Source organism: Xyrauchen texanus, chromosome 2 (assembly GCF_025860055.1).
Source record: "Xyrauchen texanus isolate HMW12.3.18 chromosome 2, RBS_HiC_50CHRs, whole genome shotgun sequence".
Taxonomy (NCBI): domain Eukaryota; kingdom Metazoa; phylum Chordata; class Actinopteri; order Cypriniformes; family Catostomidae; genus Xyrauchen; species Xyrauchen texanus.
In genome coordinates, this window is record NC_068277.1 from 36,326,784 (window position 1) to 36,398,872 (window position 72,089).

Consider the following 72,089-nt stretch of genomic DNA (forward strand, 5'->3'; position numbering starts at 1 on the left):
AAGGAAGGTAAATGTAAACACTCTGCAGGGATTTCACTGTAATTCGAATGCATTTATTTGTATTCTTCTGGTGTAGACCATACTGGCACATGAAAAAAAGCTGTCCTGTCTTGGCTGAATATTCAAAGCAATTTTCCTGCTCGTCAGATAAAAGTATTTTCTTACACTATGTCCCAACTCTAAGTTGTAAGCAGTGGATTTTGTGGATCCCTACACTAAGACCTTACATCCTTTTACTTCTGTACATACCTAGATTGAGTATCATAATGCTTGGAAATATTGTTGCTCAGTTTTAGCACAAAAAAAAGGAACCAATTAAATGTGGAGAGTCTATGATTTCTAAAGTAAAAGTTTTGGAGGATTTCAGTACTTTTGTGTGTCCATGTGTATAAGAACAGCAGTATGCAATGTCTCACTCTGTGTGAGGCACATGTGTCAAAGCGGAGTCATGCTGTGTGATCGAAGGGCTGGACTGCAGCTGTGGAAAATATCTGAACCACCAGACATGCAGACAACACAGATTAACAGCGATGCACATATGAATGCAAAAGCGCACATGTGCATGTCTGTGTATGCTCTGAAGCAAAAACCACACAGCCATGAAGCAGTATACAGTCACCGAGCACTTTATTAGGAACACCTGTACACCTACATATTCATGTGATTAAATCATTATTAAAGTTGTTATAAGAGGGAGAAACTTTGAAGAAATGCCTGATTGAGATTCCTGACTGATTGTTGAAAAGTCTTGCGAATAGAGAGAATGTTTTCTGACGCACAGGACTGTTCGGTCCATGAGTGTATGTTTTGTGCTGACATGTTTTGTATTAATGCACTGACCTGTTATGTTCTTGTATCCAGTATTGATATTGCTGATAATATTTAGTTTTTAACTAATACCTATCAGCTGTTTTGGTATGATAATGTTGTCTGTTAATTTGTGTGTTTGTCTGTTGCAAATGTAGACAATGCAAATTAGATGAATTTTCTTGAAAATGTAAGTCTGAATTATATTGCTTGTCAATTGAACATGAATTTGTACATGTGAACGGCATGTTTTAGTAAAAACGTAAGTTAAAAAATAATTATATTCGTTTTTACATCAAACCTTGAGGTGGGCTCCAAAAGCAGAAGACCACGTCCATAGGACGTCCATTAGGATCATAGTGTTCCTAATAAAGTGCTCAGTGAGTGTATATTTATGCATGCAAAAGAAACCATCATGCATTAGAAAGATCCTCATAACTGGCATTTCAGTTGCATCATGCATCAATAATCAAAGCCACACAGTCAATAAGCAACAGTTCAGCTTTTAATGAAAGGTCTTCTCTTGGCACAGCTATGCTATCAAATAAATAAAGCAAGTATTTCCATCCATCTACAGTATATAAACTAAACAAAAAGCATTGAAAATTATTTAGAAAAGTCACAAATGATCATTTGCGTGTGTGTGTGGCATGAAATGCAACCACATATTGTTCTTTATATACAAGCATCTCCATTTAACACTTTCAGTGAGTCTGAGAGAGTGTTCTCCTACACACTCAATCACAATAACAAAAGCACATTAGAAATAATTAAATGTTATAAGTACAAATTACACTGTACAAAATCATCCAGATAAATAGCGCAGAACCCAAAGATACTGATATCACCATAGCAGTCTATTCATTTCGTATTTACATCAGGACAAAAATTATTCTATTAGACATTTAAACAACATTAGAGTGGAAATTAGGAATAAAGATAGAGAGGAATCTGTTAAACACTGCAGCATATTAATGACTTAAAAACGTACTCTACTCTAAATGGATTGATGTCAAACGTTTCAGTTTCTTGAAATTATGGGGTTTCTTTTAGCAGCAATTTAGTATGGTCAAAATGATATTAGTCCACACATGCGTGTGCATTTGAAATAGCAACACATAACATCTTGTGCTGTAAGGAGAGTGAGAATGAGAAAGACGGGTGGAGTGGGGTGTTCTTAACTCCATACCATACATTCATTCCACAGCAATGGCGAGATTGAGAGAAGGTCAAGTGTCACTAACTTACTAGTTGTGATGAGACACCCTGAAGGCGCAGGTGGGTTGTCTAGACAAGAGTGTAGTTTAGTGTGATGCTCTCACATTTCTAAACTCCTCCTGAGTAGTCATCCACTCTCACTCTTAACATATCAGGAAGGTTTAACAGCACTTTAGCATTTTAGTAAAGTGTAAGTGTCAGAATCCTACTAGATGGAACAAAGTAAACTTTCAATATTCGTACATATGTTTCTGCAAGGGATGCAGCTAAGATGTAAATCTTTGATCAAACTTTACACCTGGTGATAGCTTTAACACACATCTGGTCACCACCTGAGTATGAAAGAGGTCTTCTCTGTCTCATTACCTGCTGGTAAGTGCACACATAAATACACACACACACACACACACACACACACACACACACACACACACACACACACTCTCTGACAGTGGGGTATTGGTGAGTTATGGGAGGACTGGAGACTCCTAGGCGGCTATACTGTTATCCAGCACCTAAGGAATGAGACAGCTGCCACACAAACACACACACACTCACTGTATGTGCCTTGGATTCCATCAAACCTTAAATAGATTCATAATGTACTATTTAAAAGCCTTTTAAAAACTGATGTGGGAAATGGATGAACCCCAAATAAACCAGACTTGTTTTCTTGCTACACATATTATTTTTGCCAATACTTAGTGAGCTAAAGGCACTATAATACTGTCTACAGTGTCCCAATTTATTTTGAGGACAAATTCTTGTTTTTCTGACAAAAACTGAAGCTCTCAAATTCCATCAAAATATCCTTATAGTGCAGTGCTTTACAGCTCCCTTCAAATCAGATTATATTGTTAGACTGTATCATCAAGACTCAATGATTAACTAATGAGAAAAGATAGTACTAATCTTTCCTTGGTAGAACCAATTCTTTTTCACTTTACAAAGTCAAAATATGTGAACTTTCTATTGTCTTATGACTTGCCGATCTGTCAACAGGGGAAAGTTGAAACTAACGACTAAACAAGCAGAAGATGCATAATATTGTGTCATACAATATAAACTATATTCAAAAGTTTTCCAAACATTTGATTAGACCCATTTTAACTTGTCATAAACCTGGCATGAATACATTTTTTAAATAAATTATTATTAACAAACTTCAGAACATGATCATCAGAAGATCTCATATTGTAGATGCACATAGTTACACTATAAATTCTGATACCTAGTGGTCTTACAATGCAATTAGCTTACAGTTAAGGGGACAGAAAAAAAAAAATATTAATAAAAATATAACAGTAATAAAGCTTACGATATATTTAAATCCAGTTCATCTTGACAACATATTTCACGGCATAGATTGGTGGCCTATTAGAACAGACAGAAAAATCTGAATGATAAAATTATGTTAATAATACCAATAACCATTATAATACTAGAGGTAGCAGCTGATTATGAAGTTCTGTTTTCTTCATGTAGATTGGTAGAGTGTAGTTCTGGTACTTTCCTTTGACAAGTCCTGACTGTTGGAGTGTCTTTACTGGCTCTGTTTGTACATGTGTCCTGTATTGCATTTAAAGGTGTTGTTTCAGATCTGTTCTTTTGGGTAAAGTTCTTCAAAGGTAAAGTGTCTCAAATGCAATGGCACAACAAGTGCTTTTCAAGTGGTCTTCAGTGGGGAAAAAAAAAAAAAACACCGGATAAGTATAAAAGAAAACACATTAGACACACATAGATGCGTACATTCACGCACACACAAGTATACACGTTTGCACGCACGCACACTTAAAGTGAAAATTTCCAAACCATGTACAGGTGAAACTCGAAAAATTAGAATATCGTGCAAAAGTTCATTAATTTCAGTAATTCAACTTAAAAGGTGAAACTAATATATTATATAGACTCATTACAAGTAAAGTAAGATATTTCAAGCCTTTATTTGATATAATTTTGATGATTATGGCTTACAGCTTATGAAAACCCCAAATTCAGAATCTCAGAAAATTAGAATATTGTGAAAAGGTTCAGTATTGTAGGCTCAAAGTGTCACACTCTAATCAGCTAATTAATCCAAAACACGTGCAAAGGGTTCCTGAGCCTTTAAATGGTCTCTCAGTCTGGTTCAGTTGAATTCACAATCATGGGGAAGACTGCTGACCTGACAGTTGTGCAGAAAACCATCATTGACACCCTCCACAAGGAGGGAAAGCCTCAAAAGGTAAGAATGGAGAGGCACACAATCCAAGATGCTTGAAGTCCAGTGTGAAGTTTCCACAGTCTGTGTTGGTTTGGGGAGCCATGTCATCGGCTGGTGTTGGTCCACTGTGCTTTATTAAGTCCAGAGTCAACGCAGCCATCTACGGGACATTTTAGAGCACTTCATGCTTCCTTCAGCAGACAAGCTTTATAGAGATGCTGACTTCATTTTCCAGCAGGACTTTGCACCTGCCCACACTGCCAAAAGTACCAAACCTGGTTCAATGACCATGGTATTACTGTGCTTGATTGGCCAGCAAACTCGTCTGACCTGAACCCCATAGAGAATCTATGGGGCATTGCCAAGAGAAAGATGAGAGACATGAGACCAAACAGTGCAGAAGAGCTGAAGGCCGCTATTGAAGCATCTTGGTCTTCCATAACACCTCAGCAGTGCCACAGGCAGATAGCATCCATGCCATGCCGCATTGAGGCAGTAATTAATGCAAAAGGGGCCCAAACCAAGTACTGAGTACATATGCATGATTATACTTTTCAGAGCGCCGACATTTCTGTATTTAAAATCCTTTTTTTTACTGATTTCATGTAATATTCTAATTTTCTGAGATTCTGAATTTGGGGTTTTCATAAGCTGTAAGCCATAATCATCAAAATTATATCAAATAAAGGCTTGAAATATCTTACTTTGCTTGTAATGAGTCTATATAATATATTAGTTTCACCTTTTAAGTTGAATTACTGAAATTAATGAACTTTTGCACGATATTCTAATTTTTCGAGTTTCACCTGTAATTGTATTCCTTCAAAAGTGGTTTGACAACTCAGAGTTCTTCATTTAACACGACTGACCACCATTTCAACCTCAGTGGGCATTGAGACATTCATACAGATTTTCAGATAAGCATTGAGAGAGGGCGATGCAAAGAGACAGGAAAAGTGAGAGAGAGAGAGAGAGAGAGAGAGAGAGAAAGAGCCCTTACTTAGTTTGTAAATCTGTCCAAAGCCCCTGCTCTCAAAGACAGGACTGAATACATGAGTGAGCACATACTCAAACATACATACCACCTTCACACACAATCTTCACACACACATTTATATATACAGATGCACACACATACCGACATACACAGTCTGTCGGCATTATTATGATGCCTTCTGTCCTTCTCAGCCTTAAGTTGGCCATTCCATGTGTTTCTTCTTATCAATATCCTGTAAGTATGTGCCTGTGTGACACTGTTTGACTGATCATCTCTTCAGGACTGATAGAAGTGATGGTAGTGATGATGATGTTCATGATGGTGATGATGCTCATGCCGCTGGACCACCTGAGCTAGTCCTCCTTCATACAGCATCAGACTGGGCAGATCCCTCACATGTTCTTTCTCCACTACTGGTCCGGACGTCACAGTCGGACCCATAGCCCGATAGTGGAGCCCTTCTTTAGGCCTCTGTTTGTGTCGTCGGTACGGTCCTGAGCTTTGGTGTGGAGGGGTCTGGCTGGGCACTGCTGAGGGAGGGGGTGCTCCTCTTTTCATCAAACGACCAGCGGAGGCCTGAGCAGGTGGGGTACGGTGTGATTTGGGGGAATGGAATGTGTGTGTGTGCCGGGTGAGGAGGGCAGGATTCTCCGTTGAGATAGTCGGTAAACGCCGATGGTGAGCGGGGTAAGCATGGCCGTTCTCGGGTTCGTGAGAACGACAGCGTGTTTGATTGGATGGCCGGGTGGCTTGGTTGGGTTTTGTTGGCTCTGTGGCAGGAGCTGCTAGAAAAAGAACAACAATTATTATTTTAAGGGTTATTTTTATGAACATTATTAAAGCAAACATTTACCACAAGGTATAATGAAAACAAATGATGTATTCTTAAGAATAACTGGAAGGCAATGTGAAATCTTACAATAAATACTGCAATATAAAGCCTACTTTATTTATAATTGACAAAAACTGAAAAGAAATTGACATTTTCTAGAAATAATGTCTATTCTAATAAGAAAGATGGGTCTATATGCACATCCCAGCACGCAACACTTCAAATTTATAGGGTACATCAAATTTGATAAGGACATCAAATTTGCGATCTGCAGTGTTTATTCAGCAGAAATGTCAAGATATATATATATATATACAGAGTACAGCAAGTGATTTTACAGGAAAGTGTCACAACTAGCGCAGCTACACCACAACTTGAGGCGTATCTAGCTGAACTATGCCAGAAGCGGCAATCCTCTTGACTACAGGCGCATAAACAAAGACCGCTTTCCTTTGCTTGCGCGGATTGCGCACAGGTATTTATCTGCCCAAGCACCAGCACAGAGAGCGAGAGACTGTTCAGTGCAGCATCTCATGTTCTTGATGAGCTTTCTGACAGGAGAGACTGTCAGAAAGTTTAGCAACTTTTGTTCTTGAAGAGAAACACTGTCACTTGTAGTTAAATAGAAAGCGGTCCAATATGATGTGTATAGCAATTACATTACACTTGTTCTTCACTTGAGGATACATCTGTCGTTTACAGTTGAGGTTGGATTTAGTTCAATTACTGCTGTTTTGCACAATCATTTTCATTTAAAGTGTACATACGTTTACATAAACAGAATAGAGCACTGATCTATATATATATAATTATATATTATAGTTTTATATAGATCAGTGGAATAGAGGCCCTCTGCCATTCTGTGTTCTGCCTGTTGTTTTAATTAAAATTACTGTTGCATATTTAAACTTTTTGAAAGATGTTAGCTAAGTTCATTACTTGACAGTTGTTTTTCATATAATAGTTTTCTAAAACTTTACATTATTTGGATAATTGTTAATAAAATCTGTAAAATTAGATTTTTACAGAACTGAAAGAAGAAGAATATTTAATATAGTTTTAATATATTTTTTGTCCAATTTTGGTGTGTTACTTTCAATAAAAGTGTGATTTATTTTATTGGTTTGTAGTTTTTCAATTCAGATTCATTAAATTCATGAAATTAATGAAAAAGTATAAAATTAATACAATTATACACACCATTTTTTTTTTTTTTTCCACCAAACAGAATTGCAAAAATAGATATTGTTTTCAAAAAGCTTTTCTGAATATTGCCCACGGCTGATGTTGATCAAACAAACTAGTACTGCCTCAAACTCATGCCATTGTTTTAGTCAATGTTGATGTCAGATACTTACATAGAGCAATTATTTTACATCGCCAGAGACACAGGTTTAACTGTTTCAACCTATAAATGGCTTCCATATTGTTGTCTCTGTATATTAAGCTGGGATAGGGGAAAGTATTATAACATTGAAAAAGTTTCAAACTTCAGATTTAAGCTTAGATCATGTGGAGAATGTACTGGATCCATTAAAACTCTTTGATGAAGATCTCACCTGTTCCAAATCGGGATGTGTAGTTTTCAATGCCGGCTAGGTCAAGATAATGGTTTCGTCTCTCCAAGTTCTCATCTACACAATGTCTCTGGCAGCCCTGCTGGTTGTGGTGGTCGCCATGGTAACGCCTAATACAACAGCATCATGTCCTGACTGCATCATTGCTCACTTTTATGTACATTTCTTTCAAATGTAATCTTTGACATGCTCTTTTGAAGCATAGATGTAATAACTCTAGTAGTTTTATGCAACAATGAAAGATTCTAATGAGTGAAATTGACTGTAAAGATAATGTGGCCTGTTGATAAAGCTTCTTACATACCTAAATAACACTTTTGACTTTTTCTCTGAAGTTTTAAAGTTCCCAATGCACTTTTCCTCCTTATGTCTGGGATGGGGAGTATCTAGGTGGAACAGAAAGAGAAAGAGAGGGACTTTATCAAAGAGAACGGCATTTAGTTGCACACACTCTGCAGCAGCTTTAAAGACCAACTGAAATAAAAAAAAATTAAACCTTTGTTCTTGTTTTTTGTATATTTACTTCATACAGAAGAAAAAAAAAACAACAATGCTTAATTTATTCTATTTTGAACCTCAGGCCTCATATAAATCTAAAAAACACACAAACACTTGTGAATTTGCATGAAGACAGTGGCTGTTTTCAAAGAGACTTTCAAATACATGATGGGTATAAATAGCCCAAATGACAGCACTAAACAAACAGAAACAGTTCTCTTTCTTCAAAGTTCTTTCTTCTCAACATCACATTCTTTTTTTAAAAGTAACAGCTGAAGTTAAGGCTAAATGTGGATTTATTTATTTTCCAAAAAGCTAAAGAGTGTAATACACAGAAGAATTTCAGAGAGGAATAAGATAGTTTTCAAAAGCAATGAGCTGTATTGTCTGTCTGTCTCTCTCGTCTTCATTCTGTTATCATTCCTGCCTTTGACTATGAACTCAACTTACAGGTGATTCAATGATTATGACATGGGACAGGGCAGCACTGTGGTAGAGAACATAACAAGAACAAAATAATTCACCCAAATATGAAAATTCTACTCACTCTCACCCTTCACTTTTTTTTTTTCAATGTTACACAAGGCTGAATGTCCAGGCTGATATTCTGAAAGGTAAATTAAACTTTCAAGCTCCAAAAAGGTCATACAATTCCATAAAAGTCTTCTAAGGCAGCTTTTTGTTAGAGGCAGACCAAAATCTAAAGATGTTATGTCACTAGCAGCACCAATGAGAACTGCAAAAATTAATGACTGTTTTATACAGGTTTCCAAGCACTTGGCCGTCTTTCATTGGTCAAACAAACAAGTGGTCTCACCTCAAACTCAAAACATTTGTTGAGCCAAACATAAAACTGAATGTTTTAATGTGCCACAGCGTTTACACTCTCCTATGAAGTCAACTTACAAATTGATTTCTTATAGTTGTCTCAGCACATTAAGCTGGGATAGAAGAAAAGTACACTCACTGAGCACTTTATTAGGTACACCTGTACACCTACTTATTCATGCAATTATCTAATCAGTCAATCATGTGGCGGCAGTGGGGAAAAAATTTGATCTCAGTCACTTTGACCATGGAATGATTGTTGGTGCCAGACAGGCTGGTTTGAGTATTTCTTTAATTGTTGATCTCCTGGAATTTTCATGCACAACAGTCTCTGGAGTTTTCTTAGAATGGTGCCAAAAACACCCAGTGAGATGCCGTTCTGCCGACGGAAATAAATGCTTTGTTGATGAGAGAGGTCAGCGGAGAATGGCCAGACTGGTTCGAGGTGACAGAAAAGCTACAGTAACTCAGACAACCAATCTGTACAATTGTAGTGAGCAGAATAACATCTCAGAATGTTGCACAACTGAGGAGCTACAACAGCACAAGACCATATCAGGAACTATATTAGGACCATAGTGTTCCTAATAAAGTGTTCAGTGAGTATATGTAAACATCTAAAACAAATTTAACACTTCACCTATAAGTCGTTATTTACAGAAAATCTTGCTCCCTACTCTAGCTCTCAAAATATGTTCATACTTCCGCACATTCAAATATGGTGCTCTCACGATAAATACGAGAACCGATGACGTTTGTAGGCACTTTCCTCTCCACCTTCTTCTAATATGGTGTTGAATGTGCTGGATGTCTGGCTATTTTCAAACAAAATTTTTAAGGCATAAAGCAGATTTTGAGAAGAAAAAAAGAAAACTTACATTTTGGTCTGTTCCTCACACAAAGCTATTGTCTGGCTAAGAAAACATGGAATGTAGTGCATTAATCATAAGGACTACTTTGTCCGTTTTTGGAACTCGACAGTCCCAGCTATTACTCACTTTCACTGTATGAAAAAAACAGTGTAAACATTCTGCCTAACATCTCCTTTTGTGTTTCATGAAATAAAGTCATACAGGTTTAGAATGAGTGCAAGTAGATGATTTTTCATTTAGGGGTGAATTTTCCCTGATGTCTCTCATATCTGATGTTTTAGTCTTTGGCCACGTCCACACTTATCTGTTTTCGATTGAAAACTCAATCCTAAATTTTCCTCAATCTAGTTTTCCCTAATTTCATCTTTTTCCAAAGGATGTGGTAAAAGAGAGCATTTTGGAAGTCTCCATTCTCTGCAGAGGAAAGCAGCATTCTAATGTGGATGATAGGTCAAAAATCAATGTGTTTTTAAATGAAAATGTATTAGTGTGGACACGGCTTTATTCTCAGAAAACTCTCTCTTTACCCGTGTTGGTCTGAGTGCAGTTCCTCCATCTCTGGCTGGAGTCTGGAGCGACAGAGAGCTTCACTCTGAGGGTCTTACTGCTGCTGGGAGAGTGATTCACTGAAGCGTCCACCACCTCGTATATAGTGTGCAGGAGACTGGTGATGTCCTGGAGGGAGAGAGATAGGAAAACAAAGAGAGAGGGAGAAAAAACATGAAATTAATTATTACTATATTCTGTTTAACTGAGAGATCTTTATTGATAATAGGCAGTCGATTACAGTCTTTTATATTCTCCGCAAGCCTGTACTGTAAGATGTAATAAGATGCATGCATTATTAATTATTCATACACAGACACATCCATAATGTGTTAATCAGTCTCCATAGCCTCTGGGCAGGAAGATAGATGCTGAAGGCAGTGGAAAGCACGCACACACACACAAACACACACACACACACACACAAAACACCCTATACATCTGACACCATTTAGCACAATCAATGAAACGTAGAGCAAGTATTAAGTTGAGGAAAACACAGTGAGACAGTGAGAGGGAAAATAAATAACTGAACGAAAGATGGAGAGAGACATAGAAGCTGTGTGAAGACATACAAGACACACAGTAAGCGGCATCCATTTTTTGTATCCTATTAATGCTGGGCTTTCCCATGACAATAAACATTAGTCACAGATCTCACAGCACAAAGGTTTCTGTCTTACCTCTCTTGTGACCTTGCCATTGTTATCAAAGTCGTAAAGGGTGAAAGTCCACTCCTGCCTGTTATCTTCCTCTACTGATACAGCACACTCTAACTCCTGATTAATAAACAACAATGGATAATCATTATTTCAATAGTAACTAGCACATGCTGAAATATGCCCTGCTGGGTATGATATGTTTGTAAAAGTATGTGTGTATGTGCTTTATAATGACCTCAAACTGTAGTTGTTTGTGTGGTCCGACAGGGACAGACCCCTCAGTGTCCTGCATTCTCTCTTCAGCACTGTAGCTGTCAGTCTTCTCAGGGGGAAGGGCCACTACAGGGGGAACACAGATTAAAAAACACAGAGGAAACCTTTAAAAGAAGTGCTCAAAGAACTCTCAAAACAAGATATTTCATTCTCAGCAGTCAAAGATATGACAGAGAGAGAGAGAGAGAGAGAGAGAGAGAGAGAGAGAGAGAGAGATATTTAAGAATAAAGGGAGAATTACTAGGAAGCACACAGCTATTTTTGGACCAAACTACTATGTCATCTCTTCTATTGCAGACATGTCATATTACACTGGACCAAAGACATACTATTTTGAATTAAAAAATCAAATGTACATATTGTGTGTGGCAGGGCGGAGGGCGGGGCCGGGTCGTGATTCTACACACCCGGTTCCTTATCAGGCTAATCAAGCCTCCGAGAGGGATAAAGGCCGACTGCGGAGGATGGTGCGGGAGAGAGAGATCATTTACGGTCATGTGTGTGTTGTTGTCGTCTTTTGTTTAATTTTATAATTAAAATATAATTTTTATTTTGTATTTTTTTATTTTACCTTTATTTAACCAGGTGAGCACGTAGAGAACACGTTCTCAATTGAAACGGCGACCTGGCCAAGATAAAGCGAAGGTGCAAGACATACAAATAGTTACACATGAAATTATACAAATTACACATTAAATACACAAGGAACAAAATTTTAAGAAAAATACAAGTTTTCTGGACAATAGAGTAGACAGTGTCGGTATATAAACAATTAGTGAAATATAATCTATAGTAAAGGCATCAAGTTGTTATAAAAAAAAAACTAAAAATAGCCAAGCAACTACATAAATAGTAAATGATACTGTGCATGATTGTGCAAGTAGATATTGTACAGTATAACATACAACACGTAAGATAATGTGCATGACAGTGCAAGCATGGTACCAAAGGCACTAGAGCAGAGATAAATTGAATGTGAATTTACATTACCAAGCCGGTTCTCGTCTCCTCCTTTCCATCGAACTACGTTACACTGGTGCCGAAATCCGGGAAGGAGGAGGGATACCCGTTGCAGAGTCCTCGACACTGCTGTCACGGCCGCCGTCCGCGAGTGGGGACTGGACTCCCTGACTGCCTGGAGCGATGGAGCAGCTGCCTTTGGCGGAGGAGAGCCCTGCCATCCCCCAGAAACGCAGAGGGGAGCCGTCCACGAGGGGAGGAGGGAAGTGACTCCCCGACCGCCTGGAGCGGTAGGGCCACTGCAGGGGTGGAGGAGTGTCCCCACGAGTCGCCGGGAACGCGGAGGGGCGTTCTGTCCGCCAGGGGGTCGTGGGTCTGACTCCGGTCCGCCCGGGGAGGAGCGGCTGTCGAGGGTGGAGGAGTGATCAAGGACCATGCAACGGTGTATCAGAGAACCGGAAAGTACGCTTTTTTTTTTTTCATCTCTCTCTCCTCTCTCTCTCTCACTGCCGCTCCGCGTTGGCCTTTTCCCTCTGGTTAAAATTTTACAGTGTTTTTTGGGAGGTACTACACTGTTGCAAGGTCAAGGTCAAGGTAACTTTATTTGTCCCCGAGGGGCAATTTAGATTACAGTCAGCAGAAACAAATATATTAATCAAACAACAACAATAAACGCAACCACAGAAGAACATAATTTGAATTTACCGGGTATTGTTAACAATGGTGATAACAGTCGAAATAAATGACCTTTTTAATCTGTAGGGGTGTACAGGTACCCCCCACCCATTTTTATTATTTCTGTTTCCCTCCCCTTGTCCCCTCCCTCATCCCGGTGGACGGGGATGACCTGCCGGCAGACGAGGCTTCGGGCACGCCCTTCCCCAGGGAAAGGGGGGGGGGGTTGTACGTCATGGCGGGGGCTCCCCTGCCTGAGAGGACGAGGGAGGAATGTGGCAGGGCGGAGGGCGGGGCTGGGTCATGATTCTACACACCCGGTTCCTTATCAGGCTAATCAAGCCTCCGAGAGGGATAAAGGCCGACTGCGGAGGATGGTGCGGGGGAGAGAGAGATCATTTACGGTCATGTGTGTGTTGTTGTCTTTTGTTTAAGTTTATAATTAAATTAAATAATTAAATAATTATTTACATTGCCAAGCCAGTTCTCGCCTCCTCCTTTCCATCGAACTACGTTACATTGTGGTTTTATTTACTCTAACTCTACACTCTTTGATAGTGCCTGGGAAGGTATTGATGGACACAGCAGCCCATGTCCACACTCCAAATCAGTAAACTTTTAGCTGTAGTGCCAGCACTTTTCACAATGCATATTATTTGAAAGCTACTTTATAAAGAAGGGAGGGTTACAATGCCCACTAAGCAATCTATCCATGACAAGGAAAAACTCCCCAAGGTGCTTAGGTTGGATGAGGAAAAAAACGCTGTGAAAAAACAAAACTCTATCTGGGGAACAAACCAAAATGTAAGTTGCTTAATTCAAGGCACGTTGTGGCAGGTTTGATGTCAATGATCCACTGGTTCTCGCGTGAGACGTTACTGCTTAAATATGCCGAAGTGCAAATAAGATTTGAGAGCTACGGCAGAGGGAACGATTTTAATGTGAAATACATTTTCATTTTTGGGTGAACTATTCCTTTGAAAGAGGACTGTGGGAAATTAGCCATATGCCTGACTAAAAAAAGGCCTTACTTCAGAAACACATCCTTGATATCTTATTTAAGTATATGCCTGAAACTCACAACAAAATTCAGAATGACCCACTGAAAAATAAATAATGTAAAAGAGGCCTGCTCTGATTTAGACAATGGCTGTCAGGATTAGTCCTCAATACCCAAATTTCAAAAGCAGTTTTTCGCTTTGTGTATTGTGTGTAATAAGATGGAGATGTTTTAAACGAGAGCAGATCTAACACAGCTCAGAGGACACAGCTCAGCACCAGGCTGGGTCCTGCAGGCTAAATCCCCCGCCCCCCTGCCCCAAATCCCTGTTCTTTGAAGTTCCATTCTCAAACCTTTTGGCCCAGGATCAGTCCGTCTGTAAAACAGAATCTCTAATTAATTAAGCAAAGTCAAATCTGAAACAGTGTTTGTTGTATGAGCCAAAAGGATAGGCAGACACAACAGAATCTCTCTCGCTGTGTCTTCTCTTTATTTCTTCCTCTCTCTCATTCACTTCTCCTCCGTTGATCCGCTCAGATCAAAGAGGACCTGTCTTGTCCCTTTGCAGAGAGAGGCAAGGGAGGATGAATAAAGAAAAGAAAAGCACCAGAGGATGAGAGCAGTCATCCAAGGGAGCTTTTACAGGTTTTTGGAGGGAAACAGCATCAGATCAGGGCTTTTGATCAGGGCCATAGACTCAAAGGCAATGTTGAGCTCCAGGGCCAAAGCCAGCTTGCCAGCCAGCTCACAATATACTGGAGGTGTTTATCTAGAGGACTAACAAATGGCCACAAAGAAACTATACACACTCCGTACAAACACAGATACACACATACACACACAAAGGAAGTGCAAACACACATAGCAATATTCAAAGTCCTTCCCCACAGAGTGATGAGGCCGGCTGCAGAGAACCAGTGACAGAGCTTAAAAACCATGCTATACAGCACAGAGAATTGCTTGGATTGCTTGGCCCAAAGTTTGCTTTGAATCTAAAAGTTCACCTGGAGTTCAGAATCAGTGAGGTGAGTGTTTAATAGCTAAAGTGATTGTTCAGAACAGGCAGACACACACTGAAATACTCAGCCAGATGCTGTAACACCAAGCGATCATTCAAATTTGCTTGGTCAAAACTTCACATCCCATCCTCCAAATACATATTTTTTTGACCTAAAGCCTAGATAAGAAATTTTATCCCCACTCAGACTGATGCGATTAGATGGAATATCAACTTTAAAACCTTGAAGTCTTTATCTAAACCTTGATGACAACCTTATTGCCGTGCTATTTAGGGAGGGAAGTGATTAGAGCTGTGAGGGAATTTTACATGTATGGTGAGACATTTTACCTTCTAAATGATAGTTATCATCACTGATACCCTCTGCACAACCTTCATCCAATGGGTTCTGCTGAGACAGAGAGAAAGAAAGAGAGAAAGTTATCTTCAAAGGAAAATGCTGCAAAAATGACAAAGCCATACACTGTGCCAAACTGTGCAATGACCATATTTACAACAAACAATACACAGATATAAGTCATCTCTTCTTTATTTTTTGCTTTTTGTATTGTGTATTTGTATTTTGTATTTGCTTTGTATTATAGAAACAACATATTATAAGGGAGAGAGTGGGAAAATGGAATCAGGACCTGAACCTGAATCTCCCCCATGAGTAATGCAGCTCAAACACTAGACCAAAGTTCAGAAGAAATAAGGTAAATGTACTGAACGGATGATGTGACACTGTAGGAATGAAAAACATGGAAGATTAATAGACTAGTCTAGTAAAAGTCTATTAATTTTTTCCATAGTTGAATTGATAATTAACAATAAATTAAACCTTTATAGACAGATCTACCGTGAGCTCCGAGTTTGTTAATCGATGGCATATGCTCCTGTTGAAGACAGAAGTCTGCGTAATTTTAGCTTTATTTATTTTTAATAATTAATAGTTAAATTCCTGGGGCGTGTTACAAAAAAACGTAAGATCTTAACTTCAAATTCTAAAGTTAAGATCTGATCAGTTAAGTTAGGAATTTTCACAAATTCATATAACAGAAGCAAATACTTACTGTAGTTAAGATAATGCAATTAGGAACTTTTATTCTGTAATTGATTTTGTTCTAAATGGTAATAATGGTTACGAAAAAGATAAGATAGGATTTTAAAATTAGGATCTTTCTGTAATGTGCCCTCTGGTGAAAAACTACATTACCCGTAAATCTTGGAAGAGAAAGATCCACCAATCAGAGTCCTGGCCAAAACAAGGCCAAAAACTGTACCAAACGAGTTCTGCAGCGACTACATTTTCCCATGTGACCTCCCCACACTCTCAAACTACTTTTATATTTGTAAATACCTGAATATTATAATAAACTTATATTTTACATATACAAGCTCAAAAAACACGTCATTAGGAACACCTGTACACCTACTTATTCATGCGATTATCTAATCAGCCAATCGTGTGGCAGCTGCAATGCATAAAATCAAGATCTCAGTGATTCTGACCATGGTATGATTGTTGGTGCCAGATGGGCTGGGTTGAGTATTTCTGTAACTGCTGATTTCTTGGGATTTTCACGCAAAACTGAAAAGTTTACTCAGAATGTGCCAAAAACAAAAAACATCCAGTGAGCTGCAGTTCTGCGGATGGAAACGCCTTGTTGTTGAGAGAGGTCAACGAAGAATGGCCAGACTGGTTCAAGTTGACAAACCTTGAGGCAGATGGGCTATAATAGCAGAAGACCACGTTGTGCACTTTATTAGGGATTGTAGTTTATTCCCTCTATATATATGTTAAGTACGCAGTATTGTACCTTTGTTTTTGTTTTTTGTTATGTTTCTTCAAAAGTTAATTTGAAATCAACTTTTGTGATGTGATATATTCAGAGCTGGTTGATTTGGTTCATGGCTTTGAATGCTTTTATGAAGACTTCTGAAATCCCTATGGGAAAAACACTTCCTGAACCAAAACAGTTGTAAAAGTGGACAGGCACAGTTACACTCTATATTATGACAGATGGAGCCTGCATGAGAGATGAGAGTCTGTCTAGCACAATCCATAAATAAGAATGTTGCAGGTGTGGTTATCCTGGATATTGGCCCTTTATCAGCTGCCGAGCAACATCCTAAAAATTACATCATTTCAAGTTTCCAAAAATATAGATTTGATGCAGAGATACTAATATCTCTTGTACTCTCTTGACAGGTGATTTAGGGTCAGTGCCTCGTTCTTCCTTTCCCCTTTGTTAGCAGAGGAGTCTAATTTAAAACCATCCTACCTTTTTCCACACATATCAGTCCTCTACAACATATCTGTCATGTTCCCAACCAACCATCAGTCCAGTAAAACTCCTGTCTCTCACACACCTGCTACCTCTATCTCACAGAAAATTCATTTATCATGCCCAGACTGACCCTGCAACTTCTGTTGAAGCTCTGCAGCTGTGTGAATATGTGTACATACACTGTTCCTGCCTATGAGGGGCTGCTTTGTCTTTATCTAATATAGACAGGCTCACTAAATGTCCTTCTGTAGTGCCTCAAGCCATACACTGCCCACTAGAGACACAAAGCCACACACACAAGCACACATTCACCATAATGCTCAAGAGGTTATTCGATAGCATGCAAGGGGAATGAGCAAATTATGCGTTGTCTGGATGATGGATGGGCTGTATTATAATTTAAATACGAGTTCTTCTCTTTTTCTTAAAACAGACTTTCTCCAACTATTTCGCTTTCACTTTTTCACTCATTCTTTCCCTCTGCTTCAAGGTCAAGTTTGGGTAGAGCACTGGAATGAGGCTCCAATAACACTACTTGACCCTTTCAAATGAGTGTGCTGTGTGTGTGAGAGTGAATACATGACTGTGTGTTATTACACAGGACATTGAGGGCTGTGAGAAGCTCATTAAAACCAGTTAAAATCCACGATCCCGGATCCGGGATTTAAAATGACGTCAGTAATAATGTACTTCAAATTTTAAATGTATGTGGAGTTGTTATGAGCTCATATCTGGTACCATTTGAAAGCTTAGAACGTCTACTTTCTTGAGATATGCATCACTTTGGCATTTGTTTTACACTAAGTAACTTATTTACAATAAATTACATAGTTCCACCCATCAAAAGTAGCGTCATAATTATGTGCGTTTTTGAATACGCATATTTCTCATATCGCTCAAATATGACGCACATGTACAAACCATGTATCAAATGAAAGCTCTCATTGCCAGTAAGAAGTTCGAATAAGTCTTTTTATTGAGGTATAATCACATATCTAATACACTTCGAATGAATCATGAAGTATACAATCAACATTTGTAAACATACAAGTGAAATTATTGAATATTTGCCGTGCTACTCGCACTAGACAGCACAGTTAGCCACAAACACTGGGATTTTGCATTTATAGCACTGTAGCCTATATGGGTATGGGGAGACTTTAGATTTGGGTAGGCGGAAATTACACCAAAAAAAGGTAATATTCCTCCCTTCAGATACATTTAAATAGATATTAAATAAAACATGATACATACAAAATTCCTTTTTCAGGTATTTGCTGACATCTAGTGGAAACAGCCAAAACTGTCTACATGCTGCTAGGGCAAACAGGGCTTGAGTTATACACTTTCAAAAATGAATTTATATAAAAAAAATCAAAAAGCGCCTCTTTTTTTAGGAGGGTTATTACTGTTCAGACAACATATATTAAATTTTTTTTAATTTTTAGCAGTGTTTTATGCAACTTCAAAGGGTTTCCTGTAAAATGACACTGTGTATTTAGGCCAAAGTATGTGGGAATGGGAAGCTTTTTAATTTGGGTAGGCCAAATCCAGGCGGAAATCCCCAAAAATGGCAAGGATCTTAAGAGGCTAATTCCTCAAGTTCACCTCCAAGAGGCGTTTAGCACAATCACGGTGGCGTCTGTCTGCCCATCTGAGAGACCTTTAAAAAGCTCTATAAAGCTCTTCCGCAGTTATACATCCCCACACATTATCACCCTTCTTGCGTCATCTCTTCTCATCCCCACCAGAGTCTCTGGATCCCCACAATTCCCAAAAATCAGCTGAAACAGGCTCAACCACATAATAGTAATAATAAAAGTAACAATAATAATTTATACAGCTAAATATTTGTGACAGGCCGGAGGGCGGGGCAGGGTCGTGATGCTACACACCTGGCCCCTAATCAGGCTAATCAAACCTCAGAGACGGATAAAGGCCAACTGGAGACTGCAGTGGGACAGAGAGAGATATTTACGGGCAGCTGTCCGACACCTTTGTGTAGGACAGCACAAAGGTGTCGACAGCCGCCTCCTTTCCATTAATCCCTTTACAATCATTTTTATATTTTTAAATTTCTAGCAAAAAGAAATATGAGCATCACCAATAAGAAACAATAACAGATACAAGAGCAATAGAAGAAAGATGATATTGCAAACTTGGATGGAAACATACATAAAAAATGGCATGAAGTATTACAGAATACCCTGAATGTGGCTACCTCAAGGATATAATTTTACTTGACTTCACTAATAAAAATTCTTTCAAACTTCCAGGTGAGATCTCATGTAAACAATGGAGAACATATCAATATTTCTCAGATTTATAATTTTTATGGACAAAAGTGCTATTGGATGTCATAGAATGAACCCTTGTCGTGGACAATTGACCCAAGCGTGGCGAATTGGATTCATCTGGCGATCGCAATTTCATAATAAAGGTATGAAGTCCCGTTTTGATCTTGTATGTTTTCATTTGTACTCCTGGCACAAATAAACAAATTGCTGTTTCAGGAGGATTGCTATCAAGCAACAGAGACCGGATATCAATGTTGAACCCTTAGACCTTTAAAAAGATGTATAATTCATTAACATTAATTACATATATAGATGGTAAATTATATATAAAATGTAAGCAGAGTGACGTCACTCCCGAGTGCGAACAAATACGTATCAACAGGTTAATATAGCCTTCACCAAAGCCTTGTGAAAGGGACCTTGGTGAAATAAATAACTTATTTCGTTCGGTACAATATTTCGAGTGATATTCCCCGAGCGCCTCCAAGGGCGCATTAATGCCGATCCATAAAACGCAGCGTTTTCGTTCTCTATACGTACTTCCACGTTCTCATCGCACGCCCGACTGTTGTGGCGCGCCTCTAACACCTAGCGGTAGGCTCCGCACCACATCCCCTTATTCATCAGATTAATTCCTGCAGTGTGACAACAGCGAGTGAATCCTATCTCATGGCATATTTACATTTTATCATCATTCGGGCATCATTAAAGTGCAGAAATTCGTATGGCATGTCTTCATAAATCATTCACTCATCATTGTTCAGACCACGTTTCAATCTATGGGGATCTTCAAGCACTTGGGGCTTTATCAATGTCCCAAATTACAAAGCTCAGAGTCTAACAGTCATATCAGCCCAACTACATTACTTTTAAGTATCAAAGCATTTCGATATGAGCCATTCCCTTTTAATGTGCATGGTCAGGGACGTTACATTTTAGTAGCAGGTAAGCAGGTCTGTCAATCACTGGATAAAACCTGTGCCAAGTCAAGCTCATAAATATAAACTTATTACTGTTAAAGGAGACCTATTATGCCCATTTTTACAAGATTTAATAAGTCCCAGGTGTCTCCAGAATGCGCCTGTGAAGTTTCATCTCAAAATACCCCACGGATCATTTACTATACTATGTTATAAATGTCTCTTTAGAGTGGAATCAAAAATACACTGATTTTGTGCATGTCTCTTTAAATGCAAATGAGCTTCCACTCCCCGCCCCCTTTCCGGAAGAGGGCTGTGCCTTTTCAGCTTCAGACACTACAGCAACAACAAATCAGAACCAATATTATTGACAGCGTAAATACCGGTGTTCAGCTATATATGTATGAATATATATGTATATCCGGTCTCCGCGAATGCAGTCAGAGGCAATGGTAACTTTAGCTCATTAGCCGTGGAATCAGCACATTCGGAAAAGAGATTTTCAAATATTCGCAAAACTTATTCAGTACATGAAGACTCTTGTTCACTTTTACAGCCAACAACAAAACTCTTAGGAAGCTGATACATTATTCTTCTCACCGTATTTGCTCCAGCTTGAGGAAGAAGGAAAAAAAAAAAAAACGGCCACGACTCTCGAATTTCTAGGCATCATGCTCTATTCTCTAAACACGCAAGCTTCCCTGCCTAAAGAAACACGACAGGATTAGGTCTATTTGGACGTCGTTCTCTGGTCAGTTTGGGTCTCATAACGCAATCTCCAGTCCCTATCAGGTCACCTCAATTTTGCCATGCTTATCATTCCTCAATGCCACTCCTTCGTTTCCCGCCTCCTCACACTAGCTCATTCCGTAGACAACCTCTCCTACCTATCAATCGATGATGGCTGCTGCGAATCCCCGGATGACATGTCCCTATTCACAGACGTGGTTCCCTCCATTGGATTCAGGGGTTACTTTCTAGGATCATAGTTCACAGGGAAATGGCCAGAATTATACTTTTTTTCAATATAGCTTCCTATGCTCCATCCACTCTCTTCGAAATGAATCCCATTGTTAGATAATTTCATCATTTAATGTATTTAATAAATTTTTCTCGATGCAGCTCAGCTGAGGGAAGAAAGAAATTACACAGAGACCCAAGCTATCAAATCCTTCCACGTTTATTCGTACAGCACTTCTTTATATGGTCCAGCAAAACAAAATTCCCCTATACCCTCCAATGAAATAGTTCTTTACCCTATATGGGGTAACATATATGTTTGAGTACAGAAATAGGAAATACATTCCCAGAACTGCTGCAGCTGCGTTTTGTGATGACACAGCAAGCTACATCAACAAGAGAAGTTTAAAAGAGGCCTTTATTATTCCACACCTATCGTCACGGCCAGCGTCATATGGGTTCCATTCAGACACACAAAGGCATCGTAGTTATGCGACAATTCCGCAGTCGTCACTATAATCAATAAAGGCTGGTCCTCCTCGAACCATCATATCCCTTATGAGACGTCTGACATGGCAGAGTATTTCCTGCAACTTCATTATCCCAGCCAGACACATTCCTGGGGTTTTCAATGTAATCTCTGACTCCCTCCCTCATTTTGCAGAAGTTCCACAGACCAGCTTCTACTGCCACCCTTCGAGGTATACTGCAATCCACAATTCCTATCTCCGGCAGGATATGAGTTCCAAGTACTACAACTTTGGACCGCCAGACGGGGCCTAAGACAGAGAGACATTACTTTTCTGTTTTAAATTCATGGCATCTTCAATTTCACTCAAGTCTGCGAGTCTTCCTGATGGAAACCATGTTACTGTATGATTACCATACACACAGTATTTACATGGTATTCCAATGTACTTAAAAGAATCCTGTGGAATTACCATGTTACATTTCCAAATATCCATGGTACTTTTGGTCCTTTTTTTGTCAGTGAACAGCCAACCTTACAAATAGGACAACTAACAACACGCTACACACAGGGCTAACACTCTTGTATCAGCTCCATTACACAGAAACACACTGCATTACACTGACCTGGAGACTGTGCTTTAAATGAATAGCTTTTGCATGCTGTTCTGAAAACATCACAGGCTAATTGGCCATGAAGAGTGTAATCAATAGTGGCTGATTTCTTTTCAACTTTGTAACATGAAGCTGAAGAGGGATCTGCACACACGCAGCAAAGCGGGTGTGAGGGTATGTGACCATGTGCTTCAGGTCACTCTCTAATGTATGGACACTGAGTGCCATTAATAATGCAATTGAAAACACTAAGAAGAAAAAAAAAAAAGTCTTTTGAACAGAGTTTGCATGTGAAGACTTTAGATTAGATTAAAAGCGTTATTTTGTAATTTCACAGATGTAGTTATTGGCATTTTAAACAAATGAAAATCATCTCTTTGAACTTCTTGAGACCCAGTGTGAACACATATTATGTCTATATTTATTTCTGGTCTGTATTACAGAGTGTTTATAAATGTTTATAACAGATGGAACAATGGCATTTCTGGTGTGGGTATTTTCCCTCACAAGCATCATGAAAAGCCTGTGAAACATCAACAAGGCCTTCACTCAATCTTTGCCAGCATCCAGAAACTATTTTCCAGACACCGTGTTTTACACTCTGCAGAAAACCAACCAGAACTTTTTTGTTTTAACACAAGCCAAACTGATCTGTAGAAGTACATGAATTCAGTATTAAAATGTAAATGTTAATAAAGAGTTAAATGAGAACAAAGAACAGCAAAAGTGAAAAACAGTACCGAACCGTTCATGCATTCAAGAGCAATGAGACTGAAAACAGCACGAAATGCTGAAAAGCTGCCCAAAACATGTATCGACCAACAATTAAAAAATAGCAAACATAATGCAAGAATGTGTCCTGTAGAATCCATTCACACAGGACACATTCTGTCTGCACTATTTTTAAGAAAACGTTCAATGCAACACAACGTGAATTTTTAAGAAAACGTTCAATGCAACACAACGTGAATAGGAGTTAAAGGTGCTGTAAGTTACTTTTTTTTTTTTTAATGACATGCAGAAAATGTCCCTATTACCTGTCAAAAATAGATGCCATGAATATCACACATATCTCTAACACCCCTGGGCTCTGTAAACAGCTGGGGGGAAAAATACCGCAGGACAAGGTCAGATTCTTTGTTTAGCCAATTAGAAGACTTTGAAACACTTCCTGCATGACAAACTTTCTGCGCGTTGACAGTGCAGTGATTTTGACCGTGGCATGATTATTGGTGCCAGACGGGCTGGTTTGAGTATTTCTGTAACCACTGATCTCCTGGGATTTTCATGAACAACAATCTCAAATGTTTACTCAGAATGATGCCAAAACACAACAACAACAAAAAAAAAAAAACATCAAGTGAGCACGGTTCTGTGGATGCAAATGCCTTGTCGATGAGAGAGGTCAACGGAGAATGGTCAAAGACTGGTTTCAAGCTGACATTAACTCTCTGTACAATTGTAGTAAGCAGAATAGCATCTCAGAATGCACAAAATGTTGAACCTTGAGGTAGATGGGCTACACTATTAGGACCATAGTGTTCCTAATAAAGTACTTAGGGAAAAGGAAGCTGAGAGTGCCAGTTTGAGAGTTGTCCATTTGTTTCGCTTTGATGCTATTTTGCTACCATTGCTAGTACCTAGTGTACAAGTACCTGTACAATGTCAGTGTAACTGTTTGGTTTTACTGACATCAAATCCATTTTCTTTTCTTACCCGTGAATCTGAGATACCTTTTTTCAGTTCAACCACAAACAAATAAATGTATAAACAGTGAAACAAAGTCTTCTTCATATTCATACCCGTGAATCTGAGATACCTTTTTTCAGTTCAACCACAAACAAATAAATGTATAAACAGTGAAATAAAGTCTTCTTCATATTCAAATGTTACCATCCACCGTGTACCTGTTTTGTCCATTTTGTGATAGGGTCTCATCCCACTAATCATCAAAATTAGTTTTTGAAACACAGTCAACTTGAATATTAGGGATGCTCCAATCAGGATTTTAATATCTGATACGATCTACATTTTGCATCTCATCAGTCGATGCTGATCATTTAACATTTTATCAGCAGCTGACAAAACTGGTTATATTTAAGCTTTCTGCTCAATGTCAATGTTAACTACATTTCCCTGTTGGTAAAACCATAACTGATGCCAAGTTTTTGCTGTCAAATATAATGTTGGTTGATTGAATAATTCAGTATACACAAAATATAAATGTTACTCTTTATTCTAGGCCTTAAAAACTAGTAGACTTATACAAACTATTCTTTACTGTATATATGATAGTCCTAAAGAATGAGGCTTAATGTCAAACTGAAGTTGAACTGATAACCCATTGGTGTAATTCAATTTAAAGTGAAATTTATGGTTAGTTTGTCACCATTGAATTAATTATTTTTATTCATTATTTTATTATATTTAATTTAGCAATGCATTATATTTTAGTAACTAAAGATTTGATATAGATTTATTATATGTATGTTCCATCCTTTTCATTTTGTTGGATGTTGGTAATATTTGTTCCGATTTCACTTGTTTCCGCGGGGTGTGTAATAAGTGCAACACGCTCTCTCGTGAGGTAAACAAAAAATGCTGTTTGCTCAGCAATCATTTAATAAAGATGTTTGAATTATACCCCATCTTGTATTCCACGTTATTATTATGATACTTGTGCCTTGCGGAGACTGAGATGCTAATACCGCAGATAATAATAAAAAACGCTTCACGCAGGATATAAATAAAATAAAAAAACGATGAGTGGACAAAGGTGTCTGAAATTGTTAGTGTGCCAGGTGAGTTGATGAAGTGGATATTATTGTTTATATAATATTATATAATAATATATTCAAATATTTAATGAGGATATACGCTACTTGTGATATGTCGTCAAAAAGATACCGGTCGACATGTCTGGATGTTTTGTGGCCCCTTTAAATATAGTTCACAAAACCAAGCATTCAGAACGAATGTTGCCGCCTATTTCAAATACGTCAGAGCATCCACACATTTTCAATAGCGTTGTTGGCAGGGCAGCCAGAGTGAATTTTTACGCTCTCGCCACCTCTGGTTTGAACGCAAGGTCACTCTAAGCATGAGAGGGAGTTGTGGAGCACAGAACCGCTCTGAAAACACTGTAACAATGCGCTAACTTAATATAGACTGGACTGAGCAGCGCAAATAAACTTTGAAGGGAGCAGACTATTTATTTAATTAAATCGCAGCCGTTGTAATTTAATAATCGCAAAAGGTCATATCGCGGTTTCGATTTCATTTTGATTAATTGTGCAGCCCTAATCCTGAGACAAGATTCAATATGTACCTGAATTAGATTATGGTACTGAATGTGTCATTGTTTGTCATTACAGTATGTGTGCATGTATCTGTACATGTGAGTGTGGGAGTAAGTGAACACAAATGTTTGTGTATGTTGTGGAAAGTCCTACAATACTCTGTGTCTGTATTTTATGTCTGTTCGCCACAACACATGAGCTGATGGACAATTTACACAGCTGATGGCAGTTCTGCATGATCCCAGGCCAGACACACAAACACATAAAACACACATACATAGTTATCCATGAACAGTCGCCAACTCTTTGCTGGGTCACAGCCTTGAAACTTCATCAAACCCGGGAAAACCTAATTACGACTGTCTCTCTCTCTCTGTCACCTTCTCACTCCTACTCTGTCACATTCAGTTTTTACACTCACAGACCACAGCAATAATCATATTAAAACAAGGAATGAAAGACAGACAAGAAACAATCCGGGTTCTGCACAATCTTGTGAACTGAAGTCAACCAGTATCACTACATTTTTAAGTCAGTTCAAGCCTTCACATAGACACAAGCACCTACAGGTGCCATATTTCACCAGCGAGACAATAAACTGCGCACATTTATGAGCGCTGACAGAATAAGACCTGCTACTAAATTCTTTTTAATCTGCCACGTCTGTTTTCTTGCTTACGCGTATAAAGTTACATGCTCCCAGATCTCAGGAGAGGGATGTATATGCTAGCCCGCCCCCAAGCACAGAGGGCACGGCAAACCAGTCTTCGCTAGCTAGAGGTCTAATCCAAAAATGACTCCCTAAACTCCCCTCAGTACCCTTACTCTACATACTTTCCTACATGTGAGGATGAAAGAGTCTGGAGTGCAGTGACCTACATAAGCACCCCATACTAACTGCAGAACAGACATCCCAGACAACATGAATTACTGACTGGAATGTCAGTACTGCATGCTTAATGTTAGTGACACACTAACCAATTTGATCTTTTTGATAATGGTAGGGAATGTCGCACTGTTGTTGCTGGAATCTTGATGGTTTGTCACACTCACTGCTTAAGAATGGAAAAGAGGTAACAAATTCAATGACTGTCTCCAACATTTCTTTAACGATTCCCTGTCATATATTCTATCATGTATTACATAATCAACGTGAAGCTCACCGGAATAAAACAGAAGCAACGTTTAAACAGAAACAATCGGAATAGACTTAATTAGGATGCAATTCATGGAGTGGCTTCACCCTGTGAATATGTGTGATGTGTATTCGTCCCTTTGGGGCTTGCCATAGAAAGTGTATGTTCATGTGCGCCAGGGGCGCTTGTCTGGTTCAGAGAGAAAAAGGTTTACGTTCAATAAACACAGAATGTTTTGCCTCTTCTTTCCTTATTGTATCATTAATTTAAGCGAACCCCACTCTGTAACTCCTAATAAGTTATCAGAACTAAAAAAAAATTACATTTTAATGGGAATTAACATTAAATTTAACTCTTGGGCTGAACTTAAAATGATCAAGCTGTAAACTCAACTTGAATACTTCAAGTGGAAGAAAACTATCTAGCTAGAACTAGCTAGTACAGTGAATGCTAGCATGCCAAATGCATGCTAATTGGAAACACAATTCTTTTTTTAGCATAGCAATTGCTCAACAAGTAAAACAATGTACTGTAAAGTAGAGGTCGACCGATAGTGGATTTTACCAATACTGATAAATAAGTTGGGCAGTACCTGCCGATTAATCAACTGATAGTTTTTAAAATTGACACTGAATGAAAAAATAACACAAGTAAAATAGTGCTGAACCCAAAAATAAACAGTACTGACTGAACCATGAAATTTTATTTGATTAAATGTTTTCCTCTCCCCTTTTTCTCCCCAATTTGGAATGTCCAATTCCCAATTGACTCTAAGTCCTCGTGATGGTGACTCGCCTCAATCCGGGTGGCAAAGGGACAAATCGCAGCATTTTATAATTTGGCTTGTTGAGCGCGTTACCGTGGAGACATAGCGCATGTGGAGGCTCACGCTATTCTCCACACACAACTCACCACGCGCCTCAACGGGAGCGGGAACCACTTTACAGTGACCACGAGGCAGTTACCCCATGTGGCTCTACCCTCCCTAGCAAATGGGTCAATTTGGTTGCTTAGGAGACCTGGCTGGAGTCACTCAGCATGACCTGGATTTGAAGTATTGTACTTTTTAAATGAAATAAATAGTATGAAACAGTATATGATAAATAGTATGTGTTTTGGGAAAACTCATCAATAAACAGTTCACATGGTGTTACATTTGCACTGATTCTTGCTACTCCTGACTCAAGCTTCATAATAACAGCTAAATAAAATACCACATTGTTTTTTATTCAGTACAGTTGTATGTAAAGTAGCAATATTCCCAGATAGCGGTGGTATTCGGCTGAACTCGGTGGTGAAGTGGCTCAGACTATGAGCACAGGTCATGTTCTTTTCAAACAGATGGAACACAACAGACTATAACCACATTTAAACAACTCATTGCTTAATCTGAGAAACGCTTATAAGAGAGCAAGACGCAACAGCCAAAGACCTCCACAACTGTAAGGGGCTGATCGCCCTGAACGCTTTTGCAAACATCTATTTGTTTTTCTATGTAAATGCGCGCTAGACGAATGTTTTTGTTTCACTGTATTTTGATTATGCTGCATCTTGTGCAGCATAATCAATCTTAATCAATCAATCTGTAAAGCAATCTTAAATTGAACCTGTCCTCAACATAAGCTCAAGCTTCATTATTCACCATAGTTTTAACCTCCACAAACTTAAACCAACATAAACTCTTCTAAATAACATAAAACATTTAACAGTAACGAGTCTCCCCCTTCACATTCATCTTGCGCAAAGACACATTATATAACACTTAATTTTAACATTTACTCTCCCTATCGATTGCCATGCAAATCATGCTGGAAAAAGAAATCCCCTGCCAAGTTTCAGTTAAAATTATGTTCTTGAAAATTTAAAGAGTGAAGTTGATTAAACGCAACACAATAAAACAATTCAAGTGTCACGAACCCCGCTCCTCTGCTTCTCCCCGCATCGTCTAACACACACACGCACATTCCCTCACTCCGCCCCCTCGACCTTTCACGCTCTTTTTGCTCGCTCGAGCCCTCACGCCCACTTTGCTCCTTCTCGCTCACATGCTCGTAGGCAATCTCCCTTCCTCGAGTTTCTCACGCGCTTCCAATCCTCCTGCACATTAGTTTCACCTGCACTCGTCTCAATCACCCCTTTATTCGTTACACCTGCTCCGCTCGTTAGTTCCCCTATTTATATCACAGCACATTCGTTTCACACCCGTTGGTTATTGTATTTAGATTCCCGTGTCTTTGCCCCCCGCTAGTCTCGTCTAGTTTTGACCCCCCTTTGATTCGTTACCCCTTAGCTTGCCAGCTCTCTTGTTCCCCTAGTACCCCTGACTACTCCCTTTGTAAGTTTACCCGCCTCTCGATCCTGTTTACCCCGGCTTTGACCCTCGCTCCCCTCGACTACTCTCCCAGATTTGCCCCCTTTACTCTCTTTGATTCCCCGGCTTTTGACCCTACGTTACCCTGACCATTCTCCCATTGGATTTACCCTGTTATGTACTTTTGCCTGCTTTATTTTTATTAAAGCAGTTTTTCCTCCGACATTGTGACTGTCTCGTCTTGTGTGTGTGTGTGCGGGTTACATCAAGTTACTTGAAATGTGTCCGTTTCGTGAACTCAAACGAAAGGGAAAATTATTAATACTCATCAAGGTTCAAATATTTAAAAGAAACTGTGTGATGTAATTTTTCTGTACTCCAAATTTTTTTTATTTTTGAGCATTAGGGTTTACAGTGCAGAAAAATACTATTTACATGCACATTGAAAATTCGATTCCAGTAGGCATAAAACAATAATATGTATTTTTAAAATGTTTTAGTTGAACTGAAATACCAGTCCGTTTTTTTGAGGTCTGATTATCAGATCTAGCGATAATGCAAGAAAAGCAAGTTACTCGGACCGTAATTGGCCTCTGCGTTATGCATTGTCACTTATTTATCATCCTTCCTTCAAATTTTCAAATATGCATTGTGTCCTGTGTACTAGTACAAACAGATGAAGACTGTAGCTCAACTAGGCAAAACCCGCTGTATAACTGCACATGTAAACATACTGAGTACAGCTTGTCTGTTCCTCAGTGTGAATTGGGGGTAAGGAGCTCATTGGAAACTGCCAAGGCCATAAGAATCCACCCCAAGCAACTGCCTGATTGGTTGTTTTCAGAGGCCGCAGACAGAGTTGGTAGGGCCATTTACTCAGCAGGAAGTTGAGTTGGAGGGGCTGTAAACTCAAACCTGCTAACAGTTGTGCACATCAGCTCCCTTTCGATTTTTGAAAAATGATGTACATGGTGCTTATGGTTGAAAATCTGCAGAAATCTAAAAACCATTCGGGCTGCACTTGGCATCATAACAGATCTGGGGCGAGCTTGTGACGAACAGAGTGGGGAAGATTTACAGTGGATGGAAGATTGTGGTATACTGCCAGTTTGTGTGTGGAGTTATGAAACAACCCTTGCTTCAATGTTCAGCATTTTATAGTTAAAGTCCTAATAATCATTTGCCAGACATAGCAGAAAAAGCCCATTCCACGCATCCAGAATCCAAACACATGCTGCTAATTACTGAATCACATGTCTCTAAATCAAGGCAAGCTGAGCAACAGAAATGCAGTGAATGAGTGAGTGTGTGTCCAGATCTGTGCGTCTGTTAAAATGGTAAGCTTGCCTGAAGGCAAAGATAATAGGAGAATTAGACCATTATTAGATGTTTATCATTGTATGTAGAATTGATTTCGTCAACTCCTCCCTCCTCTTCCTTAAAACACAGTGAGAAAAACAGCACTTTGCACACATACATATATTAATACATACACAGTCCCATAAATGCACCTCTCATCTCACGGTCACAGCAGAAACCAGGGACAGATTAGAGATGCTCACTCAGCAGTGAGAGAGAGAAAGAGAGAGAGAGAGAGAGAGAGAGAGAGGCGGAGTCTGTATATCTAAATGAAAGGGGTCATTTTAGAGTCAAGACATCCAATGAAGCTTTTAACAATCCTTGCAGCATGCCTTGGTACAACACATACAAACACACACACATTGATCTAAAAAATATTAAGTCACTGTGACAGAGTGGAGGGGGGGGCCAGGTCGTGATGCTACACAACCGGCCCCTAATCAGGCTAATAAAGCCTCAGAGAGGGATAAAGGCAGACTGGAGACTGCATTGGGAAAGAGAGAGAGATTTACGGCCAGCTGCCGACACCTTTGTGTGTTTGTCTTTTTGTTTCAGTTCTTCATTAAAATATTATTTATATTGTCAAGCTGGTTCTTGCCTCCTCCTTTCCATTAATCCCTTTACAGTCACACTTTACATTGAAGTGTCTTCAGTGTTCCATAAAAGCTACATAAGTAGATACAAGTACCAGGAAACAGTACTGAACAACAGTATTGTGCTTACTTACATTACTGTGTAGGATGGACATTAAAGGTGTTGTTTTTGCACGTAAATGTGTGAAGTATGTGTAAGTGTGTATTACTGTGTGTGTAGGCTATGCTGTAATTGCCAGCTCTTGGTCTTTGTATTTTGATGTTTAGGCCACGTGCACAGGTTAGTACCCTATTTTTTGGCAAATTATTGTTCAATATAAGCTTTTATTGGCGTTGTTTCGTTGTATTATTGAGATAATGGTGATTATATAAATAAAATTAAAGACACATGACTTAAGTACCATGCACGTAGTAACAACATATGCATCTGTACTGTTTATGCCCTTTTCATATTGTCTGAACAAAGTGGACATAAATAAATATAAAAAATGTAAGCAGCAGCTTTTATGTCTGTTAAAGGCTCCATGGTCATTTCTAGATGATATAAACATTGCAAACATTTCCTCACACATTTCCTCATCCACATCAAAGCATTCTACACTTTCACCACACACTCACCAGTGTCCACAGAAACACACACACACGTTGGTATTTGTGGATTACGAGGACTCTCCATAGCCATCGTGTATTTTATACTGTTAAAATTATATTATATCCCCTAACCCTACCCCTAAACCTAATCGAAAACCTAACCTCAAAGAAAACTTTCTGCATTTATTCATTACAAAAACAAAACAAAAAAAAAAAAACATTGTTTAGTATGTTTTTAAGCCTTTTGGTTTATGAGGACACTTGAGGTGTCCTCATAATAGGGTTTTTACAGTTACTGAAATGCAGAGGACAGACTCAATGACTGATGAGTAGAACTGTATCAGCAGCGCCTATGGCAGGTTGAACTTCCACAACCTCTGCTGGGCCTTTTTCACAATGTCAATGTGGGTCTCCCACATCAGGACCTACTTCAGGTAGTGCCCAGGAACCTGAATGACTCCACTGCTGCCACAATGCAGTTTAGAATGGTGAGGGGGTCAGTGTTGTGGTATTCCTCCACAAATATTTGAATTAATATTTTTTTAACATGCTGGGAAAGATCACTATATGCATATTCAAGCAGCCTCTGAAAATATTTTTAAAACATAAAAAATTATATTATATTTTATATTATATTTTTAACATTGATAGCACCAATTAAGGGACAAACATTCTTTTTGAATTATTCAAATTAATCATAATAATCATTTTGTATTGGGTTTTTTTGCACACTTGTTCGGCCTTGCAATAATGCTTCCATTAAAAATAAGTAAACAATAAATACATAAATAACTTTAAAGGTTGTGTAACAGATGAAGGGAACAGGATTTTTTTTTCAGGCAATTGATTTCAAATATACTTTTCACAGAGTCAAGCCATTTCATGTTTTATTTTTTCGCTATTAGAAAGATATTCCATGACTAATAAAGTCAAGGGACATGTTTGTCAACATATTTTGATATTGACCCAAATGTTGTCAGAAATAACCTATTTAGTGAGACACAATGCTGTCTTTACAACAGAATTTATACTTGTTATATCTGCCACAGCAGTATCTGTAAAATATATATTTTTTTTAAATCCTCCAGTAACAATTGATTGTGATTGGCCCATTCTCAATAGCGCTGCCAAAAGTAACAGTAAATAAATGTAATTTATTAAATGATTTAAGCAACGTATTTTATGTTTTACTATATTTCAAGCACTTTTTAAGCACTTCTTCATAAAAATGTCTATTTTCAATGGTTTTCCAGGACTTACATTTGAAAAAGACAAAGTCAAGTACTTCAAGCACTTCAACACCTTGTACAAACCCTGTCATAAATCACGTTTATAGCATAATTACATGTGTAATCTAGAATAGTGTTAGTGAATAGTCCTCGTAAACCATATATACCCGAACCCATCCACACACACACACACACACACACATCCAACCTAATCTCTATTACTCACACTCACAGAGACACTCTCTGTGTAGACATATGGATATTATAGGTTTAAATCTACTAATGCTCTAGTTGGATCAGGACATATCAAAGGTCTCTACACTTTATTTACTGTAATTAGCCAAAACCCTTCAGTTTAAATCACATCCCTGAACCACGATCTGCTACTTGCTTTTGCCAGTCATTGCAAGGTGGTATCCATGAATCAATCTTCAAAATTCTGCAGAACCTCTTATTGGACAAACTTTTGGATATGCCTGTGAGTGCAAAATGAGTCATCAATATTTTTGGTCAGCTTTCCTGGAAGAGAAAGACTGTACATTTTAATTGTGTAGATCTAATAAAAGTTAATTTTGTCAACATTTAGCAGTAGCAATTTTATGGCATCAAAGCTAACAGGCATTGACTAAAAGCCACAAAACTCAAATTGTGGGCTGATGTTTATATGTTGCAACTTCCAGCAAGCTGTTGACCCAAGACTAAAATGCCAGCATTCCCAAAGGAACAACTTCTTTGAAGACCATCTCTACACCCCAAACACAAAACTTTGATGACAGAATTGTTGTAGGTAGAATTATTAGTGAGAGATAAAAGCATCAATCTAAAGACTTCAGTCAACAACATGAAACTTATTAAGATATGAAGAAAAAATATCTAATAGAAAACCTATAGTATTGGTGATTCTACAGTCTCATTTACTAAAGATACCTTTAAACCAGGAGACCTGGAGTCTCTCTTTAGGTTTAATGGTGTCTCAAGTAAAGAGAGAGTGAAAGAGTGTCAGAGCTTTGAAGCACTGAAAATGAAGCAGTGCATCCTGTTTGTTCTACTCTCTGTTCCCCTTAGGTGATCCCTTCTTTTCTCTTTAAAAGCAGAGAAATTGAATAACTAAACTACCCCAAAAACAGAGAAAAGACTTTTCAAACAATGTGTTTGAAACTACAGCCTGTTGCTCTCTCAAGGACTTTAAACTCCAGAGTAACAAAGAGCTGGAGATTTATAGAAATGGCAAGACAAGTCCGAGATTTATCAAATCCTTCAACATTATTATTTCATAAGCAGTCAAAACACAGATAGAGAGCAAAAGAAACATGAATAAAACAGGGTAACAAAAAAAAAAAAAAAAAGAGTAAAGAGAGTAGTAATTCAGCTCTTTTTCTCATTACTGTAGTTTTACCTACAGATTTAAGATGAGCTAAACGTTAGACTGAGTGATACAAGAAAAATTAACTTCAAATTAAAACTTAACTATAGTTTTACTTAAAAATGTATCACAAATGTAACTATGTTTGAAGGTTCTAGACAGATCAGCCCTTGGCATACCAGTAGATCGTAACGAAACCATTTCTGTCTTGTGATTCACAGCATGTCAATCAGATAATAATCAACTATCTAAATCTTACCCTTTAGAAGTGGGGTTGGGGGGGTGGGGTGGACTTAAAATTGTCAGCACAGCTGAATAAATAGGAGTGTTGAAGAGACTGGAACAGAGTCCTGTCCTGAGCTCTGCTGCTTGTGCCTGTGGATGAGTATGTGTCTGTGTGTTTAAGGAAATTTGGAAAACAGAGCCCAATACTCAGCTGTTAATCCCAGCAACTCAGTCAACACATTCCCACCAAACACTTTGATCTCTAAAGCATATCCGGACAGACGTGCTTTAATGCACAACACACACACGCTCACTTTCTCTCTCTCTCGCTCTCTCTCTCTCTCTCTCTCTCTCTGATTCACCTAGCCATGTTGGCCATCCTGGCCCCCAGCACACCCCCATACCACACATACCTGAACACTATTTTTACACACACACACTATCACTCAAATGCACACCATGCTCGCATTAGTCATAGTCAACTGGAAAAGCACATATAAAACACAGAGCACACCATTTAAAACACCTACAAATGAGACGACTCAAACATTCAGCGGTAGCTAAGCCTGAAAAGCTTTCCATTTGTACTTACAAGCTAGAATTGCATGTCTACTAACCCAGTGTAAGTCCAGTGACCTCAGAACTGCTTTTACTGTAAAGTTCCACATCTCTTTAAAGGTTATCCTAACTCAGATTTTCCTGGATACAGATTAAATCATAAACCTTAATTCATAAAGCACAACCCAACATAAACAAATAAACACACATAAAACATAACATACTTTCAGTATATATTTTATTGTATGAATATACATACTGCTAATTAGTAACACAACAATGATGGAAATGAAATGTGCATTAAATTAGCTTTTATATGGGAGAGTCATGTAACGCCATGTGAGGATCAGAAGTGTGAACGGCTCTGCGCACTTTGATAGTTTTAATACTTTTTATTACATAAACCGGTGAGATTCGGTACACTCTGTTCTATAACTGTTCTAGGAGGACAATATGTCAAAGAATTCTAAATCCTCTGGCTCTGAAGACATTATAAGACACTTATGTGCTCAAGCTGACACCCCCGAGCAGGCCACGGGCCCAGGAGTCGATTTGGTCGGAGAGGTACGGGAAATGCGTCGAGAGATGTTGAACATTTTGGCAATGCTGATGAAGGTCTTTGCTGACTTGGAGGATCTTGCTGTGATACGTCGATCAATCACTGCCATGGAGGCGAAGTTTTCTGATGTGGTTACAAGAGTGGGGGGTGAGGAGAAACGGATCGAGGAGAGAATTATCTGCTAATCCGCTAGCAACCAAGGTGGATTTGGAGCCTGTCTGTGAGAAGTTGGAGGACATGGAAAACCGTAGCCAGCGGAATAACGTTTATTTTGTAGAGCAACACACCTTCAGGACGGTTTTGTGGATGAATCTATACGCTCTTTGTGCTTAGTCCACCTATCGGCTGGAGTATATTTTGTAGAGTATTTCTTGCAAAGTCATTGGAGTATGTCATTTGCTTGCACTCATGTTGCAGCCGAGTGGATGGCTCACTGAACATTCGCATGAATATCTGAAGAATCTACAAGCAATGTTTTTGCTAGTTCCGCCTAGCGGCTGGATTTTATTTTGTAGAATAACACCTTCAGGACAGTTATGGATGAAGCTACGTGCTCTTTGTGTTTATTCCTCCTATTGGCTGGAGTTTGTTTTATAGATTATCTTTTGTTGTGTAATTCTTTCTCACAAAATTTGTATAGAAACACAGGACTTATTTTTTCAGTTTTTTCTGTTCTAGGGGATATTCAGGGTTTGATTGTTGCACTTAATGTGGTCTTTATAATCATGTCTTTGACACACAATCTATTTTTTCTTATATGTCAGAATGTCAAATGTTAATATTGTCTCTCTCCACATGGAATGTGAATAAAAAGAAGCAATGTTATTTATTGTCTTAAGCATAAGAAATATGATACAGTGTTTCTTCAAGAAATGCACCTTTCTCCACAGGAAGCTGAACATTTTGGAAAGATATGGGTGGGCTTTTTTTTTAAAGTGCTGGCTCGAGTAAGAGCAGGGGAGTCATTACACTGATAAGTAAACATCTACAATTCAAATGTCTCAAACAAAGTAAAGATAAATTAGGAAGAGTCATTATTGTTTTAGATAAAATTCAGGGACAAAATCTTATATTATAAGGCTAATATTTATGCACCTACGGTTGATGTTCAGGGCATTTTTATAGATCTTGATGGGATGTTGCAAGCCGCTGGCACCCCTCATGATATATAATATTGGGAGGAGGCTTTAATCTTTTGATGGACTCAGTCCTTGATCATAGTGAAGCAAAAGTGTGCAAGCCCCCTAAAGCAATAGTGATGCTTAACAGAATGTGTAAAAAATATTGGTCTTACAGATATTTGGAGACTTTTGAACCCATCTTGTAGGGACAATAAATATTTTTCTTCAGTCCATAAGATTCACTCTACAATAGATTTTCTTAAATATCTAAATCACCTCATTTAATCCGTTGTTGATTGCTCAATTGGAAACATTTTGGACTCAGATCATGCCCTGTTGTTTTTAGAGGTGTTGCCACATACGGAGAGAAATAAATCATATAGTTGCCACTTTAATGTATCCCTTTTGCAAACTCCTAAATTCCAACAAATGCTAAATGCTGAAATCAATGTCTATATGGAGACCAACAGGTCCTCAGTATCCTCTGTGGGTGTGGCTTGAGAGGCACTTAAGGTGCTTCTTAGGGGCCGGATCATACAGTATGCTTCATTCACCAAAAAATTCAAAGCACAAGAACTCATGGTATTTGAAGGGAATATTTAAAGTGCCACGGCATTCGGCACGAATGTTGTCTACTGGCCTCAGAGAATTTATCTGATTGAAATACAGATACTATTTTTTTACAGAAGGTGGAGTTTTGGCTATTCAGGGGAAGACAGTCATACTCTGAGTTGGAGAACAAAGCAGGGAAGCTTTTGACTAGATATATAAAACAGAGAGAGTCTTTTTCCACCATTCCACCAAATCTGTTAGTTTTGATTTTTTGAAATATTTACATTACCAGTCAAAAGTTTTGGAACACTTACTCATTCTTTATTATAATTTTTTAATCACATTTTATAATAATAGTTAAGTTATCAAAACTATGGACTAACATAAATGCAACTATGGGAATTATGTTGTGACTAAACAAAATCCAAAATAAATCAAAACAGTGTTATATTTTAGCATCTTCAAAGTAGAATTTGCAGACATGTACTCTTGACATTTCCTCAACCAACTTCTTGAGGTATCACCCTGGGATGCTTTTTAAACATTATTGAAGGTGTTCCCATCTATGTTGGGCACTTATAGGCTGCTTTTCTTTATTATTTGGTCCAAGTCATCAATTTCTAAAGCTTTTTTTTTTATAAAATTTTTGTTTTATAATTAAATAAATGAATACCTTTGCACAATTATATTTTTGTCTACAAAACTAATTTCAAACATTTAATCATAAGCCTTCAGATCGAAAGAATTTAAGATCATAAGAAACATTTCAATCAAGTGTTTTAAAACTTTTGACCGGTAGTGTACCTCGCCATAGATATTAACAATGCTTTTAAAAAGTTCTATTTTGATCTCTATTGGTCCATGTCTTTGTCTACTGATGAAGATGTTGGAAACTTTGTGGAAAAATTAGAACTTCCTAAACTGACAACTGAGCAAAAAAATTATCTTGACTCTGAGATAAACTTGGAGGAACTTGGCAAGGTAATTAAGGCCTTGCCTACAGGCAAGGTTCCGGGGCCAGACAGCTTTGCCGCTGATTTTTTTGTCTTAAGCTACAGAACTGGCTTCACTTTTGGTAGAAGTTTTATGGAATCATTAAAGAATGGAAAGCTTCTGCCAACCATGAGACAAGCCTGGATCAGTCTGATTCTTAAAAAGAACAAAGATCCAAGTGTTTTTGAGAGTTATTTTCCAATTTCCCTGATCCAGCTAGACATTAAAATATTGTCAAAAATGTTGGCTAACCGATTAAGTAAAGATATGACATCTCTTATACATATAGATCAGGCGGGATTTATCCAGGGCCATAGCTCTTCTGATAACATTAGGTGTCTCATCAATATCATGTGGTCAGTGGCGAATGATCAGACTCTGGTCGCTGCCATCTCACTTGATGCTGAAAAGGCATTTGATATGGTAGAATGGGATTTATCTTTTTAAGATTTTGGAAATGTACAGATTGGGGAATACTTTTATTGGAAGGATTACGTTTCTTTATACACACCTCGTAGTGGCGGCACAAACAAATGGATTACTTTCAGATAATTTTACTCTGGAAATGGGCAACCGGTAGGGTTGGCCTCTTTCCCTATTATTGTTCTGTCTTGCCCTGGAACCATTAGCATAAAGGACGATGATTTTCCAGTGTTGATGGCGGGAGGTGTGGCGCATAAATTTTGCTTTACGCAGATATTTTATTATTCGTCTACGACCATACTAGATCTATGCATTGCCTCCACAGAATTATTAATTCCTTTACTAAGTTCTCAGGATACAGATTGAATTGGTCTAAATCCGAAGCGTTGGCTTTGACAGCGAACTGCCTGGTAACAGCTTTTCAGCTGGGTGCCTTCCAGTGGCCCAAACAGGGCTTTAAGTATTTGGGTATTTTATTCCCAGCATATTTGTGTGATTTAGTTAGAGTTAATTTTGACCCTTTAATAAAAAGATTTTCAAGTGATGTGGGCAGGTGGGGTTCATTACATTTTTCTATGATTGGGAAGGTTAATGTTTTTAAAATGAATTGTATTCCAAAATTCAACTACCTGCTACAGTCTCTCCCTATAGGTGTTCCCCTTTCTTATTTCAAGCAATTTGATAGCATAGCGAAGTCCTTCATTTGGAATGGTAAATGTCCCCAATTACATTTCAGTGAGTTGCATAGGCTGACTGAAAATGTGGGCTAAGCATACCCAAAATTCTCTTTTATTATTATGCATTCGGTCTCAGACATTTGGCTCATTGGTCGCTTCCACCTAAGAGAGCCTGTAAAGTGATCAATGGAAAGGAGGAGGCGAGAACCAGCTTGATAATATAAATTATAGTTTTAATGAGAAACTTAAAACTGTAATGAAGACTCAGGTTGGTTTGGATCCATATGCGGTTTTATTAGGCAGTAAACTCAGGTCTTACAGGCAATGGTCTAGGACAGGCAAACAGAGTGAGGCAGAGAGGCTGAGGCGTAAACAAGAACAGGCTAGAGATCGGGGCAGGCGGATATCAATAGTGGTAGGTAAACAGGCTAGAGTAACTGGGCAGGGAGCAAACAAACTGGAACGGGGAACAGCTAGGTCGGTACACAGGGAAACTAGAGAGGTATCTAAGTTGCTTGGAAATGTCGCCGGGGCTAAACAAGACTTCGCAAAGAGGGAACAAACAGACGTGGTTAAATAGAGTGGGGTAATAAGCAACAGCTGGGCGAGTAATCAGTACTCGGGTGAATGCGATCTCCGGAGGCTCGAGGAGGCGCCTTCACCCGTGTTCGTGACAAAAACAAAGACACAAACACACATGACGGACATGTCCGTTAACGATCTCTCTCTCCCGCACGATCCTCTGCTGTCGACCTTTATCCCTCACGGTGGCTTAATTAGCCTAATACGGGACCGGGTGTGTAGGATCACGACCCGGCCCCGCCCCCCGCCCTGCCACAGAGCCATTCCCTGGTTTTGTATTGAACAGGAAGTTATTGCCCCTATTTCGCCATTGCAAAGCTATCAAAAAGCTTTCTATCAAACTAACCAGAGAAGTTAAGTTACACCCCATTATCTCGCATTTGCATGTGGCATGGACAAAAGTGTCCAGAGTGTTTAATTGAGACATTTATTTAAATGTTGATTTGAGCATATGGCTGAACCCAAAGTTATGTATTAATAAGTCCCCTTTCTGCTGGACAGAGTGGATTGTGAGGGAGGTAATACGTGTTGAGATTTTTTGAAAATATGGTTCAACATTTTGGGATTCCCAGGTCTCAATTCTTTAGGTATTTACAGCTGTGCCACCTGATTTTTACTATATTTGGGAGTAGCATACACTAAAGCAGCAGATACTCTGGAAGTGGTGATTACTACTTTTGGAATATGCCATAAAGCATCAGTGTATTACTCCCTGCTTATTCAGAGTCTGGGGGACGGAGCTTTAATTTATCTTAAGAGATTATGGGAGAAAGATTTAAACTTGGTCTTGGAGGAGGGAGTGTGGGCTAGAATTCTAAAAAATGTCAAGTCTGCATCTAGAGATGCAAGGGTGTGCCTTATGCAATTTAATATTTTACATCAATTCTATTCGACCCCCTCTAGATTGTATAGGCTTGGTCTTAAATTCATTATTGAGATTTTAATCAGGCTACTTATCTGGTCGGGCAAGTTAAAGAGAATTATACTTGCCCGACTGGTTCAAAATTCCACTCGTCCCAGACAAGCGTTAATGTCGAGCCCAATCGCTGATGTGGATATAAATGTTGTCAACTTTAAAGGAATGGATAGACAAGCGCCAACGTGAAATCATCACTTCAAGTCAGGAATTTAACATCGCTCTCAGGTTTAGGCTATAAATAAATACATTGGAATCACATGTGAATCATGTGATACATTAACAGAGATTTCAAGAAGTGAAAAGTGTACATGATGTCGTATCTTAGTTAATGTTACTTTTGAGAAGACTCAGATGAGCACAATTAACAGAGACTGCAAACGAAGTCGAGACCACGTACATCCATCCATTGTAATTTTTAATATGCTTATTTAAAATGTTGTTTTATCCTTGTGCATCTTGAATAATCAGTCATACAAATAGTTTTTATATTATTCACATGAATTCGTTATTCATTTTGAAGTCATTATACATGCCTTTCCGAATAGGGCATTCGGCTTCGGCCACATCCCTATGTGATAGGATGAAAAACTTTTATAAATCACAGCAGATGGAATGAAATTATTCTGTACCAGTAATATTAACATTAAATGAGGGGACAGAACAGCAACCTGCAGCTCCCCTCACTCTCCTTGTCCTGGAGGAACCATCTACTTCCTCTCCTCTTTTTCCCTCCTCCATTCTCTTCTCCTGTCCTTTTTTCCTTTCTTATGGGAACCCCTCTGCAGCACTACTCTGGAGCCAGGTGCTCTCCCACTCCCCAGAGGCACCCTCTTCCCTTTCTTTCTCTTTTATTGAAAGAAATAACATTGTCTCCAACCCCCACCCTCTGTCTTTCAATCTCTTTCTGTCATCCTTTCTCAGCCAGCCCTGGAGAGAGATAGTAAACCTGATGTTTTGAACAGAAAGAGAAAGAAGTCTAAGGATAAGTGGGTGACAACCTCACTTGAAGCTTAAAGTACAAGAAATACTTTGGAAATGGGGAAGGGAATACAAGAGACAAAGATAAGGGAAAAATGGCATACTGTCATTCTTTGTGGTACAAAGTAGAAAATTCTGAGACAAAAACAGCAAGAGAGAGACTTTGTGTGTGTTGTCAGGAGGGGTATACATCTACAGTGTATGTTAGTAGTGACAAATCCAAAAATATATATATAAAAAAAAAAAAAGTCCTAAAATTCCAAAGGACGATTATATATATATAGCTCTGTATATATATATTATATACAGAGCTATATTCTGGGCTTCAAAGTTGTCTTTTAGCAGTGAAACCACCCGAGACACATCTTAATACCAGGTGGAAATGGGGCCTTTGATACGGACTGATTTTAGAGCTATGATGTTGAGTGTCTTCTTTGAAAGTGTAATTCTGACTTGTTTTAGAGCTTTAGTGCTAACTGATTGAGAGAACTGCCATACAGCCTTATGTCAAATGAGTATGTGCATCAATTAAGAATGACCTGGTCTAATGAAGCTTGTATGATAACTGAAGTGGGTGGAACTAAATTCTGTTTCTTTGGTACTAGGTCTAAAATGCTCTAGAATGGTCAGTAAACACAGCTGTACCCCATACAATGATTTAGCTCTACCATATTATACTGAGTTTACACTACACAATTTTAAGCCTGATTTTCGCTCGCCAACAGTTTTGTGGAGATCGCTGACAAAAGCCTTAAATAGTAGGCAAAGTGTAGCTCGCTCCCGTGAGCGAAGATCACAATGAATGTACTATCAAAGGCGCGATTTGAGAGAAGCGCCGACATGTCGCCGATGTCACAGAGATATATAGAATATTAATATGTTTTGACATTTTAACTGCAGCGTTGACCTACAGCCAACGAGAGAGAAACAAACAGGGCTCTGGAAGTTTCAGTGGGAGGAGTCCTGATGTACCTGCAACAGAACATCAACTAGCAGGGCTGTGGTACCAAGAAAGTCTCATTGGACCAAAGAAATGGAGGAAAAATGTTATGTTTCATCCGAACTGTACCACAACCGGGTGGAGAAAGAGAAGAGTTGGAGAGAAATTGCAGTTTGACAGTCAGGTCAGCAAATAGGTAGATTTTGCAGAAGGGGGTAATTATTCATATTGTAACCAATAAAATATATGATCAATTTAGGCAATTAAAACATACACGTCATATTCTGAAATGCATAACATATGATCATGTAATTTTGAGTCCAGGCAGAGTCATCTGGGATTTGTCAATAGTGAAATGTTTTGTAAAAGGCACTTTTTATATAATTTTCTCTAGGGCTGGGCAATAAAACGATATCAATATTTATAACGATAAAAAAACTCCATGATATCGACGATAAGCTTTTGAGTAATTTTCTATATTTAGCCTGTGTTCTACATCTAGACACACGTGTTGCTAAAAACACTAGCAGTTTGGCTTTCTTATCGTATGTTTCCACTGGCGCATAGTGAGCGAAAGTGAGCGAGCGCTTTCAATTCCTTCCTATGGAAGCCGAGCATCAAGCTCACGAGGTGGATTGTAAAATTGACAGCAGAGCGGGGCAAGCGGTTCCCTAGCGTTGGGAGTGGCTTTGTGCGGATTTCTTCCGCGTCAGTGGAAACTCAGCCTCAGACTGTATGAAGTTGCTATTGCCCCTGCTATGCAGGTCACCGCGCTCTGGACCCCAGATTGATTCCATCTTGACTGCAAGACATCATGATGACGGTTACGCCCTCTCCTCATCTCTAGTGAGCAGCGCGACAAAACAACAGTGCTGGTAACATTATATCTAATTTTTATGCACTGTATTCTTAATTATTTTTCTCTAGCACTGAAACACGCTTCACTGATGCCCTGTCCCGGGCCGCACCCGCATCCTTTTTCCCCACATGTGCGTAAACATGAGGTGCGTGTGTCCAGAGCGCCCTTAGACCATAACGTTTTTCTTTCGAAATGTAGTTTTATTAATCAGCATGTTCCAAGCCTTTAATAATAAACGAATGTATTTCGGTTTTAATTTTGTGAAATTATTCAGATTTCATCATCTCTGACAAGGATGAAAGACAAAACAATTACTAGTTTGTAGCCTAGTCTTTCTCACTTGAATGAAAATAGAAAAATGGTCCATTAAGACTTTTACATTTTCAAAAGTTTCTCTCTGGAGATACCCCTGAACCCCCCCATACAGTATCATTCCTCAGTCACAAGGGCTTCTATGCCCCCATACTTGGATATCTGTATGTAAAGAAATATGAAAATAATTTTAATGTAAAAAAATATATATATATTTACATATATATACTCTCATTATGATTCAAAATGAACAGATCATCTTATAACATTCATATCCAACTGCACTCAATTGGTAAACTCTATAAAATATTGTAATATTTTCATAGAAGATCCCTCAGACACCACTGCATTGGCATTGTCTGGGCCCCCAATGCTGTTTTGTAAAGACTATTTAGACTTTAGGATAAAAAAAAATTGCAATGTGCAAATGGGATTCAATATAGAGATAAATATCGATAACGAATGATATGAAAAAGAATATCGTGATAATATTTTAAGCCCGGGTCAAAAGGTCAAGGTGTACCCCTTATCGGCTGCCCTGGACTTGACTAAAACAAAATAATTTAGATGTTACCACATGAAGCTCATTTTAGGTTACCTGACAGCATAGACTAGATAGTATAAAAAGTAAACAAGTAGGAAGTCATGATAAGAGAGCAGAGAGAGGACAGGAAATTATGGCTGCTAGACTCAAACTTGCATAACCACTTGAGTGCCATGCTAGTCCACAACTCTGGCCTCACCCTCTTCTTGAACTGGAATGCATAGTTTTCACCAATAGAAACTGCAGGACCAGCGCAGGCCAGGCTGGAAAATGTAATAACCAGTTCTACACAAGAAAGGCTTCTGTGTGAAGGCCAGTTAACTCAGCATAACACAAACACACTCATCAAACAGATTCTTGACTCCCCACTGTCCATACTATCTAACCACATTTACAACACAGACACACACATACACAACAGTCTGAACTTTTAAGCACAGCTGCTATAAATAACTTTCTCTCCAGGTAGCCTCTATTAGCTCCAGTATTATCAGCAGGAGTTTGAGAGTGAGGTTTATGCTTTCTCCATGTTCAGAGAGTGAAGTAATCTTTCTGACGCAGCAAGCACTCAGCGGCTTTTATTGCAAGAGAAATCTTATCTAAGTAGATTTTGGCTTAACTTAAAATAATTATTTTATAAGATCTATTTAGTTTTGTAAACATGCAACATTATATTCTGAAAAACCTCAAAAGAAAAGAACAAAGGTGGCGGCTGGATAAAAACTCATGCAGAAAACAAATGAAGAAAATGAGGAAGAAAAAACCTGCACGTTTTCAATCAAAACTCCACACTCTGATCCAATCAACATTTCTAAAGGTAATAATAAAAGTGATGTTTGAAAAACTTCTCTTGTAATCTAAAATAAACAAGGGAGAACCAAAACAGAAATGCAAACCCTGCTACAATAGACTGAAATGTAATCACTCCAATTTACTGATCTGATTTTATGTCAAAACAAAGTGAACACCTCCAAATAAATACTGATGATCAGGAACACCTTTTCCTCTTCATTCCTTCATTCACCCAACACTCCTAAAACCATTAGGAACACACAATAAAGCTATTTATTTATAGGTAAAAATAAATAAATAAAAAATGACGTGTGAAGGTTAAATTGTGTAAATCGTCAAATTCTTTCAGCAGGGATTCTTTCCCAGCCTGGCCAAATCACTTCACACCATCTGGGAAAACACACACACACACACCTCAGTTCTGCCATTGTTTCTTAACTTCACTAAAACCTCAGAAGGAAAACAATTTGATTGTGTTGAACAATCCCTATTTAAACGGAACAATCCCCAGTTCAACTGACGGCTATCATGGTGATGTAATGACGGCAAATGTTAAGAGAAAAAATTATGTGATTTCATAGAATTTAAATGTGGTACAGTGTCAATAAACAGGTAGACCCATGAAGTGATTTCAGACTTTGTGACTGTTGCACAGTACAATGATCTCTCAAGATACAATAAAACCCCAATCTCACAGCCGAGAGTGAAAACAGTAATAAACTTTCAACTGTGTGAACTTTGAACCAAGCAAGGACCATGCATTTAGCATTCCCCAAGCTTTTTTCTGTTCAGACAGCATCTAAAAATCCCTGCCGCTGCTGGTTATAATTTCTTTGTTTACAATGCAGTGCTATGCATTTAACATGTGAAATCAAGATTTGTTGTCAATACTCTTTAGGGCTGTGTTTCCCAAAAGCATGTTGATCGTTGAGACCACTGGCATCAAAGTTTTCTACGATCTACTTGCATTTAGGAAATAAATGCAGTTTTTCCAGTGACATTGGTGCAACACATTCCTGTGGATTCCCAGAATTTAACAGTGTCAGATACAGGTTTGTATGTCCACATATGAGGACTGAGTTTTAGAAGTTGTGGCTGCGCCATCCTGCTCTTTGAGATGGCTGTTTAATAGCAGCCCTCTGGATTTCCTCTCTCTCTCTAACACTCTCTCCATTTCTCAAACCCTCAAAAAGGTATTTTGAGACTATGCAACAGTCCTTGACCAAAAGAGGCTTACTCTGATATATTTCCACAGTATTTCTCCTCTTCTAAACGACAGTGCTCTTATGTGTTTACTAGGATGCCAAATCTGAGACAGACTGGCCCTCCCTCCACCCCTCTCTCTACTTCACAATACAGCGCTGTCACCAGCCTGTCAGCCTGCAATGCTTTCAACTCGTCGTGATCTATTACCTACAGAGAGAACTTGCATCTGTTCCTAGCCCTCACACAGTTCTTCCCACCATGTTCAAATAAACCATTTAACCATGTGAGCAGGCGGTGAAAAAGTTGACGTGCCTTTTGTTTAAACATGACTGCTGTAACATTTTTGTTGTTGGGCAAATTTACAATAGAAACACACTTTTTTGCTTTTATATATATACATATATATATATATATATATACACACACATTAAGTTAGACTACCAAATTTATTTATTTATTTACCTATTAATATTTGCTCTCAAAATGATGTGCCTGTCAGAAATAAACAGCCTGAACCTCTTCGGAAACTTGACATTTCCCCGTCGTATGTCATTCAAAGGAATAGCAACACACACAATCTCCTTATCTGGCTTCAAAGGAAGCAGTTGAAACTGTGGAGAGCGTTTTAACTGACATCATTAAAGGGTGTCGGGGAGACGTGTATTCAGAGAACGTTTCTCCTTTAATCACTGGTGATAACAACGCCTCTGGCTTTATATTTGGCCACAAACTACACTATTGTTCTTAATGACGTCAGAAAATAATGGCACGATCATTTTCAAAGCGCAGAGCGTTAAGTGAATTGGGTGGTCTAGAAGCGCGTGTGGCCTCTAGAGGCGGGAAACGAATAAACTGCAAATTGAATATACTTTAAATGCTTAATTTTATTTATAGTAACCGAATATTCTGAATTCATATATAAATATAGCAAGAAAATTTGGGTTTTATTGTGTAGAGTCGAGGCTGTAACTGATGTTGACGATAATTTTTCCCCATCACACAAGTTTTTGATCAGTTAAAATACAATATTTAACTGCAAACATCCCCTTACATAAATAAATAACATTCCATATTATTGAAGTTAGCAACATTCTCCAGTCAATTAATTTGAATTCCAATCCGTAAATTCCTACAGACTCTTTCAATTAACTGAAGGCGAAGCGCAAACAGAGAGTTCACTTTCTCAAAGTCCAACATACTCATGCCTTTAACATGCTACAGGTATTAAAAGTGAACACGTACCCGATGAGACAGTCCGCAGGTATCTTTCTGTTGGCAGTCCTGTTGATCTACGCGAGAACTCGAGCAGTAATACTTCTGTTTAACCATCCAATCGTCCAGTCCTTTCCTCGCCAGACATGCGTTAACTACAAAACTATCGCCTATAACAGCCAAGAAAATAAATTGTATACATATATTCAAGCAATTACGCGGTATTCACAAGAGCTAAACAAGTTTCTAATGCTTTTCGTTTTGTTTAAACGGTCTACAAATTAACTTATATATAGACCTGAATTTATTAGTCATTGCAGTTCCATGCAATAATAACGAAATGTATTTGTATTTGCAGGAAGTCTACTCACCTTCAGGGCTCTCCCTCGCTTTACAAATACCAGCTTTAAAAAGGAAAAAGCATCGGTACATATCAGTTAGGCTACTCGAAAGAACTAAATCACAAGCGCTTTGAAATCAATACTTGCTTTAAAACACCACAGAGATGCCGCCACTTACCATGTTTGGAATGAAGTTTACCCATTTCTCTGCATCGGAGAGCAATTTAGAAACATCAGAACTGAATAACAATCCAGAAGAAAGCGATATTTCAGAGAGCGTCCGTAAAGAGAAGCGCGCAGGGTCCGTACACATCCAGCAGCTTCGCGAGGATCGAGACATCTGCAGCTCGAGCGCACGAAAAGCGCTTCAGCCACTCAGCGAGCGTGATTGACGCCTCGCACAGGCCGCCGCCTCTCTCGCTCTCTCTCTCTCTCTCTCTCTCTCTCTCTCTCTCTCTCTCTCTCTCAGTTTGATTGGACCGAAACAGCACATGAAAGAGAATCGGTGTTCTTTTGGAGTCTCCAAATATAAAAAGAGCAGCGCAAAGCCCCCAGTGGGCGTCATCGGAGCAAACACCAATCGCTGATTTGCACAAGAGTTGAATAATTTTAAGAGCGTCCATTAGCTTGCAACTTTTTAAAGAAACCAATTCATGTTGTATATGCGCAAACAAAACCACTATAAAAACCTCTATCATCCATCCATCTATCTATCTATCTATCTATCTATCTATCTATCTATCTATCTATCTATCTATCTATCTATCTATCTATCTATCTATCTATCTGTCTATCTATCTATCTATCTATCTGTCTGTCTGTGTCTGTCTATCCATCAATCCATCCATCTATCCAAATTTATCTCTCCATAGTCAATTAAAGCCACAGATTGACAATGGGTCATGCTGCTGCAGGTAACTCCACTGACACTGTGAGAGGAAAGAAAAGAAAGTAATCTCATAATCATAAAAAACCAGCAGCATATGCAGATTATTTCTCTGTGTACAGTGTTCTACAGTCCAGTTTCCCAACAACAATGATTTCATGTCAGTGTCATTTATATGTGCTTATTTGGCATGCATAGTGTGGGCAAGAGGTTCATCATTTAAAATAATGCATTGACGAATTTGAGAATATCTCTGACTCTATCAATGCTCTGTGTTCTAAACTGAACATAAGAAACATTTCTTGCAATTCTGTACTTGTAATTCCTAAAGTATTCAGCTAGTGAAGGTGCAGACAACTAATTACTCTGGTAATTATGTATTAATCATTAATACATAATTAACAAACATTATATAATGCTTAACAAGTCATTAGTTTATGTACAGTCAAATAGTTAGAAATATGAGAAAACGTGCTTGTTAATTTTTACTAATTAATTTACCATTACATAATTCATAACGGATAATTCATCTAAATTTAAATACTTTGTTATTTAGCTTTCAGTCATATATGGCCTTGCACTTTTAAACATCTACAATATATATATATATATATATATATATATATTTTTTTTTTTTTTTTTACAAAAGTTACATAATGATTATCAGATCATTTGCTATTGTAACGTCTGAGGTTGTTACCCAACCTACCAACCACCAGAGAGAGCCCTCTCTCGAATACTGATTGTGTGGAACCAGCCTTATTATGTTGGCCAATCAAATTGTACCTGTATTGGCAGGGACTCCACCCTGAGGTATATGAGGAGCCAGGGGGAATTGGGACAGTTCACTTAAATGTGTAGCTCATACAGTATGTTCAATAAATGCATAGATGTTAAATAACGTTGTTGTTCCCTCTTGTGACATGGTGTCAGAAGTGTACGTTGCAGCCACATTCAAGTTCGCCTTGGTTTGAGTGGTATAATGTCCAAGTTTAACGCACCAGAGGCTGCGACCTGGCCTGCTTCGATCCAGCGGTTCTCCCGATTTCTCATCGCAACGAAGCTGAACAAGGAAAGCGGTGAAGTCAATTCCCTGCTTTATTCAATAGGTAAAGATGCCGAAGCGATATTCGGATCATTTACGTTTGCAAAAGCTTCGCATTCAAATAATTACGAGACTGTTGTTGGCAAATTTAATTAACTTTTCAAACGCGAGTGGGGGAGCAGACGCTGAAGTGAACGCAGTACAGCACAGACAACGAAAAGGCACAAAGCGCCATACGGGTCCACCATATAAGGAAAGGGACGGTGAGAGGAAACAAGCCATATACTGCACACGCTGCAATCGCACACACACAGAGAATAATTGCACCGCACAAAATAAGCGACGTAGGAGATGCACTAAGTTAGGACATTTTGCCATTGCATGTAAAATGAAAAATGTCAAAGAGCTGGTAGTGTGTGACACTAAGACCTGTGATGCATTTTTCCTCGGGTCTGTATGAATGAGTCTTCTTCTGAGGACAGGTGGTGTGTTACTCTGCCTAAACATGGCAGTTCAGTCAAGTTCAAAATTGACACTGGGGCTGACGTCACCATCAGAGGCAGTTCCAGCATTGAAGGACATCCGGGCTTAGCCCAGACAATTTTATTTTCACACTAGCAACCACTTCCCTGTAGTCCAAAGCTGGTGAGAGGGTATTCTTTGAGTTTTGCTCTGGCTGGGCCTGTTTCTACAGTTCCTAAATCTTCCACTCTAGTACTATCCTCGACTAACTCATCCTCTCTCCTCCCTGAATCATCTGTGATGCAAAAGAACAGATATCGGCTGCCGCCGCCTCTGGTCACCATCATGTCACTCTCTACATATGAGAGCTTACAATGGCGCCCTCCACTGGTCAAAACCAGTATAAACGTGAGAAGTCCAGGGGGAAAAGTGAGCTGTATGGGAAAATTCCTATCAAATACTGAAAGTAAAGGGAAAAATTTTGAATTTTGGGTTTTTGTTGTAGAGGGGCCATTTGCTAATAATCTACTCATTCGGAGCACTGCTTGTGAAATGGACCTAGTACAGAGAGTGGATGAAATCACAGACCACAATGATGTCTAAAGAGACATTGGCTTGCTCAAATGTGAACCAGTGAAAATTGAGCTTATGTCAGATGCCACTCCTTATAGTCTGGCCAGCCCTCATAGAATTCCCTTTTCCCTGGTAGAACAGGAGCTTAAGCGCATGCAGTCCTTAGGGATAAACTCTGAAGTCACTGAACCAACGGAATGGTGCGCTCCAATGGTGTCGGTAGTAAAAAAAAATGGTTCTGTCAGGATTTGTGTTGACCTCAAACGTTTGAATCAGGCTGTAAACGTGAGCGCTTTATTCTCCCAACTTTAGAGGATATTGCCCCCAAACTCTCAGGAGCCTGTGTATTTTCTACTCTGGATGCATCCTCAGGGTTTTGGCAAATCCCTTTGGACCCAAGCTGTGTGAAGTTGACCACAAGTTGAAATGGTTCTGTTTTAATAGACTACCGTTTGGGGTTACTTCAGCACCCAACATTTTCCAAAGGGAAATGAGTAGACTTCAAATTGGACACAAAGGCACTCTAGTTGTCATGGATGACATACTTGTTTATGGCAAGGACCAAAACGAGCACAACGACAATCTTGAGGCTGTTCTGAGAACTATCAGAGAGTCAGGTCTGAAACTGAACCATGATAAATGTCACTTTAAATACTGAGCTGCAGTATTTTGGCCACACTATTTGGTCAAGAAGGAATTAAGCCTGATGCATGCAACCAAGGTTAAGGCAATCACCGATATGCCTAGTCCAGCTAATGTGACAGAGCTTAGGCAAATTCTAGGAATGATCAATTATTTAGGCAAATTTGTGCCAGAGATTTTCACAGAGCTCCAGCCAGTTACAGCTCTGCTGAAGAAGGATGCAATCTGGCTATGGTCTGAAGTCCATAAGCAGGCTCTGAACAAAGTAAAGTGCAAGTTAGCCACAGCTCCTGCTCTTGCATATTACAATCCTGAGAAACCCACTATGGTTAGTGCAGATGCGAGTAGTGTTGGGTTAGGAGCTGCCTTGCTTCAAGTTCATGGTGATGCAGCACCTGCAGTTGCATTCTTTTCCAGAACCTTGACCGAAGCGGAGTGCAGATACTCCCAAATTGAAAAGGAGTGCCTGGCAGGTGTGTGGGCATGCGAGCGGTTTGCCCTCTACCTTCAAGTCTTTGAAGAATTTTGCCTGCAAGCAGACCATAAAACTTTGGTCCCACTCATTAACTCCTATGATATTGATCGTGCCCCATTACGGTATCAGTGGTTACTTATGCGCCTCATGCGCTTCAATGTGAAAGCAGTGCATGTCCCTGGTAAATGTTTGGTGGTGGCGGACACACTTTCTCGGAATCCTCTGAGAGGGCACTACCACTCAGAGATGGAGGATGAGGTGAAGGCATATGTATAAACAGTCCTCACATCTAAAGAGGTGTCACAATCAAAGCTAGATGTCATTAGAGAGGCCACAGAGGAAGATGCAGATCTCCAGGCAGTGATAAGCTTTCTCAGCAAGGGTTGGCCAAAGTATATACACTTCAAGTTGAGTGGCTATCACACTGCTAGGGCTTCCTTATCTCTTGTCAATGGGTTGCTCCTGTATGAGGACAGGATTGTCATTCCTGAGTCGATGAGAGAGGAGGTGTTAAGCCGAATTCATGAAGGGCATCAAGGTCTCTCCAAGTGCCATCAGAGGGCAAAAATATCAGTTTGGTGGCCTGCAATAGGTAATGACATGAGGATTTCAATGTGCACCTTTTGTAGGGCCCACAAACCCACACAAAGGAAAGAATCTTTAATCACTACCCCCTTTCCTGCTGGCCCCTGGTGCAAAATAGAAGCAGATTTGAATGGTAAAACTTACTAGATAGTTGTAGACTACTACTCGTGTGCTATTGAAATAGCCCACCTTCAGACACCATCCAGCGTCCATGTTATCAGCAGACTGAAGTGCATGTTCGTAAGATGGGGAATTCCCAGGGAGCGTGTATCTGACAATGGCACACAGTTCACCTCGGCTGAATTTCAGCAGTTCAGCAAAGACTACGATTTTCTCCACACAACCTCAAGTCCTCATTTCCCCCAAGTCAATGGAGCTGCAGAGAGAGCAGTTCAAACTGCAAAACGGATTCTCCGTTATATATATATATATATATATATATATAGAGTGTTGAGCTTTGTCCGAAGACAAGAAAAGACTGAGATAAACGCCAAATAAAACAAAAGACATGTCTGACGAGAGTTTGAAGAGAAGTTGAAGAAAACTTGAAGAGGTTCAGAAAAGAAAGCAAGAGAGAAGTGTAAGAGAGAGATTTAAGGAAAAAGGACAAGAGAGCGATTCAACACCAGATCCTGACTTTTAAGGTAGGGAGGTCACACCTCCTTTGGGAGGAATGACCCAATGAGGCCCCTCAGTTTTGGCGCGAGATGGTTCCCTTTGTCTTGTCAAGGCTCGTCATTTGCCTAATTTACAACAGGGTCCGGATGTGGTTTGAATCACTCAAAAGATGGTAAAACATAGCAGAATACATTTTAATGTAACCATATATATATATATTCAGCTAGGGCGAGTCATAAAGTTTAATTTGATACCAAGAAACTTGTATTTGATACACTTAAAAGTGAATATATACTCTTAGACTCTTTATATAAGCCCTCAGAGTTTAACTACACAACTAAACAATCTTAACTAGTTTGATATAACAGCAGAAATACCCAAGCATACGGGAATAAAACATATTTCCTTAAAAATAAGCCATTTCTGGGTTTTAAATGGTAAGAACGTGTGTGTGTGTATAGATTTTCAGTGTGTAGATGGCGATATCACGAGTGTCTCTGGAGAGGCTCTTTGGGTTGTAAAAATGTCAAGAAAGCATTCTAACTCCCAGACTCGCTGGCGCTACCTGGTGATTTAGATGGGGAGTCACAGTGTGTGGGGGTTTAGGACCCTTCGCAAAAATGTGTGCATTGCATTCAGAATTAATGAGTTCATGATTTTCCGTTCATACTCTACATATATATATAATCATACTCAACCAAAACTACAATACTCTCCCCACCAAAAACTCCAAATAGTTGCCCCATTTCCTGACAAACAAATCTAAGTTCCCTGTCTTCCCAATGACACCTCTTCAAAAGTCACCACCCTCCCCATCTCCATGCATCACTCCGGAAATGGGGGCGCACCAGCTGACCTCCAACCCCTTAAAATAATCTTCCTGGCGATCAACAGTCTGAACACAATTTTCTATGTGACTATTCCCCACATCAATGATCGCCCCATTGCCCAAAACACAAAGTCTGGGGCTAAACAAACCCAAGTGCCCACCATGTCACACAAAAAATTCTGAACCTTCAACCAGAATTTCTGGATCTCAATACATCACCAAAAAACATGGGCCATGTCTCCATCCTCTGATTGGCATCGCAAGCAGGTGGGTGTGTCTTTAAGACCAAGCCTATACAATCTAGAAGGGGGTCCAATAAAATCTATGTAAAATCTTGAATTGCATAGGATGCACCCTTACATCTCTAGATGCAGACATGATGTTTTTATGAATCCTATCCCACACTCCCTCCTCCAATATCAAGTTGAAATCTTTCTCCCATAATCTCTTGATAGAAGTTAAAGCTCCATCCACCAAACTCTGAATTAGAAGGGAGTAATACACTGATGCCTCAAAGCAGTAATGACCACTTCCAGAGTATCTTTAGTGGGTTGTATGCTACTCCAAAAAATAGTATAGAGTAGGTGGCGCAGTTGTAAGTACCTATAAAACTGAGATCTGGGGATCCCAAAATGTCGAATAAAATTTTCAAAAGATCTCCACATCCCATTCTTATATAGGTCACCGAGTGTATTAACCTCACAATCCACTCTGACCAGCAGAAAGGGGACTTGTTAATACATAAATTTAGGTTCTGCCATATGTTTGAGGCAATATTTAAATATATGTCAGAATTAAACACTCTGGACACTTTTGTCCATACTAAGTGCAAATGCGAAATAAAGGGGTGTAACTTAACTTCTCAGATTAGTTTGATAGAGAGGCTTTGCAATGGCGAAATAGGGGCAAGATAGTCCTGTTTAATACCAAACCCATGAGGGGCTCTTTCAAGTGGAAGTGACCAATGAGCCAAATGTCTGAGACCGAATGCATAATAATAATAAAAATCTTGTGTATGCCTAGCCCACCTTTGTCAATCGGCCTATGTAACATATTAAAATGTAATCTGGGACACTTACCATTCCAAATGAAGGACTTTGCTATGCTATCAAATTGCTTGAAATAAGAGAGGGGGACATCTACAGGGAGAGATTGTAGCAGATAGTTCAATTTTGAAATAAAATCATTTTAATAACATTAACCTTCCAATCACAGATAAATGTAATGAAGCCCATCTGCCCACATTGCTCGAAAACCTTTTTTATTAGGGGATCAAAATTAACTAACTAAATCCAACAAATTTTCTGGGAATAAAATGGACAAATAATTAATGCCCTGTTGTAGAATGCAGGAGGGTGGGGCTGGGCTGGAACGATGCACGCCCGGTCCCCAATCAGCCTGATGGTGCACACGAGGGATAAATGCGGTAAAACAAAGATGACAGTTTGAGAGAGAGAGAATTAGAGGCAGCTGTCCTGTGTGTGGTTATGTTTGAGTGTTTTTGGTTCAGTTGATCATTAAAATTTTTAAACACAATTCAAAATCATATTTTATCTAATTACACAATGATGACTCATCGACATTATAGACATTACAGTTTTATCTTCTGTTAATGCCTGATTTTCTGTAAAGCTGCTTTGAAACTATGTGTGTTGTGAAAGGCGCTATACAAATAAAATTAGCTTGACTTGACTCCGGAGGAGCGGCTGCCATCCGCCTGAGAGGGTGGAGGAGTGATCATGGACCACGCAACGGCGCATTAAAGAACTGGTGAGTTTCTATTTCACTCTCTCCTCTCTCTCTCCTCTCTCTGTTGCTCTGTGTTGTCCTTTCCTTCTGATTTTTTTTCCTCCTCTTGTCTCCTCCCAGGTCGAGGAAGGCGGGGATGACCCACTGGCAGATGGGGCAGAAGACCAGCAGCAAAGCCATTTGGGCCCGTAGACTTGCCTGTAGGCAGCACCTTAATTACCTCGTCAAGCTCCTCCAGGGTTATCTCAGAATCAAGAATTTTTTTTTGCTCAGTCGTCAGTTTAGGGAGATCTAATGGTTGCACAAAGTCTCTAATATCTTCATCAGTAGACGAAGACATGGAAATATAAAAATCAAGATAAGCATTATTAATATCAATGGCCAAGGTAGAAATTTCACCACCAGTAGATTTCACTGAGGGAATGGTAAAAAAAGATTCTCACAAGAAAATGCTGTGATTCTTCCAAGAAAGCTTTCATTTGCTCCTCGCCTCATGCAACACAAGATATTTATTGGATGATCTCAGAAATTTGGCCAGAATTGATTGGGGTCTGTGTCCCTCAGCCGATCTCCAAGCTGGGACCCAATTAATTTCACCATATCTCTGCCATCTTAATGCTCAGGAATTCCAATAATTCGGACATTGTTTCACCGATTACGATTCTCCAAATCCTCCAGTTTTTCCCAAAGGCGTTCCAAGTCTATATTGGTCACTAGCATATTAGCAGCTAATTCCCTCTCCGATGACTCCAGATAATCAATCTGTCTCCCAACGTCCCCAATTCTTGTAACCAACTCAGAGAATTTAGTTTCCATCACAGTAATCGATCGACGTATTACAGCAAGATCCTCTAAGTTAGCAACAACTTTTGTCAGCATTACAGACATGCTCGCCAGTTGCCGTTGAATTTCTCCGACCGCACCATCCAAACCGATTCCCTGGTCTACGGGCCTGTCCGAGGCACCAGCTTGAGCATGTAAGTGTCTTTTAATATCTCCAGAGCCTGAGGATTTTGAATTCTTTACCATGTTGACTTAAAATAAAAGATATGTAGCAGGGTGTATCGAATCTCACCAATTTATGAAATAAAATAATTAAAAACTAGCAGAAGTGCACAGTTTACATGTTCGCTCCTCGCATAGCATCACGTCTGTTCCTCTCTGAATGTTTTGATCTTTTCACTGTGCTGTGACGGCAGATCATTTGCTCTTGCTCGGTCCAAGCGAGTGAAATGTCTGCTATGATCCATGAAGCAATGCTTTCAAAATCAGGAAAAAATAAACAAATAAACAAGTGGTGGTTCATTGCTTTTGGGTTGTGGGATTTGGTCAACATTTGGTCAACAGCCGAATTCCCAGTGAAGTACTACACTACTCCCAATACTAAACCAATTTCCACCAATCAGAGATCACAGAATCCTGGCAAAGGAAAAAAGAAACTGCCCGCTTCCAGGTGTAAATTTCAACTGCTGTTGATTTATATAAATTATTTCTGTCAACAGGTGTTAATTCATTAAAATATTAGTTTATTACTAGTTTATTGTGAGACCTGCGGAAATTTTAGAAAATGGAGAGAAAAAAACATGTGTTTGTTAGTCATAATCTTTATTGATAAATATTTTTCAGGTTAAAACAAAAAAATTATATTTTGGATTTTATGTAATTTTTTTTCAATTGTGATGTCTGGCACAACAGAGTCTGTCTAGATATCACAAATCTGTTATTTAGGCAATAAACAGTTTCTTTCTTAATGTAGGCTGTTCTTGTTATGATGTCTATAGCACATATACATCTAAATGTAACAAACCACCCCTTACACAAACCTTTTTACAGCAGCTCAAAGTCCAATGCCCATAAAGGGACTAAATAATCATTATAAACCTTTATAAACCATTTACAATGGATGAATAGTTTCAACTTTAGATTGGGGAAAAATATGAACAAACAATTATTAAATGATTTGTAAAGATGTGTAAATAGTAAAAGCATGCATACACACCTCAACAGCAAATGTGTATCCTTTACTGACCTTGGTTACTAATGAACTGAACATTAATGAATAATTTGTAAACATGAATAGAGTGTGAAGTGGGAGAAAATTTTTATAATTTCTAAAAACATTTATAAATGTAAAAAAGTAAATGAGCTCATTTGCGAATCCTTTGTTATAAAGTGTAGTGACATTTGTATACATTTAAATGTAAATAAATAAAAAAATCTGTTAATCATTGTTTACTTAAAATCGTTAATTGACATATATAGTAATGCTTCATAGACCGTTATTGATGGTTAAATTAATTAGTAAACATTAACATGCACATTATCTCATATTTCAAATTATTTTAATAATTACTTATAATAACTAATGATCTAAGCATTAAATTATGTTTGTTAATGATTTATTAATGAGTTATTATATTAATGAGTTATTATAAGGTGTTAACCTTTGATATTATGCATATAAAGTGCTATGTTAATAAAGCACTAACATTAGATGCCAGACATACTTAAATAGGCAAGAGCTGCTCATGAAAGTTGAATGAGGCTGGGTCTGGTCTGGAGAATGAAACTGAGATTCCAGTGGATCAGCTAAGAACGTTTTCCAAGACAAGTTGTGTGTCCACGGTCATTGAAAAAACTCATACATATACAAACTCACAAGCATGTGCATATGTCAGAGTGGGGCATCAACACCACAGCAGATTTCACATCTTGTCTCTCAAAGCAGAGGATTCTGGCTCCCTTTGAACCTCCCAGACACATATGCATTTATATACGCTCACAGAGATGAGCATGTTATTATACCCTGCTCACACATATTTTCTCTCTCTCTCTCTCTCTCTCTCTCTCTCTCTCTCTCTCTCTCTCTCTCTCTCTCTCTCTCTCTCTCTCTCTCTCTCTCTCTCTCTCTCTCTTGCACAAGCCTTAACACTCGCAAGGGCTGGGAACCAGCTGGCTAGTCGCTTTGACACACTTCCTGTGCTTTGAAGCGGCCAGCGGAGAGATGGCTTTTCCCATCATCTCCTTTGAAGCTTGCATGAGGAGGAGGTTGTGTTTGTGTGTGAGCGTGCGTGTGTATGATATGGGGGAAGGGAGTTACTTGCATTAATTCATTGTAATGGCTCAGTTGCATTTACTTTGCTAAGAAACGATTTATAGACTGTACAGCTGTTTCTTTCTATTGTTTCAAAAAAGAGAGATCCTCGAGGCCTTGCACAAAGTCATTATTGCTAAATGCCTCCTCTCATAACACTTCCTGCACTGTGCTGGTGGCCATGCATTGAAAATGCCATTCTATTGTTACATTTCATAATATCCATAGAAACAGAATAATAGGGACTCCATAATCACAATATACAGTAATACTTTACAACTTTTAATCATCTGTAAACATTTCAGTACAGAGTGGAGGAAAAGGCCAGCAGCTGCAGGGTGCTCGGTGGACATGTGACTGTTGCTTTTTTATTGTGGGACAAAAGAGTGCTGGGTGTGTGAGAGGGCAGAGGGCAACAGTCCTGCAGTACAGTGCAGAGCCCTGGGACGGCTGCAGAATGGGGCTTTGTAAAGACTCAGCATGTTGTGTGTCAATAGAGGGGGATCTGGGACAGTTGTGTGTGTTGGGGGAGGGTGGTGAGAGAGAGCTGGCTGGCATGTGTGTAGTGTGTATGCCCATTAGATTAGCACCATGACCCTGTTGGGCTCTGAGTGCTGGCACCATACGAATTGAAGATGGGCTTCCACTCACTCACATTATACTTAAATTATTCTATCAAAGTAGAAGCATTGAAGTGCAGTATGATGTATACTGTGCTCTAGGAGTGAAGCATCTTACTTCTGTAATTAAAAGGATGTTGATGTGGTATTTTATTTTATGGACTCTTGGTGTAAAAAGGGGAAACTGTGGTGTCCCACTTACAAATGCTGTTTTATCTGATGAGGCATGCACGCACACACACACACACACACACACACACACAGTTGGTGCGGCTATGCTTATGATGACTATCCATAGACATGTATGAACTATAAATTCTATCCCCTAACCCTACACCTAAACCTAACCTTCACAAAAAACTTTCTTCAGTTTTACATAAAAAAATAAAAAAAACATAAAATAGTATGCTTTTTAAGCAATTTGAATTATGGGGACACTAGAAATATCCTCATAAACCACATTTATAGCATAATACCCTTGGAATTAACCGTTTGTAACCTAACACACACACACACACACACAAACATTCTCAAACACATAAAACTATTCATAATCAGGCCCACAGCCGAGAGTGTTTAACACCAGACATTCACTCTGGAAACAGTGCCTAAATGTCTCCTTAATGGCTGTTTAGATGTAGCTAAAATAATTTCAATAAAGAAAATTTAAGTTATTGTTTCCCTGTTGGTTCGTGGGTCACAAAGACACAACTTATCTTCTCTAATTAACACTTTTTGCTTACGTGCTTTTGTGTACACAGAGATAGATATTGCTTTGTAATTTTGATCTAAGACTAAGCTTTCTGCCCAAATCTCTAAAAGCCTAAAATATACACAACCTCATCACTGGGCAGTGTAAAGGGAAAACCTCTCCCAAAGTAGCTTTTAGAGTGTGTGTTCCCCTCTCTGTGCTATCTGGACCCTGCACTGGCTGGTTTTGAAGCAGTTCAGGGGTTTTGCCCCATCCAAAATGAGGACAAAATTAGAGCGCTGAGCAGGAAACAGTGGGGATCCCTCTTTGAAGTGTGGATCAAATAGAAGAGCTGCATGGTTTTGTTCAGAATGACAGAACTGGCAAACTTGCCACAGCACGGCTAATAGAGAGAGCACTTTATGATGCTCGTTAATTATCCTTTCTGTCACAGGCCATAGAGAGGAGGAGAGAAAGGTGAAAGGAAGAAAGAGAAGGACACTGTATGAAAGAAAGGTACTGCAATGGCATAGCTTGTGTATATATTGGACCAGTAGATTACATGTGGTGTACAGTAAGTTGAATTGAGGGAAATAAAAAAGAAGAAAAAGATGGACCAAGAAAGAGAAAGATGATGGTTAGTGAGAGTTTGAATGGAAAAAATGGTCAGAGAGAGGGAGACAGAGATGGTGGTAAACCAGAAATAAATACAAAAATGGCAACAAAGGACTTAACAGGAAGCACAAGTCAGGAAAGCAGAGACCAAAAAGGAGAGGGAAGAAGCAAAACAAAGAGAATTGAAAGCTGGAGATAAACAGTTTCCTGAGATAAGAGGTGCCACCAAGACAAATCGAGGCTTTAAAGTTTTAGATGCTCCCTGGAGGCTTCACTGTAAACCTTAACAACAGCTTCATAGACAAATCCAGTATCTGATCCAAACACTGGCCATCCTAAAGCATCCTCTTTATTCTTTCTTTCCCTCCCTGAGCTGTAGCAGGTTGAGCTTATTCCTAATAAATTGTTCAGTGAGTGTAATTCAATCTCTAAATATGTTATAAAAAGATATAATGGAAGAAATTAATTGTAAAAATGTAAGAATTTTCTATGTCCTTGAATGCTTTTAAAGTGTAGATTTTATAATCAATGCATGGAATCAACAGGATTTAAAATATACACAACATACTGTACATAATATGCACACATTTTTTACCTCATTTTGGAGTTATTTGCAATGTTATATGCACTTTTGCTACTTTAAAATGCTTAATGAACCTGATGATTGAAAATAGACTGGACAGATTGAAAAACGAATTTTGCAAAGACAGTTGTAACCTAAAACGAAAAGCTTATGTCAGCAGGTGCAAGACCACTACAATCAACATTGTAAAACATATGCTTAAAAATATTTTCCAACATTAAAAGGTTTTTCTCATGTTGGTGCAATGCCATTCACACAGGACAGGGCTGTGGCTAAGAGACATTTCTGAGTCAAAATCATTAAAGCTCAACTACTGTAAAAATGTATGGCCTCCTTTTTAGCCCATAACATTTTTAAATGACAGCATGTTCTTGCAAAAACTAAAATATATATACATATACAGTATATATTAACAGTTTAAATGTTGTGGTTTCAAGCAAATTCAAGACCCTTGGTTTAGAGTATAATACCAAGACCTCTATGCTGGGTGTCTTACAAATCCCAAGATTTTAAATAATCATTTATATCTGGAAATGTGGTCACTGTGAATTATATACATGATATACAAAAGAAAAATGTACAGTAAATTGGTCATTATAACAAAATGAACAGATGATGTAAAAGCCATGTAATAGATAATAATGAAAGATCAGCACAAATAAAGATTTAGTTTAGGAGTGGAAGAAAAGTGATGTTTAATTTTACATTTATGCTTTTATTAGACACTTTATTTTCTTCTTTTTTTACCAAAGCAATTTATGATACAGTGCACATATGGCATTACTCGCAAATATATTGGTGTAGGCAGGCCCATACAAAAGAGGAAGTTACAAATTCCTGCTGGATTTAATAAAAGCACTTGGCAGGATCTCTCACCTCTACCCAGAATCCCTGCACTACCCAACACATAAAACAAATGTGTGTCCATTTGCTTGCGTGCAGACTCACCTTCCTTTTTCAAAAACACTATTTGTGTGGCCTCTCACGCTTCAGGTGACCTTGGTCAGCTGCACACTCTCTGCCATATCTACAATACAGTACAGAATATATGGACACATTTAGCTCTTCTATTTGAAATAACATTACAGTGTAAAGACGTTCTTAGAACTTATTCTGTCGCAACCACTGTGTGCTTGTTTCTTCATGTTTGTTGTTAGTTATACATTAATTTTACCAGCATCTCCTTTCTGAACAAATTTGTGTAATTGTGATTAAACAAGAATAAACTGATTTTAATGTAAACAGCCCTAAGGATAGCATGTGGCGATTATGAACCAGCATAATAACATTAAATGACTTGCACTGCATTGTTTCATGCAGGGAAGCAATAAATGCCTTTTACTGGGCCAATCTCATCCCCAAAAAAGTATTCAGAGTAATCTCTCTTTCTGGGCATCATATTTTTTTAAATAATGTTTCTGTTATTCAGCTTGATTATAAACTAAATAAACTAAATAAAGAAATGTCCCTTCTTCAGGACACTGTATTTTAAAGATAATTTTGTAAAAATCCAAATAACTTTACAGATCTTTATTGTAAAGTGTTTAAACAAAGTTTCCAAGCTTCTTCAATGAACAATTAATGAACATGCACCTATGGAACGATCATTAAGACACTAACAGCTTACAGGCGGTAGCCAATTAAAGTCACAGTTATAAAAACTTAGGACACTGAAGAGACCTTTCTGCTGACTCTGAAAAATACCAAAAGAAAGATGCCCAGGGTCCCTGCTCATCCGCATGAACGTGCCATAGACATGCTGCATGAGGACTGCAGATGTGGCCAGGCAATAAATTGCAATGTCCGTACTGTGAGAAGCCTAAGACAACACTGCAGAGAGACAGGAAGGACAGCTGATCATCCTCGGAGTGGCAGACCACATGTAACAACACCTGCACAGGATTGGTATATCCGAATATCACACCTGCGGGACAGGCACAGGATGGCAACAACAACTGTCCGAGTTACACCAGGAATGCACAATCCCTCCATCAGTGCTCAGACTGTCTGCAACAGGCTGAGAGACGCTGGAATAACCCACCTTCGCTGGACCAGACAAGACTGGCAAAAAGTGCTCTTCACTCACGAGTTACGGTTTTGTCTCACCAGGGGTGATGGTCGGACTTGAATTTATCGTCGAAGGAATAAGCATTACACCAAGGCTTGTACTCTGGAGCGGGATCGATTTGGAGATGGATGGTCCGTCATTGTCTGGGGCGGTGTCTCACAGCATCATCGGAATTAGCTTGTTGTCATTGCAGGCAATCTCAATGCTGTGTGTTACAGGGAAGACATCCTCCTCCCTCATGTGGTACCCTTCCTGCAGGCTTATCTTGACATGACCCTCCAGCATGACAATGCCACCAGCCATACGGTTCGTTTTGTGCATGATTTCCTGCAAGACAATTATGTCAGTGTTCTGCCATTTCCAGCGAAGAGCCCGGATCTCAATCCCATTGAGCACGCCTGGTACCTGTTGGATTGGAGGGTGAGGGCTAGGCCCATTCCACCACAAATATCTGGGAACATGCAAGTGCCTCGGTGGATGAGTGGGGTAACATCTCACAACAAGAACTGGCAAATCTGGTGCAGTCTATGAGGAAGAGATGCACTGCAGTACTTAATGCAGCTGGGTGGCCACACCAGATACTGACTGTTACTTTTGAATTTGAACCCCCCTTTTTGTTCAAGGACACATTATTCAATTTCTGTTAGTCAAATGTCTGTGAAACTTGTTCAGTTTATGTCTTAGTTGTTGAATCTTTTTATGTTCATACAAATATTTACACATGTTAATTTAGCTGAAAGTGGGAGGATATTATTTTTTTTGCTGAGTTTATATAGATCCTTATTCCCTAAACTGGAATTGTACGACTTCAGGCCTGTGGCCTTAACGTCACTTGTAATGAAGATCTTTGAGAGGTTGGTTCTGCAACATCTTAGGCTCCTGATACGTGACTATCAAGGTCCGTTGCAAATTGAGTATCTGGCTGATATTGGTGTGGAGGATGCTATTAATTAAATGCTTCACAGGGCTTACACACATCTGGATAGACCACACAGTATTGTGAGGATTATATATTTTTTAATTCTCAAGTGCATTTAACCCAGTCCAGACACTCCGTCTGGCTGAGAAGCTCTCTGAGATGCAGGTGGATCAGGACCTTGTGGCATGGATAACAGACTACCTTACTGACAGGCTGCAGTATGTCAGGATGAAAGGCTGCATGTCAGATGTGGTGACATGCAATACTGGTGTACCACAGGGAACTGTATTGTCGCCATTCTTATTCACTCTCTACACTTCTGATTTCAGCTTTGATTCGGAACATGTCACTTACAGATGTTCTCAGGTGACTCCTCCATTGTCGGCTGTATTACAGCTGATAAGGATGAGGAGTACAGTACAGCAATCATCTTCAGTTCAACATTAGGAATACCAGGGAGCTGGTGGTGAACTGTTGACGTAGAAAGTGACCCCTCATTCCTGTTATAATGGCATTGGGACTTGTGGTGCCAATACATTGGGGAAGCTATGAGGAAAGCAAGCTCTGTTGTGGGGATAGAACTGGATAGTGTAGAGGAGGTGATTGAAAAGAGAATGAGAAGAAAGCTAGAAGCCATTGTGGCCAATCCATCACATCCTCATTTTGCTGAGCTTAGCCAGCTCAAGAGCAAGTTTAGCCACAAATATATCCAGCCAAGTGCCTCAAAACGCTTGGGGGGTTCTTTTGTGCCATCAGTTATTAGACTCTATAAAGCCACTGTACCCAGAATCTCCTCTTAATCCACTGATTTGAGTTGCAGTACCACACACCACTAATCCTAGAAATGTTTATTTTAAGGGATATATCCTATATGTACATATATGTACATGTATGTAATATAGTGATTGGAAGTAGGTGAGTATATAAAATATACTTGCACATGTATATATTCTTTGTTATAGTTTTTTATGTATTTATTTCATAATTTTGTTTTATATTTAGATTATGGAAATCTTTTTATCTATTCTGTTATCTTATACTTATGCTGCTCAAACTAAATTTCTCCTGTGGGGGATCAGTAAATATAAAACTACATAAAGATTGACTCAGTTGAAATAACATAAATTATCACTGTAGCATATTAAGTAAATTAAAGACTATTTGGCACTGCAAAGAAAATATGTATTTTGAACAGGTAGGCCTATCTACTGGAACATACTTTCCTTCAGTGAAATGGTGGCTTTAATAACACATCTTCTGACAACCTGCCTAGTCACCAGGGTGGGTGGCCCGTTGGCTAGAGCCACTGACCCTCTGCCCTCATGGACTGAGGTGCCCCTCTCGCACCCCCGGCTCAAAGCGGTGTGTTGTCGCTCCGTTAAAGATCCACTGATTTCGCTAATCCGCTCCGGGTTTTCCCGCTCGCTCCGCAGCATCACTCACAGTATGTGTGTCCGCGGCGCTCTCTGGAGAGTGTAGGGTGAGACAACAGTTCACGAAGGTCGTCACTCGTCACATTAACAGGTAGATGCATTACAATCCACATTACTGACAGTGGATGATCCATACTGTGAATTAATCATTTGGTAGTTTGTTTTTGTATTTCTGTCGGTAATGTTTTGCTCTTGGTCTTCTAATAGTGCTAACAACTTGTACAAATGTCCAAGTTCTTAGAATTAGAATGTTTGTCTTATCAAATTATTGTACCAGATCGGATATAATATAAATAATACCAAATGTGCTGTTGGCACACTTTGGAGACAAAAAAAACAATGCCTTTACAAAAAGAAGACAGAGAGAGAGAGAGAGAGCGAAGGGAGGCTGCTAAATGCAGTTCAACATTGCAAACGTGGATTCAAAGCTCCAGCAAGCCAGCAGGTAAATCATCATATAGAATATTTAGCAGACAGTTTGTCACACTTTAATTCTTGTAATTAAGTATATTTGTCATTATAATCACTTTTAGTTGATACTAGTACTCTATAACACATCATAGGCTATTTATATTATTGTAGTAAGACCAATAGTAGGCCTATACATAGTTAAATTGGTAATTTCATTGTTCTAAATGAGTTGTAAATTAGCATAGTATAGGATATAATATAGATTTATGCTGTATAATATTACATTAAATGTCTAATACTTATACTTCCATTGAAGATGAGGCAGAAGCAGGCTCAGAGAGTGAGGGAGAGCCCATTGAGCATCAGCCAAATCAGACAGTAACAGGTAAGACTGGTAAACTGGCTGACAGTAAAGGAATATGCTAGAGTGTGATAAAAAGAAAGATAGACATTCAGTTATTTGAATGGAAGAGTAATGCATTACAATAACATAAATTGAATTAGCACTAAGCCTAACAATTGTATTTACAATAAGATTGTTAAAGGTTTGTTATTCATTCTCTATATTAAGATGAAACTGCCTCAGACTCAACTCAACAGAGTAATACTGAAGGTCTTGGAACTGAGCCAGAGACAGAAAATGTTCAGATTGAGAAAGAAAGGCAATACAATGAGACAGACAGGGCCGTGCACAGACATTTTGGGACATCCCATCCATAAAAGATGAGGTTGTCAAGCACTTTCAGGACATGGTACCAAATAAAAAGGTTTTGCTGTAAATGGAACAGGTAAATATCAAAATGTAAAACAGTAAATAGTTTCTGTTATTATTAGCAATGTGTAATTGTGATGTTCTATCAAAACATCTATAATAAAGTCTGAAATGTATTAGAGTGTGTACTGTCTTCACCCACCATCTTAGTGCCCCTTTTTTTGGTTTGGGCCATTGCACTTCAAAATGTCTGTGCATGGCCCTGCTAGTCACGATGGGAAAGCGTTGCCCCCTATAAAAAAGGAGGCAGGGCACAGGAGGCCTCTCTAAAGCAGGCTGGCATTTATGCACACAAGGCAACAACAGTAGTGATGAAACAGGAACTATTACCCTAGTTACAATAGTGTTTACAGCTGTTAAGGAAGCCTGAAACTCAGTAATGGTAAGGAGCGCTACATTTCAGAAACACGCTCTACCCGGTTGACCAATCACAACAGACTAGGCCAGCTGACCAATCATAGCAAACTGGGCATTCAGAAAAAGGGGGTTTAAAAAGACAGGGACTAAATCAGAGTGTTTGAGCAAGAGGATGAAAATAGGTTTAGTAGAAATGTACCCCCAAAATAAAATCTTGAACCTGTAAATTAGCATAATATGGGCTCTTTAAGACAAAAAAAAATAAATAAATAAATCTAATAAATCATAAAACCTATTTTACTTTCAAAATGTATCATGTGTACTGTGTAATAACACTATGCATGTTTCATGTTCCTTGTCAAAAGCTACATTTAATGCTGTGCTTGATTCAGCACTTTGACAACGTCTTTAGGAGTGACCCTTTATGGCCTCTGTTGGTGACATCATTATAATACGCCAGTACCAGGGGCTATAAATAGATGTGCTATAGGTGCTTTGTCAGGTCTTTTGTCTTCAGACCATTCTGTGATGTGATTGTGCTTCTCAAGCTCTCTATTTTTCTTCTGATAGGAGTTAGATTTGTCAGGCATTGTGCAGAAAACTTTTCTTTTTCTGTCATTCATGTAAAAACAATTATAATAATGAGCGATTAACAAAGCAACAAAGCGATTAACTACGTCCTATGGCTGAATTGGACATAAACCAGTTTTGCTTTGTTTGTTTGGGGGAAGAGCACGCTGCTCTTGCATTGGAGCAAGGCAAGTGTGAGCATTGTGAGCTGTTCACAGTGAAGATGCTGCGCGCTCGTCTCGCTTACTTCCAAGAGCCAGCACCCACCATTCCATTTTGTGTATGCTCACGTGTGGATCTGGCTGAGGAGTGAGAGACGGGTCCGTCCCTAACACTCACTCTCTCTCCAGTGCGCCCCGGCGCCTCTTCGGTTCATGAGGGGGACGATGAATCTCTTGGGTCTGCGAACTTTGAGTTGCCTACCTCTGAGCGTTCCACACATTATGACAAAGCAGTTGAGGAATTACTCGAGGTCGTTACTTGTGCAGTGGACAGATTACAGCTAGACTGGCCACACGAACAAAAGACCCCCAAAAGATCGAAACTAGAAGACAGATTTCTGTCAGGTGGCCAGGGGAAGGGAACACAAAATCAGTCTCTCCCCTTGTTTAAAGAACTCCATGACTGGTTAACTCGTTCATGGGGAAAACCTTATACTTCAGCAGGTCAGGCTGGTGCCGCACTACACACCATGGCGGTGGTACAGGCATACCAGGCTGATCTGTTGAAGGACCTGAGTGCGTGTAGTACAATCGACGAGGAAGCATTTTCAGAGCTTCGCCGAGCCACAGATTTATCTCTCTGTGCAACCAAGCAGACGGCTGCTTTGGTCAGTACGGAGAGGCGTCTGTGAAACCTCACAGGCATCAAGGATAAGGACAGAGTTTTCCTACTTGATGCCCCGGTCTCACCTTCCGGCCTGTTTGGCGATTCGTTGAATACAGTTATCACCAGGTTTCGGGAGGTGAAAGAAGGGAGTCTCAAAAACAAAGTTTGGCGAGTCGTGCTCCCCCTCGTAAAGATTGGGGACCACTTCGTCACCCTCAGCAGCCTCCAAAGCAAGAGCTCAGGACCATTTTTTCCAAAAAAAGAAGTCCTGGCGTTCTTGCACCCAGCCTTGTGGGGGTAGCCCCCCTCGGGATGGGGTGCACAAAACATCTTCCTGCTCCTTCCCAACACCACCAAAAAACCTCTCCATCCCCACCGCCGGTGTTTTGGGGGGCAGCGTTTTCCAGCGAAATGTTGGGTGTTCCGTTGCTTCCTGTTGTCGCCCAGGACACGAAACATCTGATATCCCCTCATTGGGAAGTATCAAAATGGGTACCCTTTTCAGAGAACCTGGCAACATGGAAGCTACTGCTGGGTATTTCTATGTGGGTCCTAAAGACAGTAGAGAAGGGCTACAGAATTAAATTTGTTCGCCGTCCTCCTTGTTTCAACGCTATGGTTCCCACTACCATGAAACCGGAACAAGCACATTTACTGTTGCAAGAGCTGCAAAGGGGCCATAGAACATGTTCACCTTCTTGAGAGAGAGTCAGGTTACTACAGCAGATACATCCTGGTTCCCAAGAAGGATGGAGGATTGCGTCCGATTTTAGATCTTCGAGGCTTGAACCGCTCAGTCAAGGTGCTCAAGTTCAAGATGCTAAATGGCAAGACGATCATGTCACAAATTCAATATCGCGATTGGTTAGTCACGATCGATCTCATGGATGCATACTTTCATATAGAAATACTGCCACAACACAGGAAGTTCCTGTGGTTTGCTTTCAGGGGCAAAACTTACCAATATCGGGTTCTTCCATTTGGCCTAGCACAGACACAAAGTGCATGGATGCAGCACTGACTCCATTGCGACTCCAGGGCATCTGCATTTTGAATTATATAGATAACTGGCTGATACTAGCACAGTCACAAGAACTGGCATTACAGCACAGAAATATTGTCTTAGCTAATCTGGTTTCTCTGGGGTTGAGACTCAACGACAAGCAAAGCATTCTCTCTCCTGCCCAGAGAATGACATATTTAGGGATCGTTTGGAATTCGATCACAATGCTGTCTCCCACTCAAATCGAGACCAGTCAGAATACCCTGAGCAAAGTCAGGCTAGGCCAAGATCATACTAGTCTTCAGTATCAACGGATGTTAGGTCTCATGGCATCTGCATCCTCTGTGATCCATATTGGCCTTTTGCATGAGACAGTTCCAGTTGTGGCTCAAAGCCAGGGGATTTCATCCAAGGGCCAATCCTCGAAGGCAGATAAGGGTTACATGCCACGGGCTACGTACCCTCTCTATGTGGCTCAGACCCCGGTTCCTAACCTTGGGTCCCACTCTAGGTGCGTCTTGCTGTCGCAGATTGTTAATGACAGATGCCTCCCTGACGGGCTGCGGAGCGGTCTTAAGTGGTCGCCCAGCTCAAAGGGAATGGGAGGGTCATCAGCTCGATTGGCACATCAATTGTCATGAGTTGATGGCTGTATTTCTTGCTTGAAGTACTTCCTTCAGCATCTGAGAGGCTGCCATGTCCTGGTGCGGGTGGACAACACAGTGGCAGTCTTTTACATAAATCACCAAGGAGGTCTGTGGTCATGCCAGCTAAACAGACTAGTGTGGCAGATTTTCTTTTGGGCCTAGGGCAAGCTCCTGTCACTCAAAGCAGTGTATGCTGTATCTCTGGATGTCTGAATGTGGGAGAGGATTTACTGTCCAGACATAAAATTCTGACGGGAGAATGGAACTCCACCCCAAGATAGTGAAACAAATCTGGCTAAGATATTAAGAAGCAGAGGTGGACCTCTTCACCTCCCAACAGACAGCGCAATGTCCCCTCTACTTCTCTCTGAGTCACCCAGCCCCCCTGGGTCTGGATGTGATGGCGCATACATGGCCCAAAATGTACCTGTATGCATTTCATCCGGTTTCTCTGCTCCCGGGAGTTCTAGCCAGAGTTCGCCAACAAGGATCTTGCCTGTTACTGATAGCTTCGAGTTGGCCAAACAGTATGTTTCTTGGAGATAATATCTCTCCTTGACAGCTCGCATTGGGCGAGTGCTAGGGCTCCTTCCACGAGAAAAAGTGATGCTAATAAATGGTGTGTCTTTGAAAGGTGGTGCACTGCATGTAATGCAGATCCAGTTAACTGCCAGATTGCTTCAATTCTAGACTTCCTGTTGGAGAAATTATCATTAGGCACATGCCCCGCCACTCTCAGGGTTTATGTGGCCAATCTGTCGGCTTGCCACACCTTGATTGATGGGGTGCCACTGTGGAAACATAATTTGCTTGCTCGCATCGTTCGTGGGGACATGCAACTGAATCCTCCGTTAGAACCAGGATCCCTTCATGAGACTTAGCTATAGTCCATGAGGGTCTGGTTGAGACCCCCTTTGAATTGAAAAGAATTGGGGATTTGCAGGCTCTGTCTGTCTTGCCATCCTGCTTAGACTTTGCCCCAGGAAAGGCAAAAGCAATATTGCGTCCTCATCCTGACTACCTGCCTAAGGTTCCTTTCTCGGCCATACATCCGGTCACTCTTGAGGCCTTCTGTCCTCTGCCGTTCACGATGCCGGATCAAGAGAAACTTCACAGACTGTGTCCAATCCGTGCTCTTCAGGCCTACGTCCACCGTATTTGCTGGTTGTGTAAGTAAGGGCAAATATTCACAATATTCATAGACAATGTCACATTGGGTGAGGGATGCTATTGCCCTTGCCTATGTGGCGCGCGGTCAAGATTCACCAGTAGGCATCAGGGCTCATTCTACCAGGGGGGTCTCTTCTTCTGAAGCTTTGGCAGGGGGTGCCCCTCTGCAGCATGTTTGTAATGCAGTCCTCTTGTAATGTCCTCATGTCTGAGACTTTTTGCGTTCTTGTGAGCACACACTACACAACTGTAAAGGGTCCAGACACCCACAGTG

General features: G+C 39.4%; 1 protein-coding gene across 2 annotated transcripts; it reads right to left on the minus strand.

The window, feature by feature from the left end:
- Window positions 1-5,042: 5,042 nt before the first annotated feature.
- Window positions 5,043-48,558, minus strand: LOC127618519 (protein naked cuticle homolog 1). Of its 2 annotated transcripts, none has more exons than XM_052091022.1 (10): window positions 48,349-48,558; window positions 48,201-48,233; window positions 47,860-47,999; window positions 15,297-15,354; window positions 11,276-11,379; window positions 11,062-11,157; window positions 10,360-10,507; window positions 7,939-8,020; window positions 7,617-7,744; window positions 5,043-6,007 (listed from the first exon to the last, which is right to left on the minus strand). In XM_052091022.1, exons 1-10 carry the CDS (start codon window positions 48,371-48,373, stop codon window positions 5,502-5,504), a joined length of 1,320 nt encoding a protein of 439 aa, XP_051946982.1. In that variant the 5' UTR covers window positions 48,374-48,558; the 3' UTR covers window positions 5,043-5,501. The 2 variants fall into 2 exon arrangements, with proteins under 2 accessions (XP_051946982.1, XP_051946974.1); XM_052091014.1 differs by having other exon boundaries at window positions 5,043-6,010.
- Window positions 48,559-72,089: the final 23,531 nt, after the last annotated feature.

What these genes read in the sequence shown, in the direction of transcription:
- LOC127618519 (XM_052091014.1), bottom strand. Translation starts at nt 48,373, where the DNA reads ATGGGTAAACTTCATTCCAAACATG. An exon ending in ATGGCAAGGTCACAAGAGAG is followed by an intron (nt 10,508 to 11,061) that starts GTAAGACAGAAA and finishes CTCTCCCTCCAG; the next exon opens with GACATCACCAGTCTCCTGCA. An exon ending in AAGTCAAAAGTGTTATTTAG is followed by an intron (nt 7,745 to 7,938) that starts GTATGTAAGAAG and finishes CTGTTGTATTAG; the next exon opens with GCGTTACCATGGCGACCACC.